Genomic DNA, 71,915 nt, shown 5'->3' on the forward strand with positions numbered 1-71,915 from the left:
GAAAAAAGCAAAAGATGTTATCATTTGAGGGAAGGAATGTTTGATAATGTTATAAAAGATAAGATACCTTGAGATTGGAAGTGGGCAAGGGATCAACTTGGTACCAATTTTCTTTATTAGAATTGACATTTATTTATCTTAATAAAATATTTGGGGTTGTTAGGGATAATGAAGTGCAAATTTGTGCATTTTTTTTAAGTAAATAAATTTGCAAATAGAATTTTAATTTGATGATAAAATGTTAGATTCAACTTATGATAAATAAATTCTAAAATTTAAAGATAAATTTTAGAATTTGCCAATAGAATTTATTTATCATAAATTCTAAAATTTATGATAAATTCTAAAATTTAAAGATAAAATGTTAGAATTTATTTATCATAAGTTGAATCTAACATTTTATCATCCAAATAAATTTTAATTGGTTGATAAAACTTATGATAAAATGTTAAATTTAATTGGATGATAAATTTTAGATTTTTAATTGGATGATAAAATGTTAAATTAAAACTTAAATTAAAATGTTTTAAATTTATTTTTCTGATTATATTCTTCTTGCTTCTTTAATTTGACAAGTAATAAATAGATTCAACTAAATGTGAATTTTAATTTATTATTTGCTTTTTTATTTATGTATTTATTAAGATCATTGTCATATAAAATTATTAATTTTTTATTAAATATAGTGATCAAATTATTATCATAAATAAATCATTATAATTTTTGAAGTGATCATTTAATATTAAATTTTAATAAAAAAACAGTAATTTTTTGGGTAAAAAAAATAGAAACCAAAAATAAATTAAAACCTTAAAACATCTTTTCATTATAAGCAATAGTAACCCATTTTTGTTATCTTGTCAACATCTTTTTCATGTCATATCCAATAATAATATAATAATAAGTGGTGATGATCCTAAATCTAATACTATTTGGATCATACTATTTAATTAAATTTGAATTTTATTGGTTCCTTTAATTAATTCTTTTTATTAAAAACCAATAAATAAAAGCACATAATAAAAAATTTTAATAAAAATATATATTTATTATCGAATCAAATATTTAATTGTAAGTTTTTATCACTAAAAAAATTAAAATAAACTTGTAGAGGAATAAGGGATGGATACATGAAGAACTAATAAGCCAAATGCTTTTAGGTTTATTCTTTTGTTTCTTACTATTAATTTATAAAATAATATATTAAATAGGAAATACTATTTTTCTAAACTAAAATAAATGCTTTTAGGTTTTTTTTTAATTTTTAATTCAAATTTTATTTTTTTTCTTGCCTATTTCCTTTTTTTTTTTTGAGAAAAACAAAAAACAATAAGGTTTACTAAACGAAACCTTAGTAAGATGAGAGCAAATGTATAAATAATTTAATTTTTGTATAAAAAAATCGTAATTTAAAAAAAATTACGGGACTAAAATTTAAGACCAGGCCTTAATTTTTTATGTGCAACAATATTCATGCCGAACTACAGACAAAAATCTAATTACTGGCGGCCTGAAAGGCACTTCCCATGTTGCTATCTATGGCCATATACCACCAATTGCTGAAGGATCAAAGCAAAATTCCTCACTTGGAAAAACACAAAAGTATCTTTGCTTCTTATATTTCAGTGGTCCAAACAATGACACAACGATTATTCCAATCACACGGTCAAAAATCTCACTACCAACCTACCCGTTTGATCATTCCTCTCTCACCCTTTGACCCTCTCTATATAATGACACAGGTGAAGCAGGTTACGCAAAGCTGAGAAGAGAAGAGTTGTAAGAGATTAGAGAGCAATGGAAGCAATGGCAGCAGCAAAACCTGTGATAAAAATTGCTGCCCTTTGTGGGTCCTTAAGGAAAGGTTCTTACAATAGAGGCTTACTACGTACTGGTAATGTTTCTGTTAAGTCTGTAAATGTCTGAGTTGTTTCAGTTTGGGATTTTTTTCTTTCTGTTTTTTTTTTTTGTGTTTGGTTTCTGGGAATATTGATTGGTTTATGTTTTTCAGCTTTGGAGTTAAGTAGGGAGTCTATTAGTGGAATCCAGATGGAGTACATAGACATATTACCACTTCCTATGCTCAACACCGATCTCGAAGTTGATGGGAAGTATCCGCCTGTTATTGAGGCTTTCAGGCAGAAGATTTTGGAGGCTGATAGCATCCTTTTTGCTTCCCCTGAGTACAACTACTCTGTTACTGGTATTTCTCATCCCAAAGATTTCTCCTTTGTATTGTACTGTATTTCTTTGGTAAAATGTTTTTGACGTTCATTTCTTTATATTTTCTATAATTTTTAGAACTTTATACAGTATCAATCAATCACAATAGTTACCCATTTAGTCAAAAAAATTTTATGTCATCATTGGAAATGTTGATTTTGAAGAGCTGGAGCAAGTTTTCTATTCATTCTCAGTAAATTAAGACAGTTTGACTTTTCATCAAAATTTAAATCTCTGTCAAAAAGTCTTAATTTTGAAATGGAGGAAGTGGGAGCTAGTGAGGGTGTATTAAAGTGTAAAGTTGTAGGAGTATTTCTTTTATTTGAAGATATGAAACTTGTAAGGTTGGGTGATTGTTGCCAATAGGGGTTGGCTTTGTTGGTAAGTATTGGTTGCTTCCTTGAGGCAGATCTAGGTTCGATTCCAGCTGTCAACAGTCCCCCATTGGTCAGCAATTTATAAGTTCAATGTAAGTCTTCAAAAGAGATATGCGGCATACTCTGGCCGCGGCATGGGGCAACCTTCCTTCGTAAACCTTTTTAACATTAAAAAAAAAAAAAGTTAGGGTGATTGTTGATTTAAGTGCATAGGTTAAGGGAAAGGAAAAAAATTTGTGAATGCAAAGAGTAACAAAGTTTAATATCCTTAGCTGAAGATGAAAGGAGTGAAAAGTTTTAACATTTCTTGCGTTCACAAGGGATCTATTTGTGTTTTACCTTAACACATTAATCAGTAGATTCAGTACATGTTGAATGTCATTATTCAATATGCTATTAATTAATAAAGAAATAAGAGATGTTGGTAGAAAATTGTGTGATTAAGGAAAGCTATTTCAGATGCTTGCTATCTCCTATTTATGTGAGATTTGTGATTAACTTACTGCTTATTTTTTGTATGAGTGGGATTCAAAGCTAAAGTACTGTCGAAGGTTTTATTACATATGATATAACCCATAGCTGCCTCATGTCAGGGGTGTGCATTATTCAAATAAAACCAGCTTAGTGGACTAAAGCATGTAATTTCAGTTTCTGAAAATAATTTTTGAATGTTTTTTTTTAGCTTCTGGTTATTCTAATATTTGAAAATTTTATAAAGATGAAATACCTATGTGTGCACACTGAAAATAATGTGACCGAAAAAAAAAATTTTGTTGGTTTGGTTTTGAGTCCTTGTTAAATTCACTTAGGAGGTTTAATGAGTTTGGTTATAGCTAAAACTTGGACTAATATTGGACATAGAAAGAAAAACTAAACTTGATCTATTTTTTGTTCAATTTAGGATTTGACCTATTTGATTTTATTCAATCTAGGAGAATTGATAACAAAAACCATTAGGTTGGTTCTTGCCATGGCCAAAAAATACAAACTTATGTGATGTCGTCTTTGTTTCTTTGTTTCTTCTATCCTTTATATTCTAATATGTGTCTCATTCTCTTTCTTTATTCTCCTCCTTGTGACTTGGCAGCCTTCCATTGCTCACTTCGCCATTGTTAGTGCATTGCCTTCTTTTGCCATTGACAGACCAGTGCATTGCCTTCTCTCTCTTCTCTCTCAGTCTCTCTAACCCATCTTCTCTTTATTTTGTCCTGCGATCTCCTCCACATGACCAAAAGGTTCTACAATTTCTCATTTCCTCATTCTTTTGCTGCAAATGCTTATATGTGTTTGTTGTGTATGTGTGCAAGGATATGCCTAAGTGTATTTATATTGTTTGAGCATAGGTGCAAAAATTAAACAGTTTTTATTTTTGTTTTTTTTAACTAATGCTAATTACTAATCGATGGGATAATTATAACAAGGGCTTTTCTAGTGGGTGCCTTAAGAAACTTGTTATGCTCATTAGTTTTAGAAATATTCTGGTTAAACGCTAAGCAGTTTAACTTTATAATTATGAAACAATCATAAAATTGTGAGCTTAACAAGTGTTCTTAGGGCATTCACTAGAGAATTCCCTTATGATGATATTATGGAAAATGCTATTTCTACTAGTTAGATTCATATGCACCTCACAGATATCCTTCCCATATTTTGTTTGGATAATTCTGTGCTTGATCATAGGTGTAAATTCAATCAGTGCAAACAACATTTCCTTTACCTTAAATCTAGTTCTTGCTAAAGCACTTGTTAAGATGCAATTCATGATAGATCAACTATTGATTAATCTTAAAAATATCGTTATGTGATACTTTTTTTTCAATATAGATGTGGGGTAATATGATACATGTTCAAAAGAGTGCCTCAAAGTATTAAAGGGATAATAAATACTCAAATATTAGTATAGGTACCCTAAGTTAAATTCTTTTCTTTGGAATTCTTTCTGTTGAAGAATTTTGATCCAACATAAACCCTTTTTAGGGCAACTTTTGTAGTCAGGTAGTTCAAAACCACTTTATACTGCAATTTGAAGAAGGCTACTGCCTTGCTTGGCTAGAGGAAGTAGGCTCTAAATGCCAGATTTTCAATACTATAGATGGTTTAGTAGGATCTCTCACTTTTGGATTCCATCCCATTAACTTGGGTACAGGTTTGTTAAACTGTTCTGACCCCTTTTTTTGTAGTATTTAAGTCAGCATTGAAGGATTTAGGTAGCTAAATAAACCTGTTCATATTATATTATTATCTGCACTATACCAGCTCCTCTGAAGAATGCAATTGACTGGGCTTCAAGACCACCAAATGTTTGGGCTGATAAAGCTGCTGCCATCATAAGCGCCGGAGGAGGTTTTGGTGGTGGGCGGTCACAGTATCATCTTCGCCAAATTGGGATTTATCTTGATCTTCATTTTATCAATAAGCCCGAGTTTTTCTTGAGTGCATTTCAGCCTCCAGCAAAGTTTGATGGTGATGGCAACCTTATTGACCCAGCATCCAAGCAGAAAATAAAGGAAGTTCTTCTTGCCTTGCAAGCATTTACTCTGCGACTCCAAGGTAAGTGCTGAGTGAGTGAGTCACTCAGGCTTTTGTCGATGGTTCGATTGTTACTGTGACATATAAGAATTTGTTGTTTGAAATTGTAATTTTGTTTTTGTTTAGATTTTCTTGTTTAATAAGGCAGGTGCAATTCAAACCTTGTAATTCCTGTTCACTTTATGTACTTGTAGTACATGTGCTTACTTAGACCAAAAAAAGTTGCTGTAATAGCAATAGTACACATTTGACAGTCACTATCTAGCAAACAGCTACTTCTTTATGCAAAGATAGGCATTATGTCAAGGTAACTTAGTGAAGTATTTTTTGCATCGGATTTTACAGTTTCATCTCACAAAAAATACTTCACAAGTTGAAGATATTATGAATACTTATATTCCAAGTTGCTGATGCGAGTTTATGTCTATTCTTTAAGACCATGACAGATTAGCTGTGCAAATATGTTGAACTGGCTATTCCGTATGCACCAAATATGTGGCTTAATAAAATTAGAGTTCTATGAACAAACATACAGATTATATCTTCTCTGTTCTCTTCTAATGGGAGAGAAGGCATTACCAGACTATGTTCCTCAATCTGTTAACAAAATCTGGTTAAAACTTGAAACTACTGACAGCAGTTCCTGGGAGAGCAATCCGACCGAGACAAAAGCACTCCAGAGGTGAAGATTCTGTTTATGGATTTATTTTCCATTTTTCAGTTTCTAATGCAACATCTATCCAGGGTTCTTTCACTTGCTAATTGGCCTCTTTAATCTATTGATGCAAGGCAAAGTATCTGAGGAAGGACAAGTTTTAACACCATTCACCAAAGAAAGTCTGGGACAAAGATTCCATGCTAGCACACGATACAACCTTGGAAGAACATCCGAACCTTATGATTGGTATGATATGGAAACCTGCAACAGTGAAAGAAGAGTTATTAGTCAGTTTTAAGACAAGTATTTCAAGCTAAGGATAAAAGTACAATCATAATGTTCGGGAAAGGATGTACAAAATGGCATTGGTTGCATCTTGGGTGTTTTTCCTCATTTATTCACGCTCAGTTATTGGATTAAAATTGTTGTGGATGATTGCTGCGAGAGAAATGTGTTTAGCAGGAGCCTGATCTCTGGCTCGCTGGCCTATAGTTGAATTGCTTTAACTAGTTTGAAGGAGAAACTTCTACGCGCAGTGGCAACTGTGGTCATGCTATGTGAAAGCTTGCATGAAACCATAGCCAGAATGAAATTAAGCTATATAATTGCTTGAGCATTTAAACAATCTCTTGAAGTACTTGTGAGGTTAGTGTTGTGCTGCTGTGCCCTATGCCTTATCTGGAAGTGTAGAACTCCAATGTGCCTTACAATGGCAAATCGGAGTTAATCTTGATCTTTCATTACATTAATCAACCATACTGGAAAGCATATGACCCTCCTGCAAAGCTTGAAAACAATGGCAACTCCATTTATGCGGAGGCCAAAGAAAAGTTAAAAGGAAGTTCTTCTAGCCTTGCTTTTCATTCACTTTGAGACTCCAAACTACGTCCCTCAACTGTCTAGAATGCATAAATGAAAGTCAGGTTACGAGGCAGAAATGCACTTTGTTTGTTATGAGCAGAGCGGCCAACTCATTAATCTTTCATGCTTCGAGTGCCATTGACAACATTTTCAATTTGAATACTTCTCAAAACTTTTAATCTCTTCTTCTATGGGTAATAACAGTTCTTTAAATAATATTAATAATGATTCGATCAAATTTGATTTGATTTTTTGAATAATATATAATATTATAAATTTTTAAAATTTATTTTCGTATGATTTCATTCAAATTAATTTTTATCCATTCGATTTAATTCATTAATTCCGAATCAATTTTTTTATTCTTTTCATCACCCCTATCTCTTTCCATATTTATAGTGTTGAAGGATGAAAGATTTGGACCTGTCCATTGAGCTATTTGGTACTTGGGCTTGCCCAGAAAGGATAAGAATGTGGGTTAGACAGCAAAAATCAAAAGAACATAAACAGATTGAATTCAAATATCTAGTAGGAATTGATTCTAGCTATAGGTGACAAAATAGACAGACAACGACGCATTGTATAAGTTCTCAATTCTTTTGACCAAAAAACATTGAACAGAGAGAAGGGAGAAAAAGAAAACACGGTTCAGAGCAGGAAAAGAGGAAAAGAAAAAGAAACAGGAAAATTGGCTGAAAACCATGACAGATAAAATGAAAACATAAAAACAAGAGAATCAATACAGTACAAAGCTACGCAGCAAAAAGAATGGAATGGCCAATAAGCTGGGGCAAAAGTGAAAAAGTTTAAAAGAAAAAGCTGATGTCTGAATGAACTTAGATATGCTCAAAATCTTAAAATCATGGAAAAGCCTAGAGAGCTGATCTACATGAATAGGTTTGATTGGCTGTGTTGCAGCTGGAATTGCTGCTGCTCAGCCGACCCACGTCTGTGAAACGGGGCTGTCAAATGATCATGGTTGGCTAGCCTGTTGACTTGCAGAGACTGGTATCTGGTGACATTAATAAAGAAAACAATAAGGATATTTGAAACTGGGCAAAGTTACCATTTTTTAACAAGGTTTTGTGTCAGATAGTATTTATTGATGATTTGCTTTTAATGCTCAACTCTTGATTAGTGATAGAATCAGATCGGAATGGATAGAATTTTTGCTCATTTAAAATTCGATTTAATTTTATATTTATAATATTTAAATTTAATTTGATTTAAAATTTTTTTATTTTTTTATATTTAAATTTAATTTAATTTGATATTATATAAATTATATTCAATTTGATCTGATTCGAAATTAATAAAATATTATTTTTTAAATATAAAATATTATTTTTTAATATAAATATAAAATTAAATAAATAATTAAAATTTATATATATATATCAATCGAATCGAATTTGTTTAAAATTTAATTTTGATTTTTTTATTATTATTCAATATGATCCAAAATTTGATTTGAAAAAACAATCAATCCTAAAATATCATGCGGATCAAAATTTATCGAAAGCAGATTGAGCTACCAACCTTATTCTTGTAGTAGGAAGTTTAGAACCACCTTACCTTCAGGCTTCAACAATCAACAATTTTTCTTGAATTTTTTTTTTTTTGAGATAAATTACAGAATCTATGTTTTGAAATTGTCCTTAATCTCCTGGTTCACATCTAACTTTTAGCATTTTAATAATATTTGTTTTTAATCAAATTTCATATTATATTTTAATTAAAAATATAAATGAATCAAATATAAATAAAAATAATTATATTCGTGATATATTCATTTATTAATGAAATTTAAAATATTATTTTTAATCAATTATTAAATTTAATAAACAAATAGAAATGAATAACAATCGCACATATTTTCAAATTATTTATCAAATGATTTGTTCTTTGTGTCTTTAAATTTAATTGACACAATTAACATGTTTAATTAATAAATTTTGTGCATGACAAAAGATTTAAAATGATCATAATTCTGCCAATAATCATATAATATGTTCTAAAAATATTAAAATTTTAATTTTATTTTTAATAATTCAATTGTTAACAATTTTAAATAAAAAATATCATAGCTTTTTCATATTGCCTATAGTCCATTTTATGTTACTGCCCTATTGATCAACTACCAAGAGTCACAATTAGTTAAAGGGAATCAATGATACAGAATGTCGTGTGGTAGAAATTCATCACCAACAATTAAATATACATTGCTTCTTCATAATTATAGCATGGGTTCAAAGAAATTTATTACTATAGTTTTTGTTATGATTTTGCCAATGATACAATTGTTTAGGGAATGAATTGTTTATCGATGTTTATAAATGCTAATAAAAAATAATTAAAATATTTATGATGGATCAAATTTTTTTAAAAATTTGATATTTAATTTAATTAATTTATATAGTTATTTTTAAGAAGCGACATTTAATAAAATTATAATTTAAATATTAATATTTATAATATATGTTTATTTTCAAACTATGATTTATTTTATAAAAAAATTCAAGAAAAGACAATATATTAATGAGTTTATTTCTTCCTATAAATATAATCTCAATGATATGGCAACTCCCCTTCCAATGCTAAAACTGTTGCTCACCTACCTATTGATCACTTGTAAGCTACTCAAAATCTAAATATAGATTAGGCCATGAAGTAGTGGCATAGCATTTATTCAGTTTTTCCTAAGAAAGTCTCAACTTACATGATTGACAATATCAACTAAAAATCATGCTTTGGATGCACATTCATACCAACTTAAGAGGGGAAAAAACACATGTCATCTGACCAATCAATGGAGGATAAGCTCTTTTTTTTTTAAAACATGAAATTGAAGCTCAAAGGAATGTTACAAACATTATTGGCATATCTTGTCAAAATTGGAGATCTAAAGTTTAATTTCTCTCTTTCCTTTCAAAATAATTAAGTAGTTTACATAGTTTTGAAGGGAGGTTGAAACCCAACTTTTTGTTTGGCCAAAAGAAGCAAAGATTTTAGTTTTTTTTTTTTTTTTTTTGTTTAATACATATACTTACTATATATTGAACCATATGCTTTGATAAATATGTAATACATATTTGAAATTCACTATTTTAAAAGGCATGTTATGTTTTTAAATTTTGACTAAAGTGAATGTGAAAATAACTTTTTTTATGAAGTTATATTTAACTATAAATTGAAGTTACAATTATAATCGAATATCACTTTTCATGTAGGAATTCAATGAAACAAATGAATTGAACTCAAAATTTATTTTACTTGATTTTATATAATAATTCTTAAAATATGACATTAAATAAATTTAAAATTTAAATTTCAAAACGTATGAGATTCGAATATTAAATTATAATTTTTTTATATAAAAAAACATATAATTGGATCAAATATACCATAAAAAAAATTTGAACCAAATCCATTTGACACTTACTAAACCGATACCTCCTCTTTTGGCCTTTTTTTAAGGATGCTCATTGCCATTAAGACAATATTTCATTGGGCAAAAATAATTACTTTCTTGATATTCATAAAAATGATGTTTACCACTATTCTTTACCACATTTTCACTTTAGTCAATGGTAGATGATTTTGTGGGCAATAATTCAAATTTAACATCTTAAATTCAATGTTCAAAGAAAAAAAATTCAAAGTGGATAATTATTACAAAGACAACAAAGCATACAAAATTGGAAGCTCTCCCTTTTAGACAAATAAAATCATAACTTCCAAAGAAAAAATGAAAAATTGATGAAATTTTGGACTTGTGTTGATCTATCAATTCCAAGTTTGATAAAACCAAAGCTTTAAATTAATGTTTCCCTATTGTCTCCACTCAAAGTTGAGCCTATAGAAGCTAAGAAGAGACACAATTGCATTCAAGTTTGGGATGAGCCACCCAAATGGGAGACCAAGAATTAACATGGTGCAACATCAAACATATTTTCAATGCATAAAATGAATGCATAGGTGGGGATTGTGTGATCCTTATCATTTACATTTGCCCATGCTTATGTTAACAACATAAACCCTATGAAAACCCTTTTGTCTCCCCTTACCATTTAAAAATGACAACAGTCATGCTATTATTTTATTTTTATTATATTCGAATATTTGATTCAATGATTATTATATATATATTTTGATTTGAAAGAGTAATACTTGAATTTTTTTTAATTCCCTTAAATTAAAAAATTTATTTTGAGTATTTTTAAATAAATTTAATTATTTAATTAATTTATAGTCAATGCAATAGATATTAAATTCTTCACATCTAGGTTTGAGTATTAATATCTTAATTAACACGTGTGAATTTGATGTAATTTTATATTTATTTATTCATTAATCTTTTATTTTAAAGGTATATTTCAAAAAGTATTTGTTTATAAATGATAGGTACTATTTACCAATAACAAAAAATTAAAAAAATAAAATATCAGTCAAACAAAACCTTAACTATTTTGGAGCAACAGGCATTAAATCATGTTATGAATAAGTTATTGAAAAGTTTTTATAAAAGTTGTTGATAAATAAAACTATGTCAACGTTGATAATATATATTATCATGTTATGTCAATGTTGATATTAAATATATAATATAATCCATTTATGCTTTAATGCTTCTTGAGTTGGAGGGCAATTGTGTTGGTTTATGAGCTATGTACATCATACCAAGTCAATGTTTATTTATCCAATACTAAAGTCAATTTTTTTTTAATTTAAAATGATTTAGTCTTTTATTTTATCTATTGAATTTCATTTATTAAAGTTTCCTATGATTCACATAAATAACTATGCAATTTTTATTTTTTTTTTACTTTTGGTCTTCCACCTTTTATTAGAACAATAGTAAAATATGTGCCTATTTAAAAAAAATTAAATTCATCTATATTTTATTATTTTAAGGATCAAAGACAAATTTACCACTATATTTTTTTATACTGTACTTATATTTTATTAAATTTTATTATTAAATTTTAGATTTTATTGATTTTTAGATAAAAATAATAAAATTAACGAAAAATTGCTTTGCTACTTACAACAACATGACAAATTTTCATCAATTTCATTTTTTATTCAAAAATTAATAATTGAAATAAAAATGATAAAATTTAATGGAATAAAAATATAATAACAAAATTAGTATCATCCGTATTATCACTGTTTTATTACTTACATAATAGGTGTATCTTAACAGTATGATAAATGAATAAGATTATGATAAGATAAAATGATATTATAAATAAGATTAGATTAAATAATATTATTTTATTTTATATTTGATCTGTGTAAAGATTAAGATATGATAATTTATTTATGAGTAAAATTTATCTTTTTTCAAAATTTATTAAATTTAAATTATTGATGTAATTTTTAATGATATAATAAGATATATAAATAAAATCTCATTAGTTAAAAACAATTTTTAATTTTGGAAAGATTAAATTATCTTATACAAAGAAAATGATTAATTTTTCTTACAATTTTATTTTTTAAAATATAAATTAAATATAATATAAAATAGATATATTCTTATCATATCTATCATTTTATGCATAAAATACAATTAAAAATTTTTTTTTATAAAAAGTACCTTCTAATTTTTAAAATTAAAGTAATAAACTTTAAAGTTTTAAAGATTAAATACATTAACGTTAAATATCCCAAGATCCAAACCCAAAGGAAAAGTGAATAAAAAAAAAGTAAAAGAAAAAGAAAAAAGAAAGTTCTAAATGCTAACTCTAGAAAAAGAAAGGAAGGTAAGATAAAAAGAAAGTGAATAAATTTATGTATCCAACATAAAATGGAAATCACAATAGTTTTGGCTTTGTTTTATATGGCAAATCTTAATCATTTTGATTTTTTTAATAAATAGACAAAAGTGTAAGAAATGACAAGTGTCACCTTCTTATACAACCAAAACATAAATCCTTCAGGTTTTTGGATTTTTTTTTGTTAAATTTTATTTAATGTTTGATGTTGTCTAAAGCTGAAACATAGATCAAGGCTGCACGATTGCAATAAAAACAGCATTCGAAGTGCTGCAATATTGGCCAACCAAGCTTGGGTCAAAGAAACCACGTTAACATTAAGACTTGTTTTTTTGTTGTTGTGTTTTTTTAGGGATTAATTTTTGGATTTACTATGTTTATTTTCCGAAAGACAAAAATTTTAGTTTTTTTAATAAAATATCAATTTTAAATCTTATAAATAAAAAAAATAAATTTATATAAAATTATATTTTTATGAAATTTTATTTGATTCGACTTTAAATTAATTGAAATTTAAAATGATTATTGAATATCGAAAAATTTCAAATAAAAAAATGTTTGGATTCAAAAATTTTAATTCTACAATCAATTTTAATATTATCAAATTAATAATTTATTTGTCAATTTTCATTTTTATGTATCTAAAATTTTTATTTTCTAGCTCATTGTTTTTATTTATTGCATTTTTATTTGGAATTTTTCTTCCAACAATTTGAAAACAAAAATTGAATTTAATTTTTAAAAATGAAAATAAATGTGATTACTATTGAATCAAATAATCAAGTACTTATTTATTACTTTTTACCTTTTACCTTTGTAATGATCAATTTTGAGTTTAATAATAATTTATCTACCTTAAAATATATAGATGGTACCAACAATTTTTCAATAATCCCTTATTAACTTTTTGTAGCTTGAATTTTAGTGAGAGAGTAAGATTTTTTTTTTGTTAGGTTAAAATAGTAAAAAAAAAAAAAATCTAAATGAAGCATTAAAAGTTAAAGAGGTTTATGAAAAAAATTGTATTTCCTAAATATCCTCTTACTTGTAATTTTAATGAGTGAATTATTTTTGGGCATTAATTATTACTCTCTCTGTCTCATTTTTTTTATCCGTAATTTTTTTAGATACTCCAAAATTATATCTTTTTTTTATTAACATATAAAATTTTTATTTTCTTATATTTAAAAATTATATTTAATAATTTTTTTTAACTTTTTGATATTAAAAATCTTGGAACTTTAATTTTATAAAAATTTTTAATTATAATATTAAATATATTAAAATCAAAACAATTTTTTTTTTTAAATCCATGAAAATCAACATTCTTTAAACAATTATGGAAGACTTTGTTACCACTTTAATCATAAATTATGAGTAATTGCAATTCATGAGTTACAATGATAATTATCTTGTACAACATAATTTTCAAACCAACATGACAAACCAAGGTTAAAAACATCCAAAATTTGTAGAAAAATAATACAAGTGATATCAAATTTTAAAACTCTACAAATGATATAGAACCGATATAAAAATGCAATAAATCTATATGAAAATTATAATATTATTCATTAAAAACATTAAATCTTTCAATCAATGAAAAAAAAGTTTAAAAGATTACTCATATTTGATTAAAATGGCATCCAAATTCATATATAATTGCCTTTGCAATGGTCAATAAAGGGGAAAATGGGATGATTAATTGGAGTAGTACAATGATTTAGAGCAATGGAATAACTATCATTGTTTTATAATATTGCTTAGGCTATTGAGTTTCCTTTATAAAGATTTATAGCATTTCATCTCAATGACTCAATCTAAAAAAGTGCAAAAATTAATAATTTTGGAGGTGAGATACAAAAATTAGCAAAGAATATTCATGGGATTTATCTTTAAATTTTGAAGAACATTCATACAAATAAGAAATTATGTAGAAGTACAAGGATAAAACTGCAAAATCAACATAAAAAGAAGATTAAGTAATTTACAATTTAGACAAACAAAAGTAAACAACCTGGAAAGACCAAAGTACTAAAATTAGTGGTAATTGGGACATTTCAGACACTAAAAATGGCAATCACATCGTTCACCACCACTCTTTCTATTCTCCCTCCTCCCTCCAACTGTTTGGTCTGCTAGTCATTTTAGGAGCCAAGTCCGGGGATCAGAGGAAACTTGTTTTTGTTCCATCTCCAAACAAACCAAAAAGAACAAAAATTTTCCCAGGAACAAAAAGAAAAAAAGCCATTCATTATTCCTGCCTTCTCATTTTTTTGCTTTCCTCATCAATCTAACAACTTCCATTTCTTTGTAAATTTTTGTTTTTTTTTCAAAATTTTAAAAATACCCATTTCTTAAAACCAACTTAGAACACAAAAAGCTTAAACTTTCATAAAAAAAAAAAAAGAGAAAAGATTGATTTTTTATGTGTTGGTTTTTGGTTGTTTAGATGATTCCATTTCCCTCCAATTCTTCTCTCTTCAGGGTCAGTTTCAGAAATGCTTTTTTTCTTTATTTTTTTGGTCTTCTTGAAAGCCCCACATTGATGCAAGAGAAAGAGACAAAGAGAGATGGATAGAGACATTTTTTGATCTTTGGATTATTGGTTAAAGAAAGGAAAAGGAAAAAGGAATGAAGAGTTTGAACGAAGATATAGTTTTTATTTGTTTATACATAGAATGAGCAAATGAGCAAAAAGCTTGGCTTTAGAAAGGCCCTGGAAACTAAAGTAAAGAAATCACAACTAGCTGCAAAGAAGAAGGCAATCAGCATATTTACAGCAATGTCTGTAGCTCATGTTGATGATGAAGAGCCTGGCCCTGGTGAAGTTCGCCATGTTGAAAAAGTCCTTCCAAGAGGTGACTTTTATACAGGCCAATGGTGTGATAATTTGCCTCATGGCAATGGAAAGTATTTATGGACTGATGGTTGTATGTACGTTGGTGAATGGTTTAAAGGAATGACCATGGGAAAAGGCAAGTTTTGTTGGCCTTCAGGTGCTACCTATGAAGGTGAATTCAAGAGTGGTTTTATGGATGGTAAAGGGACTTATACAGGTTTTTCAGGAGATACATATAAAGGTTCTTGGGTTATGAACCTTAAACATGGACAAGGGACTAAGAGTTATGCCAATGGGGATTACTATGAAGGCGAATGGCGCCGCGGATTCCAGGACGGACATGGGAGGTACCAATGGAAGAATGGGAACCATTATATTGGTCAATGGAGGAACGGGTTGATGAATGGCAATGGAACAATGATTTGGAGCAATGGGAATAGGTATGATGGTTTTTGGGAGGATGGTTTTCCTAAAGGGAATGGGAATTTTAGATGGGCAGATGGGAGTTTTTATGTCGGTGTTTGGAGTAAGGATGGCAAGGACCAGAATGGAACTTATTATCCTTCTGGTTCTGCAACCGGGAATCTAGATTGGGATCCTCAACAGGTGTTTTTGGAGGACTTGAAAGATTGCAAGATATGTCCTGGTGAGAAGGTGTCAATTTTACCATCACAAAAGATGCCACATTGGCCTGGAACGGGCAAAGGGAATGAGGGGAGACACAGGAGAATGTCTGATGGGAAGTTAAATAGTTGTAGTTGGGGTTCTGATATGAATGATGTTTCTGCTGCTACTGAAGGGGATTCCAGGGATGGTGATGAAGGAGTTGGGAATCTTGAAGATTCAGTTACAAGAGCGAGTTGGCCACAGTTTAAGATGCCAATGAAGAGGCAGGGGCAGACGATATCGAAAGGCCACAAAAATTATGAGCTCATGCTCAATTTGCAACTGGGTATCAGGTAATGTTTTCTTACCTGTATTTTCCTCTGGTTATTAGTTTGAATGTTGTTTTTCTAGGTATTGAAGTTATAGACTATGCTCAGCTAAAGAGAATTGAATTATCTTAAACTTGAATGTAAATATTATTTGTTTACTTGCATTGCTTTCTAGATTATGTTTATCAATCTTTAGCTTATATGAAGGAGGAATGGGAGTTTCTGTTGTTTATGTGCCATTTATTTTTTGTTTACTTTTAAAGTTTTTCCCTTCCCCGTCTGTTTTTTGTATCAATCTAATATAGTCTTTGTTCTTATTTACTTTTTCATTTCATTTCCTTTAGAGGGTCATTGCTCACAGTTTAGTTTGTTTCGCATATTTCTTGATCTCCAACTCATTTCAGTTTAGAGATATAATGATTAGTGTTCTAATCATGCATGTATTGGTCCTCTGGTGACATTGTAGACACTCTGTTGGAAGACCTGGTCCTGCTATATCCCTTGATCTGAAGTCTTCAGCTTTTGATCCTAAGGAAAAAGTATGGACCAAATTTCCACCCGAAGGATCCAAGCACACTCCACCTCATCAATCTTGTGAATTCAAGTGGAAGGATTACTGTCCACTTGTATTCAGGTTAGAGACTGGATTATCTACTTGTTCATGACAGATAATCCTTCTTTGCAGAACTTAATCATGCTACTATGGTATGACAATATAATGCACTTATGATAACAGTTGTATGCAAATGGAAACATACTAAACAATTCACTTGTTCAATTCATTACATGATAATAATACCAGAACCATATGATATGAATCCGATACCATTGATAGGCAGGGTTACAAGTCGTTCCTGACATGTCATCATTTTTACATTTTCAGGACCCTTAGGAAGTTGTTCAATGTGGATGCAGCTGATTACATGATTTCAATATGTGGGAATGATGCCCTTCGGGAACTATCATCCCCTGGAAAAAGTGGAAGCTTTTTTTACTTGACCAATGATGACAGGTACATGATAAAGACAGTGAGGAAGGCGGAAGTGAAAGTAAGTGTTATAGTTGTTTCTATTGCATTTTGCAGTTGAATTCAGAAATTATAAGCTAGCTTTGCATCCAGCTGCAATTTCTTGTAGGGTTTGTATTACAAACACAACTTTTATTTATCATAAGGGTATGCGCTGTACATCCTGAAAATATTCCTAGGTGACAATGATCGGTCCGTGCAGTTCACTTGTTCATGAATTTTCAAGTTTTCAAACAATGTCTGTATTACTTATAAAGTGCACAAATCACTCTTGATGACTAAATAATCATGTCATAATTTTTTTGCTTCTGAAAACACATGCATTGCTTTACCTGGCTTTAAAAATGTACTAATCCAAATGGAGACACTGTTGCAGGTGCTTATAAGGATGCTTCCAGCCTACTATAATCATGTTCGGTCCTTTGAGAACACTCTAGTCACCAAATTTTATGGTCTTCATTGTGTGAAACTAACTGGGACAGCGCAGAAAAAGGTAATTTCACTGTTACACAATTTCAACTTCAAACATAAATATTCTTCAAAGTCATAAATTTCAGAAACCAATCTCATACTTTCTTCATTCGATATGGATGAGTCAGGTGCGATTTGTTATAATGGGCAATCTGTTCTGTACTGACTATACCATTCATAGGCGCTTTGACTTGAAAGGTTCTTCCCACGGTCGCATAACTGCTAAACCTGAATCAGAAATTGATCCAACGACAACCCTCAAAGACCTTGATCTCAATTATATATTTAGATTGCAAAAAATGTGGTTCCAAGAGTTTTGCAGGTGATTATCTTTTCTAATAACTTCTTTCTTTTTAAGGTATCATCATTCTCTGCAACAGTCCATTTATATATATGGTTTTTTTGGAATTATAAGCATGTAACTTTTGAGTTTTCTGTTTTAATCTAAGTTGCCCTTCATTCAGGCAAGTTGACCGTGATTGTGACTTTCTTGAACATGAGAGAATTATGGACTACAGTCTGCTGATTGGTTTTCACTTTCGAGAAGCTTCCACACATCTTACTTCAGGAGTTCTCACACCTACTGGTTATTTCTGATAATCTCTGGAATTAAAATTTTTCATGACCTTGAAATAGTGGTTGCTTAGCTGATTAAGAATTGTTTTGGACTTATCTTGCAGGAAATGGAGATTGTGAAAATGAAGGAGCTCCTCGGCTGTCTCAAGCTGGAAAGGATCAGCTTCTTATCGATCCCTCTCGGTAAAATGAATATTTTCAAGTTTAGATACTCATTTATATATTTTCAGTGTACTTCAGAGCTTGAAATTGTAGCTAAGTAGGCATTACTGCTGTCTCCCCGCTTTTATCATAACACTGAAATAATTAGTTTCTTCAGCTGTCAGAATCTAAACTGATTAGTATATGAATCTCACTAGGATGTGTGCTTCTGTGTGTTAGTGTTTTTCCTTTTCTTTTGTTCAACAAAAAAAGGAAAAAGAGATCCAATTCGATTGGCATGGCCATGAGAATTAATCGATCTAAAAAGGTTATATGATGTCTATATGAGGTGATAGAAATTAGTTCTACTGATGATCTTTCAATTTGACAATGCAGGTGGTCTTCCATTAGATTAGGTATAAACATGCCTGCTCGGGCTGAAAAGATGGTGAGAAAAAGTGATTGTGAAACTCAGCTGGTTGGAGAACCAACTGGTGTATTATATGATGTCATCCTCTTCTTTGGTATAATAGACATTCTACAAGACTATGATATTAGCAAGAAGCTTGAGCATGCATATAAATCAATGCAGTATGATCCAACTTCAATTTCTGCTGTTGATCCAAAGCAATATTCAAAACGCTTTCGGGATTTTATTTACAAAATTTTTGTAGAGGACACTTGAAAGTTACATTTCGAACAGATCTTCAACTTGGAACCAGTGTCCATGTACATTCGATCATTTTTTGGAGATGTGAGTGCTTAAAAGCTAAAGGTTATCATTTTGGTCATTGACATGGCCATGGACGATGATTTATGGCAGCACTGGACACACATTTGTAATTCAGGGTTAGTTTCTCACCCTCTTCATCTCCTATCAATTTGCAGATATATGATATGCTACAGTCGAGATGTAGGTTAACATTGTAACCAAAGTTACTAAAGCTTGCTTCAATTGTAAATGAATTCGCCAAATGGTGAAACATACATCCGATGAATGTATTACATCGGAATTGATTCTTTTTGTACCTATAATTTTTGCCCCGTAGGAGAGGAGTCTCTGGATTCAGCTTGAAATAATAATGTACAGAAAGTTATTGGAAGGAAACTAACTTTTAGTTGCTTACATTGAAGATGAAAATTTTTTATTCTATTCTTTGTATCTGGTGTTTGTATGACATCTGAAGTTGATCTATCATATCTACACTCAAACTACAAGCCATTCTCTTTGTATGAGAGCATCTGCCTGAGAACAGGTCAGTTATGAACTGGGATGACACTTAGAAGACCAATAATTGCAGATAAAAATGTTTTCTTCAATAAAAATAGTCTCATTCTCATATAATTGTACACTGTAAGTATAACCAAGGTCTAAAGCTTAAAGAGTAAAGGGCAGCAGCGGATTTAAGACTTTTTTTTTTCTTTTATGGAGTTGTCCACTTATATTATATAAAAAATTGTACGATATATCAATTTTCTTGATAAAAAAAGTGTTGGAAAAAATTTTCTTTCACATTTTTTTTGTTTTGCAATCTTTGGTGTGTCCATGAACACTTTCTACGTGTAAATCCTCCTCTACTAAGGGTTGCAACTTCCAGCCAGCCAAGCAACAGACAACTAAAATATGGGATGATCTGAAGCATACCAAGAATTCACAATATCCCATTGTGAGCTTTGGGATACGAGGGTCTGCTATTGCCAACGCAGTGGGAAAAGATCATTATACAAACAATTCCCTATATTTAAGGGTACAACATACTAGCTGGACATAGTTTATTGCTCCCTGCCTACTTTGTATGTTTGGTACATAAGTGCTTCCTGCCCACTGTCAGCCTGTCAGGCTAAGGAATTTTCCCCTGCAGCTGAGCTTAACTGTTAGCAAAATCTAATTGTTGTACAGTTCTCTTACTTTTTTTAGAAGTTTTTGTTGAGGAAATTAATGCATCAACCTACCATTCTCTTTATTCCAAAGCTAACCATCAATCGCCCTCCAGGGCCAATCAACTCTAAATCTACCTTTGCATTTGCAGCAGGGAAGAAGAACAAACAAGCACATCATGTTAGGGAGTTTCCAGTACACATATGGCCTACATCAGTTATGTTAGTACATCAAAGTCTATCCCATTTACAGCAATGCCAAAAAATTGTCTGTTCTAGAGGCAGCAACCAATTCAAAGGCCATTGTCTTTGATAAGGGACCATTTAACAAAATCAGTGCAATTTGACAGATTTAATGAGCTTGATGGGTGCCAAAAGTCCCCAAGTCAAGGAGGTTGGGCTGTCAAGCCAGTCCTGTTCATGGCTGCCATTTATGACTTTCCCTATGGACTTGAGTCATTATTGTGGAAAATCATAGGCATTGACATCTGATCTACAATAGAATTTGATAATGCGCCAATTTTGTCACTAAATCAGAATAAGTCATTGCCATTTGATTTACACATAAGATCCAATTATTCATAATAAGGGAGGGTGTGGACTTGGGGCTGGGCTTCTGGAGCCCATCTGTAGGTAGGACCAAAATGCAGTTTCTAATAATGGACTAATTATATTTGTTATCGTAGAAGGATTATTGTGAAAGGTTTTGAGAACAAAATAATTAGGCCAAAGGCAACGGAAATTTTCGTTAATTGAAAAATGGATACAAGAAACTGATCTAGCTCAAGCAATTCTCTCATTTTAGTTGCAAGAGATTGTCCCCACCGTCCATAGCCTTCAGCATTGCAATTTTGGGTTGGCTGTGGAATGATAAATGAAAAGGTTAAATGGTTACTGATACTTGGAAATAAGTTCTGCAGATAATCAAATACATTAATGTTATTGAAAATAATGACTCAAATTTTATAAGAGAATTTTTTTGGATTGATCAGATATTGTTTGATGGATAAAAATACTTGTAAAATGAGAATTTTAAGAGAAAGGATTCTTAATAGGTAAGTTTGACTTACAGGAGAAGAATTATAAAAAGAAAGTAATTCTTAATAGGCAAGTTTGTATGGTTATAAATAGGTAAAATCTCTATAAAGTTAGACATGAAAAAATGATATAAGAGAGTTATAGGATTTTGTGGGATAAATATCCCATAGGAATATTGAGGCTTTATATCTTATGGGTGTATATGTTTGTTTGTGAGTAGACTAGAGGAGACCGAGAGGGTCTACATAGGCATAATATATGGGTGCATATGGATATGTGTTTGGTTGTGTTGAAAGGATGCACATGGGATGTATTTGTTTGGGTTGAAAATACTCCATAGAACTAGAAGAGATTGAGAAGGTTTATGGATAAGTGTTTGATTTGATGTATGTTTGTAATTTTTTACAACTAATAAATCTTATTTCTCATCCATGAACATAGGTCAGTTGGACCAAACCACGTTAAATTACTATTTCTTGTGTGATTCATTGATTGTTTGATTATGCTTTTGCTGGTGTGATTGGATTGGAGCTTTTTAACCCAATAAGTGGTATTAGGCTGTGGTGATTTTCTAGCAAGTTGTATCAGAGCTGTGGTGATCCTTAACAAGTGGTATCAGAGTCAAAGGCTCAAGATATGGCAAAAGCTGAAGGTTCAAGATGTTGAAAGAGCTGAAGGTTCAAGATGTGGGAAGAGCATGATTCAAGCTATGGGAAGAGGCAAGTCCAAATGAGCTCGATTCAAGAGAAAAATTCGAGTTCAAGTTTTGAGGATTAAGGATCGGTTTACGTGATACGTGAAGGCACACAAGAGAAGATGATTATTAGACTTTTATTGTAGGTGGAGTCAAGTTTGTCTAGCATAAAAATAGATGATTTGATGAAATTTGAGTCAAGGTGGAGATTGTTGAGAATAATGACTCAAATCTCATAAGAGATTTTTTTGGGATTGGTCAGATATTGCTTGATGGATAAGAAAACTTACAAAATAAGAATTTTAAGAGAAAAAAGATTCTTAATAGGTAAGTTTGACTTGCAGGAGAATAATTCTAAGAGGAAAGAAATTCTTAATAGGCAAGTTTGTATGGTTATAAATAGGTGAAGTCTCTACAGGATTAGGCATAAGAAAAAAATATAAGAGAGTTGTAGGGTTTTGTGGGATAGATACCCCATAGGAGTATTGTAGCTTTATATCTTATGAATGTGTATGTTTGTTTATGAGTGAAATAAAAAAGACTAAGAGGGTCCACATAGGCATAATGTATGGGTGTATATGGGTATGTTTTTGGTTATGTTGAAAGGATGCACATGGGATGTGTTTGTTTGAGTTGAAAATACTCCATAGAACTAGAGGAGATTGATAAGGTCTATGGGTATTAGTTATGAGTGTTTGATTTGATTTGATGTTTATTTGTAATTTTTTACAACTAGTGGATCTTATTTCTCATCCGTAGATGTAAGTCAATTTGACTGAACCACGTTAAATTACTGTCTCTTGTGTGATTGTTTGATTATTCTTCCACTGGTGTGATTGGATTGGAGCTTTTTAGTCCAACAAGTGGTATCAAAACTGTTGTGATTTTCTAACAAGTGGTATCAGAGCTGTGGTATCTCCAACAAATGTTACTGTTATTGTGTGTCATGCTTAAAATTATCAGATGTATATTTTAGTTTCAACGGCAAGGGTTTCATCTGTTTTTTTGAAGTGTTTTCTTCACTTATTCAATAATTGCAGCACTTCTAGCACAAGAAATCTGCCTACAACATTGGTACAGAATAAGAAACCAGCTCAGGTTGTACACTTCTTAAAATGTTCTCATTGCATACAGGATTGGAATTAACCTTCCAATGCCTTAAAGACCCTTATACTAACTAATATTTTGTTCAAATATACGTTTCAAAATGGGAGAAAATGAACTTTCAAAGTTATGTTCTGTATAGATTGACGGCTTAGTTTTTTATATAAAGACTCATCGATAGTTGCAGAGGGCAGGAAGCAACTGAAACCGGCTTCAAGAACAGCAAAATGCAATTTGCAGTGCTTGTGACTAGGAAAAATAAGTTGATAAACGATCGTTTGCGATCGATGGTCTATAGAGAAGAGAACGGCATCCAACTTCTTCACAGGGTTGAACAGGAATGCATATGCTTTGTAGTCTGATATATGTGCATTCAACCAAAAACTGGAACGGTTGAATCCTGTTCATCACCTGGCATACATACACAATCTTGTGAAAAGTTATGAAAGAATCTCGTAAAATAGAAAGTGACAGGCAAACAATGAATGATTTCAAAGTACATGAAACAGTGAAAAGAAATAAAAAATTCAATATGAAAGTGCATATAAGGACTATAGAAAAGAAAATAATATAAGATGATGAAACTCAAACTGTTGTATTCCAAGATCATCACTAAGAAGAAAATAATTTTATTTTAATGGCTCAAAGATTAATATGCTCGTGCTGAGATATACTTGATTATATCTTAGCATCAACACCAGAGACCAGAAAAATAACTCAAAATTGAATAAACATGTTGCCAAGGTTTTCACAAAAAAGGAGATTATGTAGTTGCAACTATGACAAATATCTTTTTTGGCAGCCAATCTCAAGTGTCTTCATGATTGAAGTAGAGGACTTCAACTAGCCATTATAGAGGAAGAGAATTTGTATCCAGAACCCAGAAAGCAAGCGATATGTGAGGCCTTTTGCCTATCATCATGGTGAGATTCAATCAACAAAGACTAACAAACATCAGTAGCATTTATTTGCTAAGACTTGCATTCTTAAGTTTTTTACAACTTTGATAAAGTGATTATGCAATCATTTACAGTATTTCTGCCTCTCTTACTATTATATTGGATCATAGAACAATCATATTTTTTGGAAAGTAGAACGAAAGAAAGTGGTGAAGCATTTCACACTGATCCTTCTTTTTTTGGTACAGAGGAGGCTCCATCCTAGGGATACAGAAGAGTTGCAAGTGCAGGAATTTTAATACAAAAAAAAAAAAAAAGTAGTGATACTTACTCTTAGTGGGACTGTGAGACAGAAAAAGAAAAAGGAATCAATTTTCATCGGAGTCAGAGGGACAATGAAAAACAAGTAATTGTCACAAGCATCCTGAATAGTTCTCATTTGAAGCATTTTATCCCTCATACCGGGAAATCATATTAACAGACTCAAGATGGAATCGGGAAAATCAGTTAAAGAAGAGATATACTGCATTTTTTGCTACATCAACTGTTCAATCATCATTGCAAGCAAACCAGAAACAGGGCAATGATACCAAGCAAAAGACAGATTGCATCAATGCATAGCAGAAGTACATCAGACAGTGGACTTTTCACATACATGCTAATAATTCCAAACATAATAGATGTGCATGTGTTGGTTCAAGACGGAAAGATTATACAAACTTTATTGAGGAAATTCGAACATGAAGTGGATGAAATTTCATGTAATGATGTTGGGATCCTATGCTGCCATTGGGACCCAAAAGAAATTTTAAGGACTATTAACAGCAGAGGCAAGAACACAATGATAGCGACAATTTATGTGATTAATGTGGCTATAGTAGAAATGTGTCAAGCACTAAAGTGAATGTAGATCATGGCACATTCTATCTTTTCTTCTGTACCAAAGATGGATAGCGACATTGGAACAAGAACCTCAGCTTGCTCCTGACGCTTCACACTGATGCTCTCTTTGAATTCGAGTAAAAAATAGGCAAAAAGCGTGTTTTATGTTTGGTGCGATCACATCAATTGGACGGGAAACCAATCGACACTGATACATGAATTGTCAGATTTAAAATATCTTACTTCAAGCAAGCACATAACACGAATTGTCAGATGTGATATCTTACTTAAAGCAAGCACATAAGTCTAATATTTTACTTCAAGCAAGCACATAAACTATCACATTTAGATATTCAACCAGTATTTCGTCCTGAAAGCAAAAATATTTCATGTAGAGTGCGAAAGCTTGTACCTTAAAAACTGACCCTCAGTCACCACAGGCAGCAAAGGTGTTTGGTGGATCAACAATTGGAGAAGAAGAATCCCTATCCCTATCCCTTCCACTGCTGCTGCTCTCGAAAAGCATTTTTGAAATGCAAGGAAATGCATTTTTCACATCAACTCCTTGATCATAGAGAAACCCCTTAAATACATGGCCACTGATATTCACAGTAGCCTGATAAGCAATCTCTGCTACACCATCACTAATGGTTGTTACTTGAATGCATCTGAAAACTGCTGGGGCTCGAACATGACCTGGTAATGATTCTTTAAATCTTGAATCTGGAAATTGGCAAGTTACCCAGTTTTTAATTACTTTCTAAAATCACACAACAATTTGAAGACAGGATCAGAAAACACTTAAAAAATGGAGAAAACAAACCCTGGTGATTAGTGCCAGCTTCAAAATTCAAGGACTTGGAAGCAGCATTAGAACTAGAAGTACCATTTGAAATAGAATTCAAAACCCTTGGCCTTTTACCACCACAAGAGGAGGAGCCTGAAGACCCTCCACCACCATCACCACCCCCAACACCACCTTCCTCATCACCAATAACCACCACCTTCCTGTCCCTTCTCTTAGCAGCGGGCACCCACGTGCTCTTCACGTGAGTAGCACAATCAAACCCTCTACTCTTACAGCAAGTCCTACATCTACTATATCCACACTCCTTCTTTGCTCTGTTCCCACAGTCTCTACACACCTTAAAACAACCATCATCATCATCTTCAACGCTATTCAAGACTCCATATTTCTTTTGACAAATTGGTGCTTCTTGGGTGGAGCCCCTTTTTAAAGTCCAAAGATTTGTGTCAGCCAAGTTGTAGTCTTGGTTCAAGGCTTGTTGTGGTGGTGGCGGCGGGGCAGGTTGTTGCTGGTTTTGTTGTGATGGTGGTGGAGCTATAACGAAGATGTTATGGAGGCCAAACATGTTGGTTGGGTTTTGATGGTGATCATGGGGTGGTGGTGGTGGCAATGGTCGAGCTGCTTGAGGTAGTGGTGGTGGCCATGTTTTAGTGGTGGTGTAGCTTGTTGGGGTGGCCACAATTGGAAACTTTTGGAGTGAAAATGCAATGAAAAATGCTATTTAAGGAAAGGGTAAAAGTAAAAAGTTTGTAAATAAAAATGAATGAATCAAAGATAACAACAGCAGTTTTTTGTTTTTATGTGAAAAAGCTGAAGCTATTGGTATCTGACAGTAAGTAAAGAAACAGTTAGAAATCTGTGAGAGAAAGAGAAGCTTCGCCGCTGCAAACTGTATTACTAATATCCAACTCCCATAGCTTATAGCTAGGCTTGCCAATAATTATGTGTTCTTTTAAGAATGGTTTTATTTTCTTCTTCTTCTTTTTATTTTTTTTTATTAATCCAAATAGATTTATATATTGCTAAGTGGAGTTTTATAAATCATGATGTTGATTTTGCCGATAATCATCAACGATGATTTTTTATTTTTTATTTTATTAATTTAACCCTTTAAAAAGTACACTAAATGTTTGATTAATTTTTTAATCATTAAAATAATTAAAATTCTAAATTTAGTTTAATTTATTTATGTAATTACAATTAAAAATAATATTTAATAAATTTAATATTTTTAAAAAACAAATAAATTTAAAATTAAAATTTTAGTATCTATTATTTCTTTCATTATTTTTTAAATTGTGATTTCTTTTAGGAAAAAAATTAAAATGAGAAAAATAATGAGATTTTAAATTGAAGAATTAATCAGAATTGACTTCAAACCTTAATTATTAAAAAAAAAAATATTGATTTCATTGAAAACGTTTTATGAAAAAGAGTTAATCAATGAAATGACGAGAGAGTTTGAAAAGCAGTAGCTAAGTCATAAATTTCCGTTGTTGGTATTAGAAATTTTTTTTTTTTTTTCGATGTAAATTATTTGAACGTTATTGATTTTGACAGATTTTAAGAAAAAAATTTTTGATTTTAATATTAAAAAATATGAAAATCAAAAATTTTTTTATAAAATTAAAATTTCATAACTTTTAATATCAAAAAATAAAAATAATTATAAAAAATAATTTTAAATATAAAAATAAAAATTTTAGATGTTTAAAAAGGGAAAAAAAAACATAATTTGGATACATTTAAAAAAAGAAGAAGATAGATTAAAAAAAATAAAACAGAGAGAATAATTTAATTTCTCTTAATTCATTAATCTTTATATGTATACATTTTTCAATTAAATCTAAAGCTAATATGACATAACAATGAATAAAGACCAAATATTTTAATTTTATTGGCATATCTTTTAATTGATGTAAAAATTTATGTATTTGTGACATATTTATTTTGTGTCAAATATAAAAATTATTAGATAATATTTTTTGTCAATAGATTGAGAAACATATTTTTTAATTTTTTAAATTTATACATATTTTATTAATTTTATATTATATCATATCATTATATTGTATTTAAAATTATTAAATTTAATTTTTAATAAAATTTTTATATATAATTTTTAATTTTATAAAATTAAATAATAACATTTTAATAACCAAATGTCATTAATCTCATCACTAGATTAATCAGAAATACCTTTCACTATTATAGCAAATAATAAAAATCTTATGATTCAAGAAAAAGTAAAAAAATTAAAAATTACTATCAAAGTAATCTTTTTGGCGATTGGCCTAGGAGGTTAGGTGAGGTCTATTAGAGACCCCAGTGTTGATAGGGTTGTGGCCACCCTAAGACCTTAGGGTCAAGGTTAGGGTCTAGACTTTTAATCTTATACCTAACTTCCTATATCCCTATAGACCCTAGGTTTAGACATTTTAGTGGACCAAGTTTTTCTTTCCTTTGATGTTGATTTGATAGTGGAAATCTTTTGAAATTTAATTCACACTCTTTCTTTTCTTTAATAATGCCTTAGCCCCACTTATTTTACTACTGTTAATTTATTTTTGTTTTATACTTTTTTTCATAGAAGTGATATAAAAGATTTTTAATTTTAATAATAATTGTAAATTAATCTTTTTATTTATTTGAAATTGTGAAAAGAAATAGATTATAATCAACCAATTGTAACTTTGTGTCAAAATTTTTTTTTTGAATTTACTTGTTAGTATCAATACTAAGTTAATCATAATGAAATAAGGCTAAGATTGAATGAATTCAATTTAATTGCTAATAATTTATTAATAATTTTAATTTGAAATAAAACCCTTCACTTATTGGAATTGTTATTTGAAAAGTAACTTATTGAAATGTGAGAATAAAAATCTAGAATTATTAAAATTTAAATTTTAATAATTAAAATTAAAAATCTAAAATTTCATCAATAAAATTGTTGGTAAGTTGATTCAATCAATTAATTTATCTATCAATATTTTTGATAAGGAGTGATCTTGATTCTAATAATGAGGTTGATCATCTTTCATTAGTGTTAAAAAAAATCTTTTAATAAAATAAGTAAGAAATTCTACAATATATCCTAAGTGGAGGAGCTATACATTCACTCTTAATATTTTATTCCAAAAAAACAAAAAGGTGTTAATTAATTACATACACTTGACAAAATTATGAGATAATTAAGCTAAGTTGAGAATTTTAGCATTATCACACAAAGAGCTGCTCTAAACAATAGATAAATTAATATGTTTAGATTTTTGGCCTACAGGATAGAGTTATTAGGAGGATATAGAGGTATTGGTTTTAAACCAAGATCCCTTCCAAGAGCAAATCTAGGAAAATAAAAAAAGGGAGCCAGATAACAAAGTTAAGAGGGAAAGAGGTCTCGTATAATATTTGGTGACACCAAGTACCATTTTAGAAAGGAGTTAAAAATTTTGAAGAGGAATGGCTTTGTTAGTATAAATGATATATCAATATTCATAAATTATTTCGGTTTAATTTAAATAAAATTTGAATTCGACTCAATTATTATCAAGTTGAGTCTGAGTTTAAATAATTTAACTTATTTAATAAGTCGAATTCGAATAACTTAATGCTTAATTTGAGTAGTTTATAAGACTAATCGAATTTTTAAATTTTAAATATTTTTATTATTTTAATTAAAAAATTACTATTTTACCTTTATATATATCAATTTGAGTTTGAACTCGAATTTCAATATATAATCAAACTTTGAATAGAGTATAAGAATTAAGTTTATTTTTTATTAAACGAGTCTAATCGAATGAGTTTAGTAATTTGATTTTTGTCTCCAGTTGAGTTTGAGCTTAAAAATTAAAATTTGATTAAGTTTAAACCGAGTTTTAAACAACAAATTTTAAATCAAATTCAAATTCAAATTCAAATTTCTCATTAACTTTGCTCAATTACATTTTTATGTGACCTTGCCTATCTCCCTCGGTTACACCTCTAATCTCCTCTCCTTGTTTTCATGGATTATGCATATCTTATGAAAAAGAAAAATGCACGGTTGCTTTTTTATGTGATATATAATCCTAAATTTCTCAACTAATTAGCTTAATTACATGTAGGTGGTGGTCGTGGTTTGGAAGGAGGTTGTGGTGGTGGTTTGAAAGGAGGTTGTGTTGGTAGCTTAACTGGAGGTGAAGAAGAATAAGGGCGTGAAGTTTAGCTATAATTTTTTGTGGGTCGGGTGTTGTTATTATCATTGGTGAAGGATGGGTTAGGGGATGAAATTGTGGTTTGTAATTCCTATGTAGCCTTATTTGTGGTTGCACTGTTGGTGATGCTGTTTTGATGATGATCCCAGCTCTCTCTCCATGAGTGGCTTGCTCCTCTTGAATTAATTAATGCTTTTCTTATTAAATCAAAATATTGATTAATTTTATCTTATTTTCTTATTAACATTGAAAACCTTGTCAAAGTCAACTTTCCATAATTTTCTTATTTAATTAAATATTGATTAACTTTTTTTTATCTGTTTTCTTATTAACTTTGAACTTTTTATGCTTTTTTTATTTTTTATTAAATTAAATAATTTATTTATTTATTTATTGCTATATTAAGATTACATTTTTATATCTATTAATCTATTAAAACAAACCTACTAATTAATTAATTATATGTATACTTGTTAATATGTAGGATCTATGGGATGTGGCATAGTGAAATGGCTGACAGCCACGTCTAGCTTCATGAAAACAGTTGGCACCTGGCGGCCATCTCTTGTTATTACCAACCCCCTGTTCCTATGTTTCAAAGAGCACAGGTGCATACCAGGTAATAAGAAAAGAAAAACAGAATTCAGCACAGAAAGGTTTTACATGACATACCAGAGGGGCTTCGGCTAGGCTGTGATAATCTCGACAAAGGTGTCTTTCAGTTACGGAGGGGCTGATGGTGGCTAGGGTGTTGTGTTTGATAGTAAGAGAAAGTGGCACTGGTGGAGGGTGAGTGGCCTTGTGATGGCTGGCAGCAACTTTGTGGCGGCAGAAGAGTGGAGTTTAGGGCTTAAACATAACAGGAAGCTGGCATGAAATTGGTGAACAAATTGCCTTCAATTGCCATTTCAATTGGAAGAATATTAAGCAGGGTGAAACTAACAAAACTCCTGCTTGAATAGTTTGAAGACAATGATGCATTGGAGCAGACTATCAATGGAGAGTGAGTATGATAGCTTTATATCTGTGAATTTAATCCTATTTTCTGTCAATTTATTCAACACTATATTCATTTGCTGATTTACTTTGATTTGATATTTATAATGTATCAATTTATAAGTATTTATACTAATATAATAAAGGACTCTCCTTACTGTTTCAGAAGTTTTGTTCCTTCAATTTCAAGTACACATCTTTAATGTCATTAAAAAAAATTGAAGGATAAATTGAGAAACCAAGAAAAGGTAGGAAGCTTTTGGAGAATGGGAGAAGCTTTTCAAGGAAACAAAATTACAATCTTTTTTTTTATTGAATTTCTTTCAGGTTTCTCTTTACTTCCAATTCTCTCATTTTGCTTTCTCTTCTATTTCTTTCACTTGTTTTAATTGTATTTTAATAAATTTAAAACATGTATTCTCTTCTTTTCTTTTTTTTTTTTTTAACTTTTCTATTTAATCTTCATTTAACTCTTTTAGTTTTTTTGTTATTTTGATTTCAATTTCTAGATTTAGAAGTTTCTAGGTAAAAAAGAGAGGAAAGACATTCATCGAGGTTATTGTATTTTTGAAATGATAGGTTTTTTCTAAATGTTAGTGTTATGTTTCGATCATCATTTTTTTTTTTATGCATATTATTTTTTGATAAGCTATGTTTTTCTCATTTACGTTAGGAATTGTAGGTTATGAATTTATTAAAGATTTCAGTTTTATGCATGTTGTTTTGTTGGTTTCTTTTGTTTTTTGATATTTGACCTTTTTTTTATATTTGACTTTGGATTTTCTGGTGTAGCTTTATTGCTATTGTTTTCAATCTTGATTTTACTCTTGAAATTTAAGTTCTTGATGTTTAAAGTTAGTGGAGTTTCTTTTTTTTTTTTTTTATTGATATTTGGTTTGGATTTTTTAAATTGTTGTTCAATTGCATGTGAGTTATTTTTGGCTATAAAAGATTTTATATTCTTCTTGAATTCCATCTTGTTTCAATTGTCAATGTAAACTGGTTTATGATTGAATCAATTTATATTAGAGTATATTTTGTTATAATCAGACAAGTGGCCCTGAAGCTGAAGCTGAAGAGATTAAAAGCAAAAGAAAAAGTTGAAAGGAAGAAAACTTACTCTACTTTTGAAAAACAAAAACTTAAAAAAAGAGTGCATTGGTCAAGGATTCTCACCATTCTTATCTTTGGAAAAAAATTTTCAAAAGCAAGCCCTGAAGCCAACTAGGCCTGAGAAGTAGGCCAACATCTCATTCAAGAAAAGCACTAAGTTGCCCACAAGTTATCCAATTCAGTTCAAGTCACAAGTATATGCTAATTTGATTCTTGCCATGGCTGATAATGATCATGTAAAAGCAACAACTATAGGTAAACTTGTGAGTTTCAATTTATCCTTTCACTAACCTTTTAAATACAAATTCAGTTGGTTGACAGGACAAGAAAGGAACTTAAGTCATAATTGTCTGTATTTTGCATTTAAGTGCCTACAATAGCCATTTGTGTTTGAATAGAATAAGAAGAATAGGCAAATTAGAGTTGCAATCCACATGAATCTAGTGAGAAGTTTAATGATACCGATTTGTTTGACATTACTATCCTAACATTTTTCAATTTCTAATTGGGGTGGATTATGTTGTTTTGTCCTTGCTTTTAGCGAACTTGACTGCATGGGTACTATAAACAATTGTGACAAATGAACAATAGGAACTTCTTCGCATGGTATTGACAATGTTTGATATGAAAATACCTCATAGAGTAGTAATGCTGCAATTGTTCTTTGAAGATTCTTCAATAAAAATAAAAAATTGGTGAACAGGCAAGGGCTAATATAAAAACACCTGATATTTTTTCTTGCTTAGTTTGATGTTATGGTCTGAAACATTCACTATTCTTACAAGATTTGTCTCTTCATCTAGAATTGATGTCTATTTGTTTCTCTATTAGAAGTTAGCTAATAGTTTCACTTGATTGCATCATTTCAAAGATTACAACTATTCATTTGTTTATGACGTGCACTAATGGTAATTGTTTGATCAAGTGTTGATTGCAATTGTAAACTATTGCATATGCTCAATTGCAATAGGCATGATTATTGAGATTGTGGTGATGTATCTAATCCAGCATCGACAGTATAAGGATGGAATTGACAATCTCTTGGTGCAAATATATAACTTTAGCTTACTTGCGCGATGAAATGCGGGCTTGAAATCTAATAATAATAATTTTATGATTCCTTAGCAGATTATGCATGGGAAGATAGCTACAGACAATTAAATTATAGATATGAGCTATCCCAGCAAATAAAATGACAGTACTAGCGGCTTCAGTTTCAGTTTCATTTATCCACATTGCATTGCCATCTCCATCTTCATGAATCAGAGCACTTCAAAATTTAATTGAGTAAAGTAGAGTTTAAACTTTAAGGTGATGTGTTTAGTACTCAAATATATTAATACTACTGAATTGAAGAGAAGTGAATAGATGCAAGCTTATCTCTTACTTAAATTTAATTTATTTTCAACTTTTTATCTTTGATAGCTAAATTTGTGGCATAGATAGCCTTTTTTTTTTTTTTTTCATTGTCATTGTTGGATTTACTTAAAGTGCTTATAAATTTTTGTTAATTTAGTTCTTATTCTAACTTTTTTGTTCTATTTTTAAGGTATTTTTTGTGTATTGAAAGTAGTTGATTAATTGGCTTGATTGTGTTATCAAATGTTTATATAAAATTTATAAAATATATCTATTTTTATATTTTTATTTAATTATAATTCATAAATAATTTTATAAAGTATTATTATATTCTTTTCTAAATGAAATGGAGTATTTTATTTTTTATGTGTATTTTAATATTCATATAATTATTTTAAAAATAAAATTTAAAAAGTTAGAAGAAAATGACAAAAATTATATAAGAGTATACTTAGATATTAATAAAATATGAAATATTAATTATTATTGATTGAATTTTAATTATTACAGACATAATTTCTTACAAAATTATAAATTAATTTTTAAAAAATTATTATTAAAATAATATTATTGATGGAAAAATATTTTTTAACAACAAAAATTTTTGACAATAAATTTATTAATAGAATTTTATAATACAAACTAAATTGTATTATCGACTACACTAATACCAAAAAAATTCTATAAGTAAATTCGTTGATAAAATATTTTTGGTAATGATTGATCATGTGGCTTATAATGTATATTAAGAATGTAAAATACATGCTTCGCCTATACTTATTTCCTTTTGCATTTTCAAATTAGTTATCTTTTTCATTTATTATATTTATACGTGACTACTATAAATATATGTTTTTTTTATTGTAATTAATTTGATATGCAATTTAAATTCAAAATTAAAAAAAAAAAACCCAAGTTCAAATATGAAATAAAAATCGATAATAATTTTAATTAATTATGGGTATACATTTTTATTTTAATTAATTTTCATACAAAAATATTTGGTTTGAACCAAGTTCAAACCAAGTATTTTTGTGTGTTCTAATTTTTGTTTAAGGCTTGCTCTATTGTGTGTTAGTTTATTATATGTGTTCGTTCCTTAACAAGTGATATCAAAGCGATGTTAGAGATGTGAAAAAAAGCAAATAGAACAAGCATGATTCGAGAAAGTGTTTGAGTTCCATGAAGATAGAATGTGTATCTCAAAATGTTTAAAGATATGTCTAGTATACCTAAGTTTGAAAATTTTCTTTATGATGAAAAGAGTAATTTTATGTTATGAAAAAGTACGATTCAAGATTTATTAGTGCAACAAAGGTTAGATAAAGCATTAGAGAATATTAAGCTTGAGGAAATGACTGATTGTAATTGGAATAGAATTCCAAAAAAAAAAGTTATTAGTACTATTGGATTGGCCCTAACCTCAAAGATAAATTATAGTGTGTTGACAAAGAATACTCCAAAGAGTTTATAGGATAAGCTTGAGGGTATCTACAAGTCAAAATTATTGACAATAGATTATTTTGAAGATGGATCTGTATTCTTTATAAAAAAAAAAGTACGAATCTCCATGATCACCTAAATGAGTTTAATAGGTTAGTTTTTCAATTGTTGGCTATTTCTATTTATGAGTTCAAGATAAAGAGAAAGCTTTAATTTTGTTGTCATTTTCGCCTAATCCCTATAGATCTCTAATTCATATTTTGTTGATAGGTAGGTTTACTTTGAAATTGGATAATGTAACTATCTTATTTCGTGAGAATGAAAGATTTATGGGAATTGAAAACTCATCACTTGGAGGAAGTGTATTAGCTATGGAGGATTTTGATTGAAAAAGGACTTAAGAGAGGACTGATGGATCAAGAAAAAGATCCAAGTCTAAAGGTAGAGATTATAGTGATATAGAATATTATTATTGTGGTAAAAGAGAAAAAATCTAAGTACATTACAAGAAGTAAAAAAGGATATAACTACTTTTAAAAGGGCAAATGAGGAGAATAAGTTAGATGAAGAGAAAAGTGACACTATGGCTACTTGTTTGATAATGGTCTCCTTTTGATGACTTGTGTAGATGAGACACAAACTTTGAAATATGATAAAGGTTGAGTTTTAGATTCAATTGCTTTTATTCACATCTACAAGGATAGGAGTTGTTTTATGGGGTTGGAAGAGAATGAGAAGTATGAATAATTGAGGATATTGTGGTTGCCATTGAAGAATCAAGGTGTTGGGAGTATCCACCTTAGATTTCATAATGATGCTATTAGGATTCTTCATCATGTGAGGTATGTATTGAGATGTAGCTGCAATTTGATTGCTTTGGATGAGTTAGTATCTCGTGAGTATATATACTATAAATGAAATGATTAGTGTAAAGTGAACAAAATGGTTGTGTGGTTCTACAAGGGAAGAGGATCAAGAATCACTTGTAAATTCTTGATGGGGGCTTAGTTGCTAAGAAAATAGAAGATGAATGCTTTCTAATTCTTATTGCAAAAAAAAAAAAAAAAAGATTGACAATTGTGTCAATTTTGCAAAAGCTATTGAAATGTTTAATGATTCAAATTAAGGAAAGATTTGTTAAGAATTTACGTTGAATTTTTATTCTCACATCTGGTTGTTAGATAAAATTATAAAAGTTGAGAGTTCATTTTGAATCTCATATGAAAAGTTTACTATAGTTATATGGGGTATCACACTTATAAATAAAATATTTTGATTTTAGTTGGTCATTTCAAATAGTTAGACATTAAAAAATAGTTAAGTAAGTAGGCTATTAAAAGCATACAATTGAGCTTTGGATTAAGTTTTGATTTAAGAGTTTTATGTGACTTTTTTCATTATAAAAGTCTCATAATTATAAAGATTTATTTATTAAGATTTATTTAAAATATGTCATCTTAAGTGGATTGAACTAATTGTATTTGTGTGTTTATTTTTATTTTGGACTTATTCTATTATTTATGTGTTAATGTGCTGCATGTATTTGTTTGTTTCCTAACATGTCCCTCACCCATCTTCTTCTTAGTATTAAAACCCATTAGCTTTTCATAATTAGAAAACAAAGCGACAGAAGACTCCTTATTGTTCTTTCATTCTTTAAAAAAAAAAAAAAATCCTAAACTCTATGAATCAAATGTCACGGGCCGATACTTAAGCTCTGACCCGTACGGCTCCAAGACTTGGGCATCCACTCATCCGATATCTCAGATCAGCTTAACTACAATGGTTTACATCTTTATGAGGTATTGTCCACTCTGACTCTCCTGACCTCATGGTTTTGTCATACAAAAAATGCCTCATAAGACAGAGGTAGTGTGAATCTTTATATACTTCAGTAACCTTCTTTTTATATTCGATGTGAGATTCAGGACTTCTCTTTAGGTCTGTGACACAAAAACAAACATCCAAAGACACTTTAATTTTATCAATCAAATTTAAAGCATATTTAACATCCCGTGTTGTTTTTTTATTTATCAAATGCTATTTTCTAAATTTAGAAAACAAAAGATCCGTTTGTCTTTTGATTTTATAAGCTTAAAATTTATTGACATATTTTGGTAAAACATTTTCCGCTAAAAGGCTCCATGTAAGCAATTTGGTGTTACCCCATGTGGCAAAATTTTACAGAGAATTTGACCAAATGACCATAATGAAATTAATTTAGAAAGGTTTGAGATTCAAATGAAACAATTGTGAGGTTAGAGATCAAAATGGAACTAAAATAAAAAGTTTAGGGTTATAGATATAATTTATCCTGTAAAAATATGCAGAAAATCAGGAAAGTGAAGAACCTTTTAATATGTAAAAATTGAGATTAGGATGCAACAAACTAGTTGGCAAAGGATCGAAGAACAAGGGTTCGATTTTCTGAAGCTGTTACTTTGTTATTACTTTTCTATTATTACTTTGTTAAATACTAAAAAATTACAATTTCATAATCATAAAAGTACTAAAAAAATTTAATAATAATAAAAGTAAGTACATTGATTAACCTTAATATTGCATTTCAAAGGTATCAAGGCAAACAACTTCAGGAGAAAAATAAATTAGAGGAAGAAAATAAAGAAAACTTTCTGAAAGCTGGTTGGAGAAAAGAAATTCAAAAGCAGTGGAAAAGGGGTAATCAAAACATTGAGCTGACAAGTAGAATGAGAAGGAAGATTGAGGGTCCATTTGGATTGGATGGACGATCAAATTAATTTTGATGAAATTAAAAATAGTGATAAAATTATTGTAACTGTACACTGAATCTGAAATTTTCAATAAAAAATTTATGCTATGTTTGATCAAATGTATATCACTAATTTTTCATTTAGCTTTTACCGGTGATTTTTGGAACTTAACTGCGACGTGCAGTTGCATGCAAATCTGAATCCACCATAAATGGTGCAATTAATCTTCTAATCCGTTGCATTGCACAGAAAGCCGCTTCAATTATACTTTCATTTTATTCATTTTTGATAACAGGTTAATCTCCGTTGATTCAGAAGTTTAAACCTCTCAAAAAACTTGTCATGATATTTTGACACCAGTAAATCAGGTCTAATTAAAGTCCCTGCAGTTAGTCAGTTACCATTCCAATTCCTATAAATTGTACCACTGCCTCATGCCTAAGCTGCAACAAATACAATTTAACTTTCACTGATTTTGTCACAAGTATTATCACTTTGTGTAGGAAAAAAAAAAATGAAGCGGTTTTCCTTTGTTGTTGCCTTATCTGTGGTAGCTCTTGTGATGCTGCTGTTTTCTGGTGAAACACATGCCAAGGAAGCCATCGTTTGTGATCCATTAATCGTGCTAGAAGCATGCTTGGAGTCGTTCTAGACGCCGGCCCCTCCATCTGACACTCGTTGCAGTGAGACGAGGAAGCAGATGCCATGCATTTGGGAGTATTTTAAGGAGTTTCCTCCACCTGAGGAATTGAAAGACGACTTTTTTGACCAACCCAACGTTAGAAAAATCTCTAGCGTTAATGGGGTTCAATTTCCCGATCTTAATCAGTGTCTAAAGTTGTTTAATTAGAATATTCACCATAGGATTGTGTTGCTGATATGAATAAATATGAATAATGATGAATGGAAGAAGTACGAGATTTGGAAATAAATTTAAAAATATAATAATGTGGGAACTAAGTTTTTCAAATTGCAATGGTTTGATAAAAAAACAAGTCACAAGCATCCTGAATTATTCTGATCAGTAGTTATATACCTTAATTTTCGGTTCCAAAATTTAACATTGTCTATATTTGAGATAAGAATGAAGTTTTTAGTTCGCATGGAAAATCATAATATTATCCAAGTGAAGAAAGCATAATATATGCAGAGAAGCCATCAAAGCATGAAGATAATTGAATATGAAACAAATACTTGTTTCATTTAAGCAAATAAACGACCTAAACAATACTCCAAAACCAGCTAAAAGAATGAAAAATAAAAAGGAATTTTAACAAAGTGCCATCCGTATAACATAGTATAAAAGAACTTTAATGGTATGATGTTGCTAAGCCCTAAGGATACTGGACGCAGTATTCTCTTACTGCATAACCAAATTGGGGATTGAGAGGAATAAACATTCTGGGAAAGCAATCCTCCTTAAGCTGCTTCATCGCAGCACAACAATCTGCATCAAGAACTAATTTACTACCGTTATGATATGCTTTAAAAATATCATCTACACACTTTGTTCTAGATTGTTGAAGTGCACACCAACAATCCCAATTTGCTCTCGCAAGAGGTGGCAATAAAGGTGAAACTGGGCAATCCCCAAATGAGGGAGCCGGGAATTCAGGAGGCGGAGATAGCTCGGGAGTTGGCGGAGGTGGCGGACTTGGTTGAGGCAATGTTGTTGGTGGCAGTTCTACAGGTGGACTGGCTGGAGGTTCTGGCAGATTTGGTGGTGGTAGTTTGGGAGGTGAGTTCAATGGAGGTTGTTGCTTGGGTGGAGATGGGTTGACTGGAGGTTCTACCTTAGGTGGTTGTGGTTTGGGTGGAGGTGAAGTCTTTGGAAGTTGTGGCTTGGGTGGAGGAGCATTGTTTGGAGGTTGTGATTGGGATGGAGTTGGCTTCTTTGGAGGTTGTGGCTTGGGTGAAGGTGGGTTGATTGGAGGTTGTGCCTTAGGTGGTTGTGGTTTGGGTGGAGGTGAAGTTTTTGGAAGTTGTGGCTTGGGTGGAGGAGTATTGTTTGGAGGTTGTGGTTGGGGTGGAGGTGGGTTCTTTGGAGGTTGAGGCTTGGGTGGAGGTGGGATGATTGGAGGTTGTGCCTTAGGTGGTTGTGGTTTGGGTGGAAGTGAATTATTTGGAGGTTGAAGCTTGGGGGGACGTGAATTTTTTGGTGGTTGGTTCACCGGAGGAGGTGGATTCTTTGGAGGTTGTGGTTTGGCTGAAGGTGAATTCTTTGGAGGTTGTGACTTGGATGGAGGTAGGTTAACCGGAGGTTGTGACTTAAGTGGAGATGAATTTTTTGGGGGCTGCGACTCGGGTGGAAGTGGGTTCTTTGGAGGTTGTGACTTGGAAGGTGTGTTCACTGGAAGTTGTGGGTTAGGTGAAGGTGAATTATTAGGAGGTTGCTGCTTGGGTGGAAGGGGATTCTTTGGAGGTTGTGACCGGGGTGGAGGTGTGTTCACCGGAAGTTGTGGCTTGGGTGAAGGTGAATTCATTGGAGGTTGTGGCTTTGGTGGAAGTGGGTTGTTTGGAAGTTGTGACTTAGGTGGAGGTGAATTTTTTGGAGGCTGTGGCTTAGATGGAAGTGTGTTCACTGGAGGTTGTGGAAGTTGTGGCTTGAGTGAAGGTGAATTCTTTGGGGGTTGTGGCTCGGGTGAAAGTGGGTTCTTAGGGAGTTGTGACTTAGGTGGAGGTGAATTTTTTGGAGGTTGCGGCTTGGATGGAAATGTATTCACTGGAGGTTGTGGCTGTGGTGAAGGTGAATTCTTTGGAGGTTGTGGCTTGGATGGAAGTGTGTTCACTGGAGGTTGTGGCTTGGGTTGAGGTGAAGTTTTTGGAAATTGTGGCTTGGGTGGAGGAGCATTGTTTGGAGGTTGTGGCTGGGTTGAAGGTGAATTCTTTGGAGGTTGTGGCTTGGGTAGAGGTGTGTTCACTGGAGGTAGTGGCATGGACGGAGGTTGTGATTCATCACCGCATCTACAAACACATGAACAACCATCAGGCTGTTCCATTGGTTCCTGAGCACTGCTATAACCTAACCCATCCTTCGACCATGATATACACAACACCAAAACGAGCAAGGCAACAGCTAAACTTCGCATCCCTTATTTTTTTCAACTCACTTATTTCAGTTTTTCAGTAAAGCTATTTTTATAGATGATGTTGTTTACTTGCTTTAAAATTTTACATTCATTTGGTTTCTTCAATATGAAATTGCAATCATCACCAGTTGGGATTGGTTTTGAATCTAGCAATTATGTTTTTATCTCTTCATTTCATTTTTCTTCACCTGAATTTATCATTTCGTAAATGTAATTATATTATTTATATGTATTTCTAATGATATTAATATAATCTATAATGTATATCTAATAATTTCCTCAGCTAAAATATTACTTCTGGCTTTGCTTTATCATCTAAAGATAACAACATGATTGATACTTCTACTCTCGTTGATACTATCTACCAGAGTCTAATAATAGTTTTGTTTAGATTATCTATAGGGAAATTCTTTAAATGATAATAACAAAATACTATGACTTTCTACATGATTTATCCAACATGATCGATATTTTTGAATAACTAAATTTCAATTTTGTTTAGATAATATATAGGGGAATTATTTAAAAATGTCCCACATGATTATCTCATCTAAACTTGAATCCACTTTTGGGCACGTTTGAGTTTCAAAAAAAATGTCTATATAGTGATTTTTGTTATTATTATTAGTTGATAATTAGTCAAATTAATAAAATAATTTTATTTGTAGTTCTGTGGTATCTAAATTATGATTCAAGGAATTATCAGTAATGAATTATGATTCAAGGAACAAAAAGTTTTGATGCAAACAAAATTTGGGGGCTCCTTTCATTTTCAACCAATGCTTAAACCAAACTTTCAACCAATGTTTAATGGTGTATTCAAGTCAAAGCACAGCTCTACCCCTAGACCCCAAACTTAAAATTCAACTCAAACTTAATTTTTTAATTTTTCATGTTCGAGCTCAGTTCATAATTTAATTAAACCATTGGAACTTAATTCAATGCATTCAATTAAGCTTAATAAATTATAAATATTGACATTAAACATTAATTTTTTTATCTTTTGTATATATATTAAATATATTAAAAAATAAAAAATTGATTAAACTCGATTAAACTCACCAACCTTTCTAATGAGGTATTAAACTATTTAAACTCGCTTAACTCATTACTCTGGTTCGAGCTCGATAATGAATAAATGGAATTCAAATTTTTTTAAATTGAGTCTGAAAAGCTCACGAGTAGCTTGACTTGTTTACACTTTTGGCCACTATACTACATCAATTGCTCATAAAAACAAGGTGAAGCATACATTCAAGCATTCCAAGTAAACTTTAATTTAGGTTTCTGGCCAAAGATGGGGGGAACAGATCACCGATGTCTGTAGAAGTGAGTTTCTTAAGAAGTGAAATAATTCATGAGGAAGTAAGAAGCTTACCTTTCCAATGATATTGATTCCGATTTATCAGAGGTCAAACAACTGCATATTCTTCATTAAACACGCCTTAGGATACAAACAGGATCAAATGATGCAGTCACTTACAAAGATTTAAGGAAACAAAAATTTTGGTGGTGTAAAGGGATAAAGAAAAACTGAGCCTAATAACTCATCAAGTAAATTAACCATCCGTTAAACCCTAGGTCAGATGCAAATATCTACTAGCTTAATTACTTGATGATGTTCTAATCATGTCCAAAAATTCAAATGCCAACGCCTACGTGCAATCTCTAATGTCGGATCCATCTGTCTTAGGCTCTTTGCATGCTTATGTTAGGATCCCTTTAAGGATCCCACGACCTTTGTGGCTATGTGAACTTATGTTCCCTAAACTAACTCTTAATCCATCTCAGACAAGTTAAATTTTTGGACAATGGGAATACATACTAAGGCGTTACCATGGCTCAGAGTTATTGCCAAGAAAATTTCTGCTATAAGATGGTTGGGTCCAACCTTCCTCCATTGCAATGAGATTGAGACGCAAAAGCAATCTCTGAACAGCATCTTCTTCTAGGATGCTAATTGAATTTGTTGACTGACATTGTGAGGAAGAACTCTGCAATAGTTTATTAAACCTCATTATCCCAGTCCATAAAAATTGAATTAAAAGTCATATATTTCGTCACATTGTAAAATTTACCTTTGTGTCTTGATACAACTTGAGATGTTTCAGAGCCTGCCCATATAATCCACAATGGTAGAGGAGAATGCTGTAATCTCTCATTTCCTTTGGATCAGTTTTTAGAAGAATAAGACGTTCGCATGCTGCAAAAAGAGTAACAATTTCATAATAAAAGTATGTTAGCCTCAATATTGCATTTCAAATGTATCAGGAGAAAAAGACATTAGAGGAAGAAAACAACGAAAATTTTCTTAAATAAGGTTGGTGCAAAGAACTTCAAAAGCAGAGGAAAAGGACAAAGAAAGTAAACAGGGTAAGCAAAACAATGAGTTGACAAGTAAAACGAGAAGAAGATTGAATGCTTAGACTGGAAATGGTGCAAATAATCTTCTAATCCTTTCCATTGCAAGGTAAGAGGACAAGAGAAGACAAGCACAAACAAGCTTCAACAAACCTTCCATTTTATTGATCTTTGATAACAGCAATTCAAAGAGCTTTTTATATTTTTGCCAACAAACTCTTCTCAATTTAGAGTGAATGGTTTAACGTTTTCCCACCTGCCACCCCTGTACTTTTTTTCCCCAGATAGGACCTTAAGTTTAGCTACCACTCACAAAAGCACTTCCATTTTATTGATCTTTGATAACAGGTTCATCCCAAATGACACAAACCTATCCTATCCATATGTTCCACAAAGTCCCCATTTCTAACTCCAACGACATACTAAAATGAGGCAGACAATATTCCTATTTCCTTTTTTTTTCTTAAAAAGAAAAAAGAATAAATTATACCAATTCTCAGATTAAACTCATGTACCATACGTAGGACAGTTGGCTGGAATGTGCCAGGTTCAGGGTAAACTGGATTCTGGTTGTTGACATTACAAGTCAATCAGGTAGGACAATTGGGGTTTCATGCCGGATTGCATCAGGTTATATTGATTCGAATATGCTTTTTTTTTTTTTTGAGATAAATGAATTTTATTCACCCAAAAGAAGCAGAAAACTCTACTACAGTGATACAAAGTGCAGCTAAAAGCAGCACAAATTACAAGCCAACAACATTCAATCAAATAGAAATGTGACAAACAGAAAATCATGAGAGAGCAAGTCCACAGTTTGACAAAAGATTCAAATATGCTTTTGTTGCCTTCCTAGAGAATGAACTTCTTCTCAAATATTCTGCTTGGCCAGGTTTGGGCTATGTTGAGTCAGATCATTCACTTTTTGAGTTAGATCTGAGTTAGGTTGGGTCAAAAGGAATCAGGTTAGTTTTGCCACCTCTAGACTATCATCTTCTAATATAATATTACTAAATTGAAACGAAATTTACTCATGCAGCAACATCTTCTAGATACATACCAGACAAGGCACGCCTCATATCCCCAAATCGCACACTGGTCCAAACACCCCGCTCTAGCCTATGTTGAGCAGCCTTTGCGGATGCAAGCTGATAGCCGCTACAAGAAAAGAAATGTGAAATTATAACCTAGAACCTCAAAAGTACATATAAATACAAGATTAAATTGCAGTACAGATCAAATACCTCTCTTGAATGCCATTAAATTTATCTATACAGTTAGCAGCGTGTGCTGCCCTTAAAAATAAACTGTCAGCATGATCATGTTGAAATGGCCAGAAAGCATCCTTCAAATTTCTTAAAATCTGCAATCAAGAAACAATGAGAATGGAAAACCAAAAAAAAAGGAGAAAATGCAATACACATTACATAAATAAATCAAAGAAAAAAACCCAAGTAGAATATATATTGAAGATAAATGTCCATGAGTACCCAAAAAAGAAAAAGATAATTTACCCACAAGACAAATGTCATATTGGAACTTCTCATGTAGAATATAAACAAAGTTAAACCAAATTACCACACAAGTTATGCTAACACTTAAATGTAGTTGAAATCCAAAAAATGCAACATTTAACTTCTCATGAAACACAGAAGAAAAAGACTTGCAAAAGAGAAGGAAATAATTAATCAAATAATTTGCAATCATTTCACATATTAGTTTCTTCTATTCTTTGAACTGTAAAAAGCACATGCAGATAAAGTAGAAAGTTGACATCCAAGTTATCATCCATTTTTTCAACTCATATTCCGCTTGTCCCATGTGATAGAAAATCTATGAAAGTGAAAAAACACAAAACAAAGATACGGTAAAAACTTATTGGAAAAATCAACATCTAGCATTTGCTCTTTCACTTCACTTATATAGGATTAATATATAAAAATGTAAGAAGTAAGTAAATAAATAAATAAAAGAGCCAAGTGTATAAATGTCACCTTTTCCAATAGCATTTGTACGGTCATTATGTGTGGCTGATCAGACTCTTTGCTTTTTTGCTTATGATAGGCTCTAGGAAGACTATGAATATCATGTGGAAAAAATATCTCAACATCAAAATCCAGAAGGCCCCACAAGCGAAGCATTTTCAGGATCTCTGAATGTAAGAGAGAAAGCAGTACAGAAGAACCTGAACGATGTGTCAAAACCTGCTCAAAGTTAAGATTAATGAACAAAACAGTCCCTATACAATGGTATACCCTTCAGAAGAAAATATAAAATTATATGATAGCAGGCTTTATTTCATACCGAGTGAAGATAAAGGGCTCGCGGCTCAGCTTGATTATTGGCACTAGATCTTCGGAAGCCCTAAGAAGAAGTTAATGGATTGACCAATTAGAAAAAATGATTGCATTAATAGTTAAGACACTAGGTTACTGGTGTTAAAATAATTAGATTGATTTGCAACTAAAGAAGACAGAACTCTTCATTTCAAAAATAAAACTAAAAAAGCATAAAGGCTACAATGTTCATTACAACACATTCTACACATGACATTTACTGAAGAGAAAAGTTTTGTTACCAAAATGTTGCATTATTTCTTGAATCCAATGGAGTTAATATTAGTTAGTCAGTAGAAATGAAAAATATTTTGTTATAGTCAATCGACTTGAAAAGACATTAATAACATTTCCAAGAATAAGACATTATGTTATGAGTACCTTTTTGACATATAAATATTTCTCTATGCTCTCCAAAAAATTCTCCGGTGACGACCTACATGATGAGTTATAGTGAGGGCAGTAGCCCATGGAAAGATCATCCAATCTTTCAAGGAAAGCATCCACTGGCAAAGGAACAGAAGAGTGCGAAATGAGAGAATCGTCCTCTGCTGCTATGTAAAGAGCTGTTCTCCCCAGATCAAGACATCTATTTATGCTGATACTTGTTTCTCTCTCGATAGCAGATAATTTTTGAATTTGTGAAATGAAACCCTTCCTTGCCTCCTGCTCAAAAATCAATTAAAATTAAAAATGTTCCATGCAAACCTTAAAAAGAGTAACAAGCTCAACTCAATATTTCACAAAAATTGCCATTGAACTAAACTCTCGGGTTTACACCATTGGACTTGAATAAAAAACCAAGACATAAATCTCAACCGCCATCTACAACCTTCAAAATTGAAAGTTTCAAGTTCTAATTGTTGCAATGTCCCTTAAAGATTTGTATTTTAAAATCACTGCACGGTACACACTTTCCGAAAGGATTTTGTTTTATTCAGCATGCATTTTTTTTCTTACCATTTATGGCATGTCAGGGTGGAACTATTAAAAAAAAAAAAAAAAGAAAAGGAAAATTGAATAAACTTAAAATTTACTGATTAAAGCAAATAGATTAATTTCAGCAACACAAAATTCATCATATGTATATCAGTTCTTGACAGATAATTCTTTAAATTATAACAAGAAAAATACCGAATAATCCACAAAAAATCAAATTACCATAATTGAATATTCTTCAAAACTACTAATGACGCAAAAAAAAAGTGAATTCATTTCAAAATTTTCCAAATTAAAAACAACGAATAAATTAAATTTAATAATCTTTGAAGATTTTAATAATCAAACATATTTCCAACTGAATCTAAATAAAATTTCTACAATTACACATTCTTTAAAATGAGATAAAGGCCAAAATAGGAAATTCATATAAAAAATTTCCTGAAACTGAAAAAAATATCATAGATTATGGAAGAAAAAGAGAGAATATTAGTACTCTGGCGTGACAGGTGTCCATTCCAGAAGATTCAAGAGCATCATGCAAGGCGAAGTTGAGATCGGTGGGAGAAGCGTGTTGAGGGGATCCGCGACGGCACACCACACGGTAAAAAGGTGGAGATAACGGAGGGAGGGAAGGACATAATTGAGATTTGGAGAATTTAGAAGGAGAAGGTTTGGGAATCCAAAGAGACAATGAAGAAGCAGTGGCTATTGAAGAAGCTGAACTCATCGCTGGCTCGTTAGAGGAAACTTTGGATATTTTTTCTTCTTTAATTCGACGTGAGTGAGACATAACAAAGTACCAAATCTATCAATTATGAAATGAGCAAAATATCTAAATGATTGATCTTGAAATTTTGTTGACAATTGGATCAAAAGATTTTTCTTGAATTTTGGTAAATAAAGACAATTGATTAATAACAAAAAATATCTAGAATTGTACTATATTTTAATTCTAGCACGTTGGCGTTTCTTATTTGTACGGAAATTATTGGTCGGCACTTGAAAACAAAAGAAATAATTGGAAGCTAATATTTTTTATTTTTATTAAAATTATAATTGAATAAAATATAATAATTTACATATAAATTTTATTTATTTTATATTAAATATATGTAAAACACACAATAAATATATATATAATTTAAAAATTTTCGTTTTGAAAAAATTAAACATGAAATTTTTTTTATTTTATCAAATTCATATAATTTTTTTAAATTTTAAATCATATTATTTTTTTATTTTTTTATCATACCATAATATTATATTTAAAATTAAAATATCAAATACTTAATAATTATTAATTGACTTTTAGATCAAATCATATGATATTAAAGTTAACAATTAAAAATTATAAATTCAAAAAAAAAAATGTATACACGTAATGTACTCTAGTCAAATAAATGTAAGAATAAAGAGAATGAAAGATGTGAAATTTCAAAAGAAAAAAAAAATCTAACCGAACTACTATCACGCACGTGGCTGGGTAAGAACATGTGGTTTCAAAAATAATGATGGAATTAAGTTCCTTTGATGGAGCATTAGATGATTTCACCAGCATCAACCCTAAAGTTGAAAATTACAGCACTTATGCTATGTTTGGATTGAGAAAAAGGGCAAAAATAAATAAATAAATAAAAAATAATGAAAATAAAAAAATGATTTAGATAATTTTTTAATTTAAGAAAAAGAAAAGAGGTACAAATTTAATAAATTTTGATTTTTTTTGTAATTCTTACTTTTTTAATACTTAAATTTGAAGGAAAAAAAAAGAAAATTGAAAAAATTTTATTTTTATGAAAAAATTATTATATTCATATTTTTATTATAACATTAGATTTAATTATGTAATTGATTTTTTACAAAAATAATTTTTTTATGAATATTTATATAACATTATAATTTGTATATATTTCATGATTTTTCAAGTCTTAATAACCAAAAAAAATTAAATTATTATCAAAATAAATTAAATGATTGAATTAAATATAAAATTAAAAATAAATCAATAGCTAACTAATACATATTATTATATTAAACATACTCAATGTTATTTAAAAAGATTTGTTTATACAAACTAGATAATATATATTTGTATATTATATATTACTTTATAAAATAATTATAATTATAAAAAATATTATAATAAATTATTTTTTTTTCTTTTCATTATTTATCCTAATAATGATTGTTAAATTTCATTTCTTTTTTTTTTAATTTTAACTATTCAAATAAGAAAAACATGTTTTATTTCTTTTCTTTTAAAAAAACTTTTTTTTTTCTTTTATAAATATCTATCCAATCATAGTGATAAACCAATACTACTTGATGGTAAGGTCTTGGCTACCTCAATTCAACCAAAAGTGATAAAAATTGAAGTTAGATCCCTAGAATTTTTTTTTTTTTTTTTTGAGTCCAATGTTTCTAATCTGATATCATACAAAGTTACAAACACTGATACACCATGAGTAACTATATAAGGCTGAGTTGTTCATCTTATGAACCGTCTGGTAAATGTTAATGGCGGTAGCTTATCTGTATTTTGACATCAAAAGCTTTCATGGATAGGCCTGGATACCACCAACATATGTTGCCTCAACTGATGCAGATCCTTCTGTAGCAAACTCATCCCATGAATCAGTTGATAGTATCACAAAATCAGCCAATTTTCCCGTTGACAAAGATCCTATTTCGTTCTCGAGAAAGCATGCCTGAGCAGCTGAAATGGTGTGCCTGTAATGGGGAAAGTGTGATTACTGATGTGGGTAATCACCAGCTAAAAGTATTTGAGTAAGGAGCAGGCTAACTTGCTCCTCACCAAAATGAATAAAAAGAATCAATTATGAACATCTACAGTTTGTGTTGGCGTTGCATAGAAGCGAATTATGATGCAGTAAAAGCCAATGCAAAATCCAAAGAGAAAGGTAGGAATGCTTATCAAGCACACGCGTTTGAACACTTTCTTTTAAAAGTTTGAAAGACTTCTATAAAGGAATGTGTCGACTTCAATTATGATATGGAATTTGGTTACTCTCCAGAAATCCCCATACTAAGCAGTGCACAGCAAGCATTTATATATTAAAGACTAAATAAGTATACATCTAAGACTAACAGATAAAGTAGTTCTAGTGTTGCTTACGCAATTAATGCGTCATTCAGTGAAAGGCGCTCAGATGGAATCCATGCATGGTTCCAACCTCGAGGAATTCTTTTCATTGCTGTTCTTACAGCACGCAAAGGATAAATGCTTGTAACCTGAAAGAACAGCAAGGAATGAGGTTTTGTTAAGAGCATGCTGAAAAAGATTCTTTTGAGAAAATAAAATGAATGGTAGAAACTATAAACAAATATTAATCATTGGATAATTCTCACAGGCCAGTCAGAACCAAGAGCCAACAATGCGTTGCTTGATAGAAGTGACCGGAAAAGATATGACCCCTTTTGAGCCCTATCCACCCCAAGCTTTCTGATCGCCACATCAGCATCATCAAGCAAGTGATCTGGCTGTTGACAATAGAATCCAAGTATCATCAAACCAAAATTATTTCCAGTAGCATTGCATAAGAATGGTTCGTGGTTAACAATTATATTGTAGCCTATATATGCCTTGCACCCTTTTAATTGAAGTTTGATCACTCTCACGTGGATGCATCTGTAGTTTCAAGTTTTTAGCAAATAACAAGGAATAAAATGCACAAGAGCAGATGTAATTCATGGTCCAAACATGAACTGCACTGCAGTTACAAAATCTGAATAAGAATGTGCACATTTCATAAGCAACCTCTTAGTATAAATAATGAACATCTAAAGGTTGTGTCGAAAAGAACTAAAACCTGTACTGACGCAACAATCCCTTGTTTGCCAAATCGATCTGCTGTCCCAGGGGCCAAATGCTGGGCATGCTCAATCTGAAAGCATTTGTGCTCAAAATAAAATACCAATGATTTATAATAATAATAATTGAAAGGAGACAACCCAAACACGATGAAACTGAAATTAGTTTGAGTGTGTGCATGAATGCAAATGTGGGTAGAGATTTCAACCATTACCCTAAATCTCCTATCCCTCTTTCCATTTTTTGAGGCAACAGATTCATACATATCCAGGACCAAGTCATTTGCTCTATCACCTATAGCATGGATAGCAACCTGAAATAAATTAAAAGAAGTAAGCTTCTACAACTGATAAAAGAGTTCATTTGAGAGGAAGAGTGAGAGTGCAATTAACCATGGATGACCTGAAGCCCAGACTTGTCTGATGCCATTGTCATGTTGAGAAGACTTTCAAATTCCACAACTCGTAAGCCAGAATTGTGAGGGTCATCGAAATATGGCTACAGTATAAGAAAAATGTAGTAGCATTAGATATTAAATTGCTGGTAATAGGTTCCCCTACATCCTCCTCCCTCCCCTCCCCCCCCCCCCCCCCCCCCAAAAAAAAAAAAAGAGAGAGAGAGAGGTCATGCCGCAGAGAGAGAGAACAAGCTGCATTAGTACACAATCCAGCTTGATGATCATCTAAGACAATGTCAGAATACATGTTTACCATTGCAGTATACAATATACGTTTTGATTACTGAGTTTATTATCAAAATTAACTTTGGAAGCATCTTATTTCTAGGAATTGAAATTGTTCCATTATCTCCACTAACATTGATTAGAAATTATCAGATAAAACATTAACTTAATGTGAACGAAGCTTGAGCAAAGAGATCTCTTGCCAATAACTAGGCATAAAGGGATCGATTGGGACTAGATCAGGATTCTACTAGAGAACCGAATTGGACAAGTTCCAAATCTTGCCATTAAAAGAGCAGGGGAGAAGACCAGAGCAGGAGTTTTGAGAAAACGGGAGGCAAGAAAAAGGGGTGGCCAGGAGGATGGAGGAAGAGGTAACCATCCTTCATTTTTTATTCCAGAGAAGATGGAGAAGCTGGTCAACTTTCATCATACAGCTTCTGGAAATCACCTTGTTAAAACAACAAAAGATGCTAGCAAAAGCAAACATGAGATCCTTGAGGATTAAGTAATGAAAAAAATGCATCTCCTGGTTATGCCTACTCAAAATCTATTTCGTAAACATAAAAGGAAGTTAAAGGTGCTTAGACCAATGTAACAATTCAGTCAAAAAGCACCTTAACTAATTCAACCGGTAGGTCAATCAATAAGGTACAACATCTCATCACATTTTTCCAATTAATATGTCCAGTTTTGGATTATCCTTTATTTTATTAACAGTCTCTTTTCAATTTATCATCAATTGAGATATTTAGCGGCTAAAGAAGTATCCATGACATTTAATAAGCCATCTGCATGTGTGCATAAGATTCGATTTCCATGAAATGCCCAAAATCGTGTGCAAGATGCATCAGCTATCTGCTGTCTTCTAACATTCAAAAACAATCTTAAAATATGCATAAAACAGCATGCTAATGAAGGGCTAACAAAAGTAAAAACTATAAAAGGAATAGTGTTCTAAGTTAGCCTCTAGGTTATATTTTGTCAAAAAGCTTTTTAAGTTTATGCTTATATAAACAACAAACTCTAGATAAATAAGCCCAAATTAGCTCTTTTCTTTTAAATTCAAATAAATTTCCTGCTAGACAAATGGATGAATTTCAAACCATATATCTACAATTCACCAGAATGTTAATCAGCACAGGTTGATGGTTCTCACCTCATGGAAAAGAGCACTATTAGAACCTAGAGATCCATCAGCAAAAGCTTTAACACCACCAAAGTAAATCCAATTGCTCAGAGCATGGCCTGCTTTATGAATTACATCCTGATACAAAAAAGAAAAACCTTACAAATAAACCAAAATGAAGAAAGAAAAAAAAAATCAGAGTACAACGTAAAACAGAAGGGTACAAAGAACATTGATCTCTAACAGGACAAGATATTTGCACACAAAAGTAATGCAAAGAGATCGCAAGCAATAATAGTTAAAGATAAAAATTAATGTAATAATGCTAAAGTGTAAAATGATGGAATCCTATAGTCAATTACAATATAAAGCTTCAAAACTAGGAAACAAAAGTAATTGCACAAATATATTTTCAGAAATAGACAACTGAAACAATTGGGATTTGTATTAGAGATTGGATTCAGTTATTAATTCATGATATATATATATATATATATATATATATATATAACACTAAGAAGTCATTCAAAGAAATGGAAGTAAAAAATAACTGTATCGTCTGTTGCACTATGACGAGAGAAATTGATGGAGGTCATACATATAACCGCGACCAGGTCTCCATTGGAAAAAATAAGCACACTCTGATTATCATCTTCCCTGAGGAATCAGCCCAATGATACACATCTGTACAAATGATAAAAAAAGAAGAAGACAATTATGATATGGAAAAAGGTAATGTCATGTTCTGAAGGTGTGTTTGACGGTTTCTTAGAGCAGTTTTCAATTCATGCCAACATATACTAATGACAACTCCAACACCTGGAAAAGATAAAGAAAATCCTTACAAGGATACGTTGATGTAGCATTTTAAATACCACTAGAATTTTCTCACATCATGTTTAATTGGTTTATTATTGTTTCAACAACAAACTAGGAAACAGGTCTTTATCTTAATGTAAATGCAAGACGCTATTCACATAAGGAGCTAAATTATTTCAAATAATATGCAGGACAGGAAATACAATGAATAGTTTCGTTTGATTTGATATTTACATTGACCCAGCAAACTATTTTAGGTGAAACCTGAAAAGTCCCGCCAGGAATCCTCAACTGGTGCCCCAGGAAAATATCTCCCAAAATCTACAACAGCTGTGACACCCCTTGTCAAGGCAAAACTGCTAGCTCTAAGCATAGCTTCCCTCCTTTCATCTACAGAGACCTCTGGAATCCTGGAAAGAATAAGTTCCATTGCAGCATCAATCAGCAGACCTGCAGGTTCTGCATGGTCATAATGGCAATTTAATATAAGCAACAAGTTTGTACACTGTTAACTTCATTATATTAGAAAAGAACCTAAGGAAATTCATAGCTGGAAATTGCATTCATTACCAAACTACAAGAACATGAGGCATCTGCAAGATTAATATTTTCCAAAAATGTATTACATACTATAGGATTTATTATACTGAAAGTATGCCTGCCATGGCAATTGATCTGGTTGAAAAAATGTTTGCCTAACTTTCTGATTCTACACCACAAAAAAGTAAGCAAAACAAATGAAAGAAAGTACTTATGTAGAATCTAACTTGCCAGGAGACCATACAGCAGTATATTTATTCATACGCAGCAAAGCACAACAAAATTGTTGAGGCAAAAGAACCAAACCTTCTGTTAATATGTGATATTGTATGTGATATAAAAAGTAGACATTATACCTGATAAAAAAAATTAGAAGATTTAGACTATATTTAAATTTTTATTTAGCTACCACAGATAAAATGCTGTATGTGTCCCACCATGCAATATCAACCCTAAAACTGGTAATAAACATACCTCCATCAGCAGTTTTCATAATTGTTCCACCATTTGGATCCTTAGATAAATTAGTGACCCCAGCCAACTTTAGTGCCATGGAATTTGCCAAGCCCATATGACCATCCATCCTTGCTAGCCAAAGCTGCAAAACAAGATATCATTACCATGTGTGACACATAGAGCCCTTATGTTTATATAAATAGCTAATGTCAATCAAACTACAGCTTCTTACAGGACTATCAGATGTGACATCATCTATCCAAGATGCCACTGGAAGTTCTCCTCCCCAAAGCTCATTGTTCCATCCACCACCCAGAATCCATGAACCCCTTTTGGCATCTATAAATATTCATAAGAATGTGGGAGTGAAAAAGTTCTGTAAGATTTGGAAAAACATGTAAGAAGCAAAAGCACTTAGAATAACTTCATTCAATTATATGCTCACAGGGGGTTTCTATATCTCCCTTTAGTTGTTCTCAAATACAATCGACTTCTTCACAATCAAATTTTCACAGTTTCAGAGGGATGGATGTTATCAGTGACAGGTTGATTAGTGGGTGTGTAAAAGCAGAACTACTGCACTAGAAGGTTCTTATATCTGCAGTCCACAATTTTTAGCATCAATTTTTATATTGAAAATAGAAAACTAGACTTCACCATACACATCATTATTACACATTTTAAAAAATAAACCATTGTTTCTAAAAGAAATAAAAGATGTGCAAAAGGAGATTAACTAATTTCCTAAACTGTCCATAGGCTACCTTCAGGCTGTAAAATATATGGGTCTAAGACTATGTCAAGCTAAAGAATAATTTGGATGGTTCTTTTGTACAAGGCAAATTTGAATATGCAGTAAACATAACAGCATCGAAGCGTCCAACCGAGCTGTCAAAGTTGTCTCCTAAACTGCACTGAATAAGCTGGAGATAGTAGAGTTGATAACAATCGGCCTAAGAAGTCCACTTTGTCTAAATTCTAATATACCAAAGTGTCAAGAAGCCATGAACGATCATGATTATAGACAAACAAAGAAATGATAGGATATGACAGCTAATCCCCTTTACGTATAAAACAAATCGGCTGGTAAAGAATATTTGAAACTTAATATAGAAACTTTTCAGAAATTATGTTAAGAAAAGTACAAGCTTTGAGGACTGATGTGATTAAATAACAAAATAAACTGATATATTTTTCCATTGTCCAGAAAAATAGCAAAACAAAACACCAAGAAAAGAAAATAATAATTAAAAAGCAAGAAGATACTTAGTGCTGCTTCTTTCACCCTTCTCACAAACTCATCTTTCCGACTTACACCTTGGAGCTGCACACGTGCCATCTGTTTTACACAATAAAATCTCAATTACATATAGACTACAACTACAGGAAACTAAAGCAGAAGCTCATAGTAATGGAAACAAAGATTGTGTTAAAAGCAAAGCACAAACTTTCAAAAAATGTAGAGGCATATTTTAGGAAGCTGTCCATAGAATTGATTATGGCTTGGAAGTTGCAAATGAAGGGGATATTCTTTATCTATGGTTAATATTCGATGAAGATAGGAGTTCATAAACAAACCTAAAGGGACAATGAAAGAATAATAAAGTGAATAATAAACTCTGTCTGTAAATTGTCATAGTTTTAAACAACAGCATGGCTACCTAATTCAAGAGAACACCTCTAATATAACACAAGGATTCTGAAAATAAGTAACTAAGTATCATCCCAAGCTGCTGTACTCCACCACGAGTGAAGATATCATAAAAGTGCTTGTTTTTAGATCTCTGTTTCTGTGTAGCTGCAGCTGGTCATGTACAAGTCATATATACAATCTCACGTTAGCTAAGTTAAGATCGTGACTTTCAGTAGGAATAAGGAATTCAGACACAACCTTTTAACACATAAAAACCTATTAAGAAACTCTATGGCGGTGAGCTCTTGCACATAAGAATCCTTATGGAAGAGAAGGAGAAGAAAACATAAAGATATAAAAATAAGAAATATTATTAAAAAGCTCTAGAATACCAATAAACATAACAAGAAGACGTAAAACAAAAGTTTACTCACACAGGAAAAACAAATAGAAGAGGCTTCTCAAAAACTCCAAACTTAAGTGTTCCGATAACTTGAGAGTCCCATATTCTTCCTCATAAACTCCAGGCGACAGTAAAATTCTCAAAGTTTCAAGGCTTCTATTGCATCCATCAATAGACAACAAACTCAAAATCTTTTTCTACATTATCCCATGAAACAATGCTAATAAAAAGGAACATGGACAAAAATTTGTCTGACCCCTGTAGGCTCTTCCTGTTGATCCCAACCTAAATAATGCTTGTAGAAATTCTATCTTAATTAAGCCAACCCTTATCAGATTAAATACATGAATACCGATGTATGCAATTAAATTTTTATGTTTCTATCAAGCTTATCAAATGAAAAGGCAGACTACTCTACATAAAGAAAAATGATTGCATAGTAGTTTAGTACATTTCATATTACTCTCTTCATTAAAACCTGAATTTAACAAAATAGTTCAGAATAACTTCTGATATGCATAATATCAGCTCAGTAAAAGTGAAAAGATTCATCAATTGCAGAAAAGAACTGGAAAAAGAAAATGAAAAAAAAAAAATCAGATCAGTAGGTGGAATTTCTTAAAACCTGAAGTCCTGAAAAAATCAGGTGCACATGAGAATCAATAAATCCAGGTACCACAATCTTTCCTTTAAGATTGAGCTCTTTAGTGCCATATCCTGCCAAATCCTGCATTCAAGTAATTAATAAATGTAAGCAGGATTGCTTTTCCAAACTTACAAGTTTGTAAATTTTTTTTTTATTTCAAATGGATAGTACTTTTCAAAATAAAAAAATCAAGTTGACACTACTACAATGGCAAAGATTAACCTAGAAATTGACATGTTTTAAGAAGAAACATAACAACCATTAGCCAAAGAAAAAACCCACATGCAAAATCAAAAGAAGAAGGAAAAAAAAAAAAAAAAAACCTGAAGAGAGGAATAGTTGCCAAGACGGAGGATTCTTCCGTCACGAATGGCCATGGAATCAGCAAAAGGAAAAGAAGGGTCACTAGTGAAAATGACCCCATTTTTAACTATCAAATCAGCCGCTAATTTAGTTGATGGAATCAGTGAAGCTCTCCATTTCAACCAATCTGAGACAAAAGAAAAAAAAAAAAGTTAAGTAGTAAAATTAAGGAGTACCCAAGTTGATGAATTGTAAAAGGAAGTGGAAATGAGTAGAAATTGAGAAAAAGAGCGTTTGGTTTTAGTTACAATTTGAGTTGAGGAGGTGGAAGAAGAGAATAGAAAGGAAAATGGCAATCGAAGCTGAGATGACGATGCGGAGATTCATGCTTTTTTCTTCTTTGTTTTTCCTCGGCTTGTTTTTGTTTTTATTATTATTATTATTATTTGGAAGGATCATATTATCATTTACATGTTTGTAAATATTTTTTTTTTAATTTCTATAGCTTCGGAATAATTTTTTTAATAGTTTATCATACAACATATGAGTGTGTTTCATTGTATTATTTAATATATAGGTGCCCAATACATATCAAAATTTTTTTATTTTATCATCTTTATTCATTGATTTTTTTATAAAATTTACTTCATTAAAAAAATTAAAATTTAAAAAAATCAAATGAGAATAACAAACCGATATCTCAATCGGCTTCATATTTTTATAAAATTTATTTAATAAAAAATTTTTAAAAATAAAAAAAGTAAAAGGATAAAAACGAAAAAAAAATTTGATGAAAAAAAAAGTTCAAAAGGAATGCTACATGAACACCCTTAATAAGTTTAAAATTTTAATTTTTAAATTGAGTTTAAAATATATATATAAATATAAAATTAAATTAACAACAAAATATATATTTTTGTATATACCAAAATAAGTCAAGCCAAATCATCATAAAACACTTCCACTTTGATCTTGTTGCTCGTAAAGACTCATCCGTCCCAATTTAAATTTTTCTTTAATTTGATTATTTTATAAATTTATTTAAATAAAGAACAAAAAAAAATTTTGATAAAAAAGAAAAAGTAAAACAAAACCAAAATAAATGAAAAAAAAAAGGTGTCACATTGGCATTTGAATGATTATGGAATAAATGTAAAAATAAATAAAATTTATATAATGAATGCATAAATGCATGAATTATATCTTAATTATTTATAAATATAATATTTTTATATTTAAAAAAATTAAAAAAACCAAAAATAATTTCTAGTATAAAACAAATCCCACTATTTCAAAAATAAAATCTATAAAAAAATTTATAAAATATTAAAAATAACAAAAAAAAAGTGACATGGCTAAAAATTTTGATCATATATTGTTTATCCGCACATGACAAAAATTTAAGTTATAAATAGATGTATATTATTAAAATTTAAAAATAATTAAAAATAAAAATATTTTTATTTCAAACTATAAAAAGGTTAACCCTCACATATTGTATATATGCATTGTTAGATGATATTTTGGTATATATTATCAAAGAATATATTTTCTTAAACTTATCAAATTTAAAAATTGTTTTAATCATATAATTTATACAAGGGTTAAAAAATAATGTTTTGAAAATATGAAAAAGTCATAATAATAATAATAATAATAATAATAATATTCTTTACTCTCCTCTAAGAATTACAATTCCTTATCCATCAAGAATTGAGAATAATATTTATGGATAATTTTGTTTATATATATTTATTAATTTTAATTTTGTCCTTACATATTTAATTATAATATTTAATTAGATAATAAATTAATATTAATTAAATTAAATTATAATAAATAATTAATTACCTAATATTAAAATATTATTAAATTAATATTTCATATAAAATAATATTATAATATTATAATATTGTTTAAATAATATTAAGTATTAAATATTAAATATTATTAACTTAATATTAAAATTTTAAAATATTATTAAATTAATATTGAGAATTTAGCTAGGTAAACCAAATGCTCCTAATAATGAATTTGAATGCTCAAATCTATTCCTTAAGAATAGTATAGTGACATGTGGTAAGTCCATTAATTACCATGTGTTATTTTTTTTTATTGTTTTTAATTTTTTTAAAAAATATTTCTAAATGTTGGTATGTTAACATCTGGCCAATTTTTTGCATACCATGTAAAAATCTTTAAAATAATTTTTTTTGTCAAAAAACTTATTTGTTTAATTATAATTATAGGAGTTGAGTATAGGGATAATGATGTGTTGTTGGCAATTTTAATGCCCTCAAATGTTTTTTTAAAGATAAAAATAAGTGCCTAGAAAATAAAAAAAAAATCCATAAAAATATATCTAATTTGGTTAAAAAAAATCAACCATCAAAATGTTAAAACTAACAATATATTAAATTTCAATCACTTATTAAGATAAAAAAAATTGACAGTAATTAATTGAAAAAATAACCTACTTGAAAATTAATAAAAAATTATCAGATCTAAAATTTCAATATTTTTTAAAAATGTCTTTTAAAAACAAAAAATTTATAATTACAAAACTAAAAATATTAGATTTGAGATTTTTAATAAATTACAAAAAAAATTAACAACAATCAATCAATGCAAACAACCATATAAAAAACTCTAGATTTAAATTTTTCAAAAATTTTTTTAATAAAAAGATTTAAAAAACTAAAAAAGATAAAATTTTTTAAATTATTTTTTATAAAAATTAAAAAATACCCAAACGAAGCAGGGGCAACATTCTAGTTCTAATCTGAAAATTCAAAATATATCTGTTGGACGTGCTTCTTTATTTCAAGAGAGATGATTCTTCATGTAAATTAGTGGCGCAGCCACATAAAAAATAGGGATCTATTAACCCACTAAATTCTTAAAAAACTTAATTTGGCATTGGTGTTTTAATAAATTTTTGTGTAATTTACTAATATTAATCCTACCAAAATTAATAAAAAGATAAAAAAAAAATTTCTTTAAAAATCATATATTTATATTATATTATATATGATTATAATTTTTTTTATTCGTTACTATTTGACTAGTAATAAGACTATTTTATTAAAATATGAAATGTGACATATTTTCAAATATATTATCATAGAGATTAATCTTTGACTTTTATTTATTTAAAAATATTTTTTATTTGCTGACGAAATCTTATCGTAATAATAAGAAAGAAACCTTCAAACCTTTCAAGTCTCTAGGTTCAAGTTCCATCAACTTGAATTTTCTTTAATTGGTTGGTTGTTAATTTGATTTGTTTATTGAATTTTCTTCTTGATGTATATTAATTTTTAACTAAATAATTAGATAATATATTTTATAATTTTTTAAACTTAAAGCTTTTAGATTTAATATAATTTTTTTTCAATAATATAATGTATAGATAAAGAATAAAAAATATAAGGATCTTAATTACATAAGATACATTTAAAGTGATAACATAAGTGTTTTAATGAAGGATATTGAGATCAAAAAGCAATGAAAAGATTATTTTGATTATCTTTTTAATGGTAATTTTAAGCATAATATAAATAACGAATAGTACCAGTTGATTTTAAATTATCAAAGCCGTAAAATATGTTTATAATCTTATTGAATAACTTTTAATATTGTAAATTAATCTTAAAATTACTCAAATAGTTTGATATCATATTAAAAATATTTTTTCATCTCAAGAGTATTTATAGAGATTAATATTTCACTTTAAAAAAACTCTGTTATCGAATTCATTAATGTGTTTTCAAGATATTAATTATTTTTAAAATCAATATAATAGTCCAATAGTTTAGTAAGACTTTATTTCGAAGCATATTCTTCGATCATTTTGTTGGAATTTTATTTAAAAATTTATTTATGAATTTATTTTTAAAAATTATTAAATATTTCAATAATTTAGTAAAACTTAACTTTGGGATTTAAATTTTATAATAGTTTGGTATAATTAAAAATTTTAAAAAAATTAAATCTTTTAATAATTTGATAAGATTTAATTTGAAATTTAAATCTTCTAATAGTTTTATAAGATTCATGGATTTATTTAAAAAAAATTCTTTAACAAAAATTAATTTAAATAAAATAAATAAATAAATTTTAAATTAAAAAAACTGTCGGTGGCGTGGCTCGCCTTAATAGCAGCTTGGCAACAGACATAGTATGTGGCTCGATTGCGATGGTGGCTTGGCTTTCGCTTTAGTAGGGGATGTGGGTTATCGGGTCATACGGTACTAGTCGACTTGGGTTTCCAGTAAAAAGCTCGGATTTTCTAATTTAATAAAACACGAAATGGTGTCGTTTTGAACAAGTATAAAAGCCCAAAATTTTCTTTTTTTTTAGATTTCTCCTCTCTCTCTCTCTCTCTCTCTCTCTCTCTCTCTCTCTTTTCTGCTTCTTTCTCTAGAAAGAAAATCCGATGGTCAGATACTTCAAGGCTTTGTCAGGTTTTCGCTGGAGTTTGGATTTGGTTGTCAAACTTTTATCAAAATCCAGGTTTGGTCATTAACAACTAGAAATAATCATTGAAAATTTGGGAATGTGCTAAAATTTCATCAAAAAATTTAATCGAAAAATAAAATTTTTTTAAAAATTTTCCAAAAAATAAAATAAAACCTCCTTTTGACCAACTCTTACTTCTCAAGGCTATTTCCCAACTTATTTTCCAAAATTTCGAATTGCAATACTTCCAATATAATCACAAGTATTCAAAACCTAAATATCCTACCTTTACCAAAAATTTATTCGAATTTCTGTCTAATTGTTCTCCCTGATTTGTATGTCTCTTATTGTTGAATGCTAGCTTATAGGGGAAGTATTTAGATTTGATAAGGATTACAAATTTAATAAAGATTTAATTTTTTTTTATTTTCATATATTATCCAAGAACAAACACTTTAAATTAATTTCTTCAAAAGAGACCAATTTAATCTAAACCCTTCAAAATCCCATGAATTATCTATCAAAACAGAAAATATATATACCCATATTTTTGTACTTAGTTGAGCCATCACTTAATTTTTCATTTTCGATTTCTTTCCTTTTTTTACAATAAACAAAAAAAAGTAAAATAAAAATAAAAATAATACAAATAAAATAAAGATAATGAAATAAAGATAAATAAGATAAATAAAAGATAAATAACAAAATAAAGATAAACATAAGATAAATATAAGATAAAATAAATATAATGGTAAAGATAATAAAATATAAATGAAAAAAATGAAAATTGGACATTTAAGCTTGAAATTAAGCCTAGCCCAGTTGATTTGACGTTTATAATAATATTAAAAGGTATAGTGATAAAGAGGCTTTTAAGGATGATGAAAGTAAAAAGAGTTATAAAATCAGATGAAATCCTAATTAAGGTTGGAAATACTTAGGTAAAATAAGATATAATGGCTAATGGATATTTTTAATAAAATTTGACGTACTCAAAAATGCTAGAAGAATGAAGGAAGAGTGTTTTAGTGCTTTTATACAATATAAAGGTGATATACAAAATTATTCAAACAATCAAAGAATAAAGTTTATCATACTTATAAGTTTTGTCTATGAGTACTACAAGGCTAACTTGCCTAAAATGCCATATAGGACTTCTATATCAAGTGAAAAGGCATATGTTATGGAGATTTTATATAGGAACCTTACTTTATGTTATGAAATGTTTTGTATGAGAAAATATGTTTTTAAAAATTTTTGCGATAGGTAAAAAATGTAATATCTTTTACAGGTTGAAAAATTGGCTTATATAGAAGAAGTAGTTGCAATGTTTTTATATACAATTGGTTAAAATGAAACACAAAGAGTTATGGGTGATTGATTTCAATATTCGGCTAAGACTATTTCAGTATGGTTTGAAAAAGTTTTGGTTGTTGTTTGTAAATTGGGAACTAAAATTATTTTGTCCTAGAAATCAAGGTGAGATTCAACCAAAAATTGTTAGAAATCGTAATTGGTAACCATATTTCAAGGTATGTTATATATATATATATATTACTATTTTTATATTTTTTATTTTTGCAAAAAATTTTTTTTTATGTAGAACAACATAGCGTATATATATTTATTTATTTTTATTAATTAAGAATTATATTGGAGCTATTAATGGCATTGAAATATCTGTTTGAGCTCCCGCATTAAAGCAAGTACCATTTCAAAATATAAAGCAAAATATGTCACGGAATTTAATGGTAGCTTGCTCTCATAACATGTTTTTTTACATTTGTTTGTACTAAATGGGAGGGAACAACTCATGACAAAAGAGTTTTTGTTAATGTAGTAATAAATAATTCAAATGCATAAAATTCTTTTCCAATGCCAAGCGTTGGTATAGTTTAATTGATATAATTATTTGTAAAACTACTTAATTGGTTAATGTTGTTTATATAATTTTTATAATTCTTATGATATTGTAGGAAAACATTACGTAATGGATGCTGGATACCCAAACATATTTGGAATTTTAGCTTCATTTTGTTGACAAAGACATCATGCACAAGACTTTATAAATAGGCAACAATCAAGGTGGAAGGAAGAATTATTTAATATGAGGCATTCTTTTGTTCGTAATGTGGTTGAATGAACTATCAAAGTGCTGAAACAAAGATTTTCCATATTAAGGGATATGTCTAACTATCTTTTTAGAAAACAACATCGTATACCAAAAGCATGTTGTATTGTGCATAATTTCATTAGGTTAGAAGCCGAAAAAGATGAATTACTTAAAGAAGGTGAAAAAGAAAACATGCGAAAATTTGATAACACAAAAGCAACTTCTATTAGTTCGAATAATGAGCAAATTACATTTAATATGTCACAAACAGCTAAAATGGCTCAAGTTAAAGAAGAAATTGCTACATCTTTATGGAATAGCTATAGGCAAAATTGAGATTTCAAAAATTATAACAATTAAGAGGTGATATTAGTTGTTCAATATTAACATACATTTTATTTTTTAATTAATATTATGAATTGATTTTTATTTGAATTTTTATGTTTATTTTAATTGCAATTTGCTTTTATTATCTAATTACATTTTTTTTAAAGATTCAATTTACTTAATTATTTAATTGTTATTTTCATATTTTTTATTTTAAAAATGCACATACCAAACACATTTTCACAATTTTCATTTTTGAAAACAAATTTTCATTTTCTATACCAAACATGTTTTCTAAAATTCCAAAAATAAAAAATAAAAATTATTTTCAGAAAACGAAAATAAAAAATGAAAACAAAAAATATTTTCATAAGCAGGTGTTTTAGTTCTAGTGATTAATTTCAAAATCTTCCTTCTATTTTCCAAGTATATTAAATGCCATTATATTTAAAAGATGTCTTTATAGTTTCCCTAAATTATTCACACCTAATTAATATTTATTTGATTTGATACATCTTCAATTTAAAAAATAATGTATCCATATAATTGTTTTCATTTTGAATTATTTTTACCTTAAAAATGTTTTGCCTCCTATAAATTACACTGTCCCACGCGCCTATCACTTTTCATATGTTTGTAATTTTGAATGGAAGACCACATCAATTCCATCTCTTTTATTTTAACTAACAACTTGCTACGTTATATGGTTAATAATAACTTTTTCATATATTTACTATAATAAATCTTGATAGTAATATAAATACAAATGATCTTTCAAAAAGACTATTATGCAAATCGAATTTGATCATTCTTCATCTTTATTTTTATTGCCATTTTTGGTTTCTTTTTTATATAAAATTAATTTGAATTATATAAAATTTTATATAATTTATGAAATTCATTATATAATTAAAATAATTATGAAATTAATTATATAAATTATATAAAATTTTATATAAAAATTTTAATTAGAATAGCTAAGTTTAATGTGCATTCAATATGCTTGGGAGAAATGAAAAAAACATATTTTGAAATTAATGTAATAATGATAATAAAATTAATTTGATTTGAGATGCTAAAATTAATTTTAATTAATTTGATCATCTGTTAATCATTTTAAAATTAATATATTAAATATATATGTATAGCTTAAATGGTAGAGCCAATAGTTCATATTTTAAAAAAAATTGGAAAGTATATTTTTTTAATAAATATAATTCAAGAGTTAAATATTATAATTGAAAAAAGAGACATAAAATTATTTTATTTATTAATAATGACAATCAAAGTTTTAATACCTTTTACATGAATTTAATGAGAGTGATTTAAGATAAATAATAAAAAAATGTAATCAATTTAGTTTTTTGAATTTTTTAATTAAAAATATATCAAATAAAATAAAATACGTTTATTAGAAGAAATATGGCATTTTTTAGGACCGTTCCTATATCAATACTATAAATCATTCACATTGGATAGTAACCTCTTTTGCCAAAGACTTTGTCTTTTATATATTTAAATAAAATAATGAAATTAACTTAATTTTAAATTATTATTGAAAAATTAAATTTTAATTTTATATATTGTCTTTCTAATATTACAATACTATATTAAATAGAGGACTTTCTATCATATGAGAAAAGAATTTAAATTACTTTCAATTAATTAATCCATATAAAAAAAACATATTTTAAAAACTTATTAACCGTCAATATTAAAATTTTTAAATTGATTATTTAATGGTTATTTGACATATTTATATATATAAATATGTTGATTGCAATCAAATTATTAGGTTTTTAATATATAAAAATAAAATATAAAATTAATTTTAACATATATTTCTTAGATTATAAATTTTTTAATATCTTTTGTTTGATAAATTCATAAAAAAGTAAAATAGCTTATTTTATAATAAGTGATTGTTTAATAAAAAAAATACTATCATTGCACATGGAAAGATAAAATTAATAAAGTGAATTTGGATTTTATTTACTATATAAATTATAAGAAAAATACATAATATGCACAAATTAATAAAATTTAATATGATAATTGATTTAATTTGAATGATATAAAAAATGAATTTCAAATTTATAAATGCATATAAATATTTCAAACTTACTATTAAATAGACATCTAACAAATCTTCAAATTTGAAAAATTATTATAAAATAATGTTTATATTTACGTGTGTTTTATCATATATATTATACGAATTTTAAACTCCAAATATATTTTTTCAAGTTTAAGTTTTTAAACACAATCTATAAGTTTTCGGAAAAAATAAAAATAAACTATGCTCTCCAATTTTAAGTACAATTATATATAAATTTTTTTTATATTTTAATTTAAAATTAAAATAACTGCAACTTATAAATTTAAATTTAAAAGAAAGGTAATATTTTCAAAACTTAATTAATTAAAATAATTTTATAAAAATTAAAAGTCCCGCACGTTGCATATGTCAAAAACTAGTTAAATAAATCTTATCACTTTTATTTACTTTTACCAATAGCCTACTCGATAAAGAAAAAGAGTTTCCATCCAAGGTCACGTTTTCTTTTTTTTTTATTTATCATTTTTTATTGAAATATAACTAAATTTTCTTAGGTATTTGAGTTTTGAGATAAAAACTATTGTACCCAATAATTTGACCTAATTAGTTGGTGCGTAATCCTCCATTAATTTTTTTTTTCGAATATCCCCTCCCCAATTAAAAAAAAAAGGAACTTCTATAGAAAAATCATTTTTTTTATATACGAAAAAAAATTAATAGAACAAGAAAAAGTATAAATTCTATTTTTTTTTTGGTTAAAAAACTCCGAAACTAAATGTAGGTTGTTTAGTTTAATTTTCGTAGATGTATGGGTACAATTCCATTAGAATTTAAAATCTCTTAGTATTTTTATTTTTCTTTTGTAACAAATATATATATATATATATATGAAAGGATTAACTTGTATTAGTGTAAAACTTTTTAATTTTACACATTTTTTTAACTATTGCATTCAATAAATTTAAATGATGAAAGAAATAACTCAAAAAAAGAGAAATGGTTTAATCTCATTATTAGATTTATTGAAATTAATGGTTAGAAAATAGTTTAAAATTAAAAAATTTTACATTGATGTAGTAACTCAAAAAGACAAAAAATGATTTAATATAATCCCTTGAATCTATTAAAATCAATAGTTAAAAAATTATATAAAATTAAGAAAATTTTAAATTGATGTAAGTTGATCCCTTATATATATAAGGAGGAATTCATTTTGCAAGTGTAACCCATTGGATCGAAATTACTATATTTAAAAATATTACTTTTATTCTAGTGAGAGATTTAATCTAAAAAAAAAAATGTAAAAATTATACTATTGTGAGTAGATCTTTCCTCAGAGAGAGAGTGAGATTGTTTCAAACTCCCACGATGCAATGTTAGAGACTAACTATTTCCTCGGATAGCATAAAAAGGACTTTGATAAAGCTTAACCTAGGATTACTAGGTCGAGATAAATGACAATATGAGATTACCTTATCATTAGAGAGAAAGTCAAGTTTAACCTTTTCTTTATATGTTAGCTAGGAATAGTTAGATTACCTTCCTTTAAGAGGACTCTAGAGTTTTTAGAAGCTCCATTTGATTATAAAGAAGGTCATAAAGCTTCGAGGTTTAGAGATATCATAAGAGCATATAACTATATATTGCAATTTACTATTGGAGGGAAAATTGACAATTCTATGAATGATAGGGCTCTTGTGCTTCTTCAATGTTTTAGGACTTTAACTCATGATTGTACTGTTTCCTTTATTTTGTTACAAATTGTGTGCAAACATGATTATGCTTTCTAATTTTTCAATTACCAATTATATATTTGAAGGTAGAATCCTCCATCTTGGCAACTCTTCCTCTCTTGAATTTTTTGATTTGCTTTTTTATTTTGCACTGAGTGGATGCCCGCACATTGTCACAAGTTAAAATTTTTTTGTCATCTCTGTTCATTGATTTTTTGTTACAAAGTTTACTTAATTAAAAAACAAAAGGTAAAAAAAAAAAAAATGTGGGAGTGACACATAAATACCTCAATTAGTCTTATTTTTTTATAAAATTTATCTAATAAAAAATAAAAACAAAAAAAAGAGTTCATAGGGAGTGCCACATGAACACTTTCATTGAGTTTAAAAAATTAGTATTTTAAATTAAGATATCAAATAATAACTTTATTAATATAATACATATATAAATATAACATTAAATTAATAATAAAATATATATGTTTATATATCTCAAAACTCATTTCTATTTAAAGACCTCCATCTATCCGAACTAATTCTAATTTAAAAACAAACTGATCTTTATTGAATTGGGATGGATAAAAACTTGTTAGATACAAATTGTTTTGATATTTTCATATATCGACATTTTTTGTTGTAAAATTTATCTAATTAAATTTTTTTTTGAAAAAACAGAAAAAAAAAGTCAAATGGGCTACTACGTGGACATCTTTATTTGTCTCATTTTTTTATAAAATTAATTTAATAAAAAATCATAAAAACAAAAAAAGGAAAAAGGAAATTTTGAAAAAAAAAAAACGAGAAAAGAAAATTTATTGAGGTCAACCTGATCATTTTATTATAAAATTTATATAATTAAAAAATATAAAAATACAAAAGTAAATTAACAAATGGAGGTATGAAGTTGACACCTCCATTTACATTATTTTCTTATAAGATTTATATAATTTAAAAAAACTAAAAAAAAGAGAAAAAAGAAAAAAAAATACCATTTGTTATAACATACAGATCTATGAACTTACCGCTAGACATAGATTAATAAAATTGCCACCAATCTTATTGGTTTAGGTGTGATTGACCACCTCATAGAACATGTTTCATTTAAAAAAGAGTCTCAAGATTGACTTATGTATCTTTAAATAGTAAATTCTAATCCACAAAATCAGATTTTAGGTTTGGGAGTGTTGGGAATATTGACTCAAATCCCATAAGAGATTTGTTTGAGATTTGTTAGAGATTTGTTTGAGATTTGTCAGATATTGCTTGATGGACAAGAAGACTTACAAAAGAAGAATTCCAAGAGAAAGAGGATTCTTAATAGGTAAGTTTGACTTGCAAGAGAAGAATTCTAAAAGAAAAGGAATTCTTAATAGGCAAGTTTGACTTACAGGAGAAGAATTTTAAGATGAGAGAGATTCTTAATGGACAAGTTTGTATGGTTATAAATAGGTGAAGTCTTTACAGGGTTAGGTATGAGAAAAAATGTAAGAGAGTTGTAGGATTTTATGGGATAGACACCCCATAGGAGTATTGGGGCTTTACGTCTTATGGGTGTGTATGTTTGTTTGTGAATGGACTAGAGGAGATTGAGAGGGTCCACATAGGTATGATGTATGGGAGCATATGAGTATGTGTTTGGTTATGTTGAAAGGGTGCACAAGGGTTTGGGTTTGTGTTTGTTTGGGTTAAAAATACTCCATAGGACTAGAGGAGATTGAGAGTGTCTTATGAGTGTTGATTGTTGAGTGAGGTTGATGATTTGATGTAAGTTTGTAATTCTCTACAACTAGTGGATCTTTTTTCTCATCCGTGGATGTAGGTCAGTTGGACCGAACCACGTTAAATTATTATTTCTTATGTGTTTGATTTATTGTTTAATTTTGCTTCCGTTGGTGTGATTGGATTGGAGGCTTTTAGCCCAACAGGGAGTACAGTTATACACGAAAAAAGTTATAGCACCTTTACAGTGCCCATCAAAATATGATACTAGTTTGATTTCAAATTATCTAAGCTTTAAATATATTTGTAATTTATTAAAATATTTACTATTGAAAATTGATCTTAAGAATACTCCAAAGTTTGAAACAATTTAAGATAATTTTCTCACCTTAAAAATACTCATAGAGACTAGTGTCCCACTTTGAAGAGACTCTGTTGTGGGATTTATTAATATATTTTACCCAAGATAATAATTAGCAAAGTTCTCCAATAGTTTGGTAGGATTTATTTTGATGTAGATCTCCTAATAATTTGGTAAGATTTCATTATAAAATATTTATAAAATTTTATTTTTGAGAAAATTCATAAAATATTCTAATAGTTTGATAAGATTTAACTTAAGATGTAATCTTTCAATAGTTTGGTAGGATAAAATACAAGATACTTTATTAACAAATTTTTTTTATGAAAATTAATTTATGAAATTCTCCAATAGTTTGGTAGAATCCATAAAATTTAAATGCATGAAAAATCCTTTAATAATTTGGTAGGATTCATGAATTTATTTGAAAAGAGAGTCTTTTCATATTTTTAAAATTTTTAGGCTATTTTCCAAAAATAAAATAATAAAAAGAAATATTTAATAAATAATAAATTGTTCGGCTGGGATGAGTTTTTGCTCAGCTAAAGCCAATCTGACTTAATCCGATATTAAAATATTATTGTTTATATTTGAACCCAACCCAACCTACATATATTTAAACTCACAACCAACCCAACCCAACCGAAATTAATAAAATAATAATTTTTTAATATAAAATATTTTTTAATATTATTTTTAATAAAAAATTTTATTTTTAAATATAAATATAAAATTAAATATAATTAAATATAAATATAAATTAAATAAATAATAAAATAATATATATTGAGTCGAGGCGGGTTTGCATAAAACCTGACTTCGATTTTTCTTCAAAAATACTTGACTCGACTTGATATCCGATTAAAAAAAAAACCTATAAAATCAGGTCAAGTTGAAACCTGCCGGATACAGGTTGAAACCCATTGGGTACATGTTGAATTGTCAATCCTAATCATAAGGTGCCATGTAAACACCTTGAATGAGGTTCAAACAAAAGTTAAAATGAGAAAATTTTATATAATAGATGGATGAATTACATCTTTATTATTTATAAATATAATATTTTTATTAAATTAAGATATTAAATAATAACATTCTTAAGATAATACATATATATAACTAAATAAATAATTAAAAATATAATTATATATTGGTACAAGATGCAACACCCTAAACTTGCCTCTAACCCAATCTCAATTTAAAAAAAAAAAGAAAAACCTTGACTTTATCTCGAATTTTTAAAAACCAGCACATATTGAAACGAGGCAAATCAAAATTCACGGGATAAGGGGTTGTTTTGCCATCCCAACATCCATAGATTTTTTTTCTTACAACATTTATCTAATTAAAAAAAGTTGAAAACTTTATAAAAAAAATGATAGGAAAAATAAGTTAAATACAACTGCAACGTAATAAGTTTATTAATATAATACATATATATAATTATAAAATCAAATAAATAATAAAATATATATCTAAGTTGAATAAAATAGTCTAAACTTGCATCTAACCTAATGATGATTTTTGAAAAAACTTTGAGGCGATCCCAAATTAAAAAAAAAAAAAACATATTTATTGGATTCAAATGAATCAAAATATATTAGATGCAAGTTGTTTTGTTATCTATACCTTTATTGACTTTGTTTAATTAAAAAAATTCATTTACCGATTTCTTTTGTTTCAAAATTCATATAATTAAAAAAAAAAGAAGACAAAAAGCAAAAAAGTGAAATAGAATATCATGCATACACATCTTTTGATTTTTTTTAAAAATATTGATATAATTAAAAAAGAAAAAAACTAAAAAAAATAAATGAAAAGCAGAAAAAATAAAAAAAAGTAAAAAGTCGAGTTTTTTTAAAAAATAAAAAATAAATTAATTTTTAAATATAAATAAAAATGAAAAAGTAAATGAACATTAACTATAAATTAAATAAAAGAAAAGTAAATAAAAAAAGAAAAAAGTAGTAGCTGACGCGTGGTACAGTACATTTGGAACATTTACATTATGAAAGTTGTTTTTTTTTTTTTTTGGGTACTGGCATAACGTTTTCTTTAAAAAAATATAAATTTTGGAGTTATTTTTGCCATTATATTGAGTTGAAGTTACATTAATGGGAATAGCTTTCCATTTATTTGTAGATTGTAGTCTGTAGATTACATATTTGCTGGCTTTGCTGCGAGAGCAAATTTTTTATTAAAATATGAAAAAAAAAATTATTTTGATAATAATAAAATTAACTGTTAATATATATTAAAAATATTATTTTCTATCATACTAACAGTGATACTAAACCAACTTAAAATTTTACATGCATAATGAATACGAATATCTGCTTTTTACATCTAATGATCAGTTTATATATGAAATTTTTATAAAGTGTATACTAATGTAACTTGAGCTTT

General features: G+C 29.3%; 5 protein-coding genes and 1 pseudogene across 10 annotated transcripts; 2 read left to right on the forward strand and 4 right to left on the reverse strand.

The window, feature by feature from the left end:
* Nucleotides 1-1,597: 1,597 nt before the first annotated feature.
* Nucleotides 1,598-6,820, forward strand: LOC111309968 (NADPH:quinone oxidoreductase-like; annotated as a pseudogene). Its single transcript, XR_016330467.1, has 4 exons — nucleotides 1,598-1,894; nucleotides 2,012-2,203; nucleotides 4,857-5,150; nucleotides 5,874-6,820. The product of XR_016330467.1 is annotated as an NADPH:quinone oxidoreductase-like (transcript).
* Nucleotides 6,821-14,655: 7,835 nt separating this feature from the next.
* Nucleotides 14,656-19,571, forward strand: LOC111309642 (phosphatidylinositol 4-phosphate 5-kinase 6-like). Its single transcript, XM_022908640.2, has 8 exons — nucleotides 14,656-16,229; nucleotides 16,672-16,839; nucleotides 17,089-17,254; nucleotides 17,609-17,725; nucleotides 17,832-18,025; nucleotides 18,168-18,289; nucleotides 18,384-18,462; nucleotides 18,817-19,571. The coding sequence occupies exons 1-8, from the start codon at nucleotides 15,118-15,120 to the stop codon at nucleotides 19,103-19,105; spliced, it is 2,247 nt and encodes a 748-aa protein (XP_022764375.1). The 5' UTR covers nucleotides 14,656-15,117; the 3' UTR covers nucleotides 19,106-19,571.
* A 3,532-nt stretch (nucleotides 19,572-23,103) lies between these two features.
* Nucleotides 23,104-26,343, reverse strand: SRS6 (SHI-related sequence 6). 2 transcript variants are annotated; one of them, XM_022908642.2, is made up of 3 exons: nucleotides 25,739-26,343; nucleotides 25,328-25,638; nucleotides 23,104-23,545 (listed from the first exon to the last, which is right to left on the reverse strand). In XM_022908642.2, exons 1-2 carry the CDS (start codon nucleotides 26,286-26,288, stop codon nucleotides 25,343-25,345), a joined length of 846 nt encoding a protein of 281 aa, XP_022764377.1. In that variant the 5' UTR covers nucleotides 26,289-26,343; the 3' UTR covers nucleotides 23,104-23,545; nucleotides 25,328-25,342. The 2 variants fall into 2 exon arrangements, with proteins under 2 accessions (XP_022764377.1, XP_089604966.1); XM_089748840.1 differs by lacking the exon at nucleotides 23,104-23,545 and adding an exon at nucleotides 23,750-24,046.
* A 12,397-nt stretch (nucleotides 26,344-38,740) lies between these two features.
* LOC111309644 (uncharacterized) lies at nucleotides 38,741-42,139 on the reverse strand. Of its 2 annotated transcripts, XM_089748841.1 has the most exons (2): nucleotides 42,033-42,139; nucleotides 38,741-40,529 (listed from the first exon to the last, which is right to left on the reverse strand). In XM_089748841.1, the coding sequence occupies exon 2, from the start codon at nucleotides 40,499-40,501 to the stop codon at nucleotides 38,900-38,902; it is 1,602 nt and encodes a 533-aa protein (XP_089604967.1). In that variant the 5' UTR covers nucleotides 40,502-40,529; nucleotides 42,033-42,139; the 3' UTR covers nucleotides 38,741-38,899. The 2 variants fall into 2 exon arrangements, with proteins under 2 accessions (XP_089604967.1, XP_022764378.2); XM_022908643.2 differs by lacking the exon at nucleotides 42,033-42,139 and having other exon boundaries at nucleotides 38,741-41,276.
* Nucleotides 42,009-47,266, reverse strand: LOC111309969 (uncharacterized). The gene is made up of 8 exons (XM_022909006.2): nucleotides 46,787-47,266; nucleotides 45,733-46,017; nucleotides 45,320-45,379; nucleotides 45,010-45,219; nucleotides 44,260-44,378; nucleotides 44,076-44,173; nucleotides 42,733-42,857; nucleotides 42,009-42,648 (listed from the first exon to the last, which is right to left on the reverse strand). Exons 1-8 carry the CDS (start codon nucleotides 47,081-47,083, stop codon nucleotides 42,487-42,489), a joined length of 1,356 nt encoding a protein of 451 aa, XP_022764741.2. The 5' UTR covers nucleotides 47,084-47,266; the 3' UTR covers nucleotides 42,009-42,486.
* A 1,371-nt stretch (nucleotides 47,267-48,637) lies between these two features.
* On the reverse strand, nucleotides 48,638-57,130 carry LAF3 (Amidohydrolase family). Of its 3 annotated transcripts, none has more exons than XM_022909008.2 (15): nucleotides 57,045-57,130; nucleotides 56,757-56,923; nucleotides 56,413-56,514; nucleotides 55,018-55,090; nucleotides 53,984-54,090; nucleotides 53,770-53,893; nucleotides 53,020-53,205; nucleotides 52,535-52,620; nucleotides 51,967-52,074; nucleotides 50,528-50,623; nucleotides 50,340-50,438; nucleotides 50,124-50,198; nucleotides 49,663-49,794; nucleotides 49,430-49,545; nucleotides 48,638-49,023 (listed from the first exon to the last, which is right to left on the reverse strand). In XM_022909008.2, the coding sequence occupies exons 1-15, from the start codon at nucleotides 57,121-57,123 to the stop codon at nucleotides 48,849-48,851; spliced, it is 1,725 nt and encodes a 574-aa protein (XP_022764743.2). In that variant the 5' UTR covers nucleotides 57,124-57,130; the 3' UTR covers nucleotides 48,638-48,848. The 3 variants fall into 3 exon arrangements, with proteins under 3 accessions (XP_022764743.2, XP_022764742.2, XP_089604968.1); XM_022909007.2 differs by having other exon boundaries at nucleotides 53,020-53,214; XM_089748842.1 differs by lacking the exons at nucleotides 56,413-56,514; nucleotides 56,757-56,923; nucleotides 57,045-57,130 and adding exons at nucleotides 55,200-55,329; nucleotides 55,413-55,543 and having other exon boundaries at nucleotides 53,020-53,214.
* Between the last annotated feature and the right edge of the window lie 14,785 nt (nucleotides 57,131-71,915).

Source organism: Durio zibethinus, chromosome 19, assembly GCF_047325235.1.
Source record: "Durio zibethinus cultivar Kanyao isolate XHJ-2024 chromosome 19, ASM4732523v1, whole genome shotgun sequence".
Classification (NCBI taxonomy): Eukaryota; Viridiplantae; Streptophyta; class Magnoliopsida; order Malvales; family Malvaceae; genus Durio; species Durio zibethinus.

What these genes read in the sequence shown, in the direction of transcription:
- LOC111309642 (XM_022908640.2), top strand. Translation starts at nt 15,118, where the DNA reads ATGAGCAAAAAGCTTGGCTTTAGAAAGGCCCTGGAAACTAAAGTAAAG. An exon ending in AATTTGCAACTGGGTATCAG is followed by an intron (nt 16,230 to 16,671) that starts GTAATGTTTTCT and finishes GTGACATTGTAG; the next exon opens with ACACTCTGTTGGAAGACCTG. An exon ending in TGAGGAAGGCGGAAGTGAAA is followed by an intron (nt 17,255 to 17,608) that starts GTAAGTGTTATA and finishes ACACTGTTGCAG; the next exon opens with GTGCTTATAAGGATGCTTCC.
- SRS6 (XM_022908642.2), bottom strand. Translation starts at nt 26,288, where the DNA reads ATGTTTGGCCTCCATAACATCTTCGTTATAGCTCCACCACCATCACAA. An exon ending in AGCTGGCACTAATCACCAGG is followed by an intron (nt 25,639 to 25,738) that starts GTTTGTTTTCTC and finishes GCCAATTTCCAG; the next exon opens with ATTCAAGATTTAAAGAATCA.
- LOC111309644 (XM_022908643.2), bottom strand. Translation starts at nt 40,654, where the DNA reads ATGCGAAGTTTAGCTGTTGCCTTGCTCGTTTTGGTGTTGTGTATATCA.
- LOC111309969 (XM_022909006.2), bottom strand. Translation starts at nt 47,083, where the DNA reads ATGTCTCACTCACGTCGAATTAAAGAAGAAAAAATATCCAAAGTTTCC. An exon ending in TACAAATGCTATTGGAAAAG is followed by an intron (nt 44,379 to 45,009) that starts GTGACATTTATA and finishes TCTTGATTGCAG; the next exon opens with ATTTTAAGAAATTTGAAGGA. An exon ending in TTTAATGGCATTCAAGAGAG is followed by an intron (nt 44,174 to 44,259) that starts GTATTTGATCTG and finishes CTTTTCTTGTAG; the next exon opens with CGGCTATCAGCTTGCATCCG.
- LAF3 (XM_022909007.2), bottom strand. Translation starts at nt 57,123, where the DNA reads ATGAATCTCCGCATCGTCATCTCAGCTTCGATTGCCATTTTCCTTTCT. An exon ending in CCACCTCCTCAACTCAAATT is followed by an intron (nt 56,924 to 57,044) that starts GTAACTAAAACC and finishes CTTTTGTCTCAG; the next exon opens with ATTGGTTGAAATGGAGAGCT. An exon ending in ATAGTGCTCTTTTCCATGAG is followed by an intron (nt 50,624 to 51,966) that starts GTGAGAACCATC and finishes CTTATACTGTAG; the next exon opens with CCATATTTCGATGACCCTCA.